At 46.0% G+C, this 72,089-nt stretch overlaps 2 protein-coding genes across 5 annotated transcripts in view; both read left to right on the plus strand.

The window, feature by feature from the left end:
• Positions 1-31,366: 31,366 nt before the first annotated feature.
• Positions 31,367-41,218, plus strand: LOC122945594 (sulfotransferase 1 family member D1-like). 2 transcript variants are annotated; one of them, XM_044304696.1, is made up of 8 exons: positions 31,367-31,516; positions 31,976-32,207; positions 32,345-32,470; positions 32,556-32,653; positions 33,742-33,868; positions 34,210-34,304; positions 40,683-40,863; positions 40,959-41,218. In XM_044304696.1, the coding sequence occupies exons 2-8, from the start codon at positions 32,075-32,077 to the stop codon at positions 41,063-41,065; spliced, it is 867 nt and encodes a 288-aa protein (XP_044160631.1). In that variant the 5' UTR covers positions 31,367-31,516; positions 31,976-32,074; the 3' UTR covers positions 41,066-41,218. The 2 variants fall into 2 exon arrangements, with proteins under 2 accessions (XP_044160631.1, XP_044160632.1); XM_044304697.1 differs by having other exon boundaries at positions 31,400-31,516; positions 32,012-32,207.
• A 27,511-nt stretch (positions 41,219-68,729) lies between these two features.
• The window catches only part of LOC122945595 (sulfotransferase 1 family member D1-like), a 5,988-nt gene continuing 2,628 nt past the window's right edge, over positions 68,730-72,089 (plus strand). Inside the window, exons 1-4 of one of the 3 annotated variants that reach the window (XM_044304698.1) lie at positions 68,730-68,877; positions 69,998-70,168; positions 70,306-70,431; positions 70,517-70,614. In XM_044304698.1, coding sequence (XP_044160633.1) covers positions 70,036-70,168; positions 70,306-70,431; positions 70,517-70,614 — 357 coding nt within the window. In that variant the 5' untranslated portion in view covers positions 68,730-68,877; positions 69,998-70,035. Of the gene's footprint in view, positions 68,878-69,936; positions 70,169-70,305; positions 70,432-70,516; positions 70,615-72,089 lie in introns of all 3 variants that reach the window. The other 2 variants (XM_044304699.1, XM_044304700.1) reach the window with 2 other exon arrangements.

A 72,089-nucleotide genomic window follows, 5' to 3' on the forward strand; every position in this document is an offset into this window, starting at 1 on the left:
ATTATAATACACCATGTGTCGCTGATATCGGCCGCTCCTCTGATAACGTCCTGCACTATTATAATACACTATGTGTCGCTGATATCGGCTGCTCCTCTGATAACGGTCCTGCACTATTATAATACACTATGTGTCGCTGATACCGGCCGCTCCTCTGATAACGGTCCTGCACTATTATAATACACTATGTGTCGCTGATATCGGCCGCTCCTCTGATAACGGTCCTGCACTATTATAATACACTATGTGTCACTAATATCGGCCGCTCCTCTGATAACGGTCCTGCACTATTATAGTACACTATGTGTCACTGATATCGGCCGCTCCTCTGATAGCGGTCCTGCACTATTATAATACACTATGTGTCGCTGATATCGGCCGCTCCTCTGATAACGGTCCTGCACTATTATAATACACTATGTGTCGCTGATATCGGCTGCTCCTCTGATAACGGTCCTGCACTATTATAATACACTATGTGTCGCTGATATCGGCTGCTCCTCTGATAACGGTCCTGCACTATTATAATACACTATGTGTCGCTGATACCGGCCGCTCCTCTGATAACGGTCCTGCACTATTATAATACACTATGTGTCACTGATATCGGCCGCTCCTCTGATAGCGGTCCTGCACTATTATAATACACTATGTGTCGCTGATATCGGCCGCTCCTCTGATAGCGGTCCTGCACTATTATAATACACTATGTGTCGCTGATATCGGCCGCTCCTCTGATAACGCTCCCGCACTATTATAATACACTATGTGTCGCTGATATCGGCCGCTCCTCTGATAACGGTCCTGCACTATTATAATACACTATGTGTCACTGATATCGGCCGCTCCTCTGATAACGGTCCTGCACTATTATAATACACTATGTGTCGCTGATATCGGCCGCTCCTCTGATAACGGTCCTGCGCTATTATAATACACTATGTGTCGCTGATATCGGCCGCTCATCTGATAACGGTCCTGCACTATTATAATACACTATGTGTCGCTGATGTCGGCCGCTCCTCTGATAACGGTCCTGCACTATTATAATACACTATGTGTCGCTGATATCGGCCGCTCCTCTGATAGCGGTCCTGCACTATTATAATACACTATGTGTCGCTGATATCGGCCGCTCCTCTGATAACGGTCCTGCACTATTATAATACACTATGTGTCGCTGATATCGGCCGCTCCTCTGATAACGATCCTGCACTATTATAATACACTATGTGTCGCTGATATCGGCCGCTCCTCTGATAACGGTCCTGCACTATTATAATACACTATGTGTCGCTGATATTGGCCTCTCATCTGATAACGGTCCTGCACTATTATAATACACTATGTGTCACTGATATCGGCCGCTCCTCTGATAACGCTCCCGCACTATTATAATACACTATGTGTCGCTGATATCGGCCGCTCCTCTGATAGCGGTCCTGCACTATTATAATACACTATGTGTCACTGATATCGGCCGCTCCTCTGATAACGTCCTGCACTATTATAATACACTATGTGTCACTGATATCGGCCGCTCCTCTGATAACGGTCCTGCACTATTATAATACACTATGTGTCACTGATATCGGCCGCTCCTCTGATAACGGTCCTGCACTATTATAATACACTATGTGTCGCTGATATCGGCCGCTCCTCTGATAACGGTCCTGCACTATTATAATACACTATGTGTCACTGATATCGGCCGCTCCTCTGATAACGGTCCTGCACTATTATAATACACTATGTGTCGCTGATATTGGCCTCTCATCTGATAACGGTCCTGCACTATTATAATACACTATGTGTCGCTGATATCGGCCGCTCCTCTGATAACGGTCCTGCACTATTATAATACACTATGTGTCACTGATATCGGCCGCTCCTCTGATAACGGTTCTGCACTATTATAATACACTATGTGTCGCTGATATCGGCTGCTCCTCTGATAACGGTCCTGCACTATTATAATACACTATGTGTCGCTGATATCGGCTGCTCCTCTGATAGCGGTCCTGCACTATTATAATACACTATGTGTCGCTGATATCGGCCGCTCCTCTGATAGCGGTCCCGCACTATTATAATACACTATGTGTCGCTGATATCGGCCGCTCCTCTGATAACGGTCCTGCACTATTATAATACACTATGTGTCGCTGATATCGGCCGCTCCTCTGATAACGGTCCTGCACTATTATAATACACTATGTGTCGCTGATATCGGCCGCTCCTCTGATAACGGTCCTGCACTATTATAATACACTATGTTTCGCTGATACCGGCCGCTCCTCTGATAATGTCCTGCACTATTATAATACACTACGTGTCGCTGATATCGGCTGCTCCTCTGATAGCGGTCCTGCACTATTATAATACACTATGTGTCGCTGATATCGGCCGCTCCTCTGATAGCGGTCCTGCACTATTATAATACACTATGTGTCGCTGATATCGGCCGCTCCTCTGATAACGCTCCTGCACTATTATAATACACTATGTGTCGCTGATATCGGCCGCTCCTCTGATAACGGTCCTGCACTATTATAATACACTATGTGTCGCTGATACCGGCCGCTCCTCTGATAACGGTCCTGCACTATTATAATACACTATGTGTCGCTGATATCGGCCGCTCCTCTGATAACGGTCCTGCACTATTATAATACACTATGTGTCGCTGATATCGGCCGCTCCTCTGATAACGGTCCTGCACTATTATAATACACTATGTGTCGCTGATATCGGCCGCTCCTCTGATAACGGTCCTGCACTATTATAATACACTATGTGTCGCTGATATCGGCCGCTCCTCTGATAACGGTCCTGCACTATTATAATACATTATGTGTCACTGATATCGGCCGCTCCTCTGATAGCGGTCCTGCACTATTATAATACACTATGTGTCGCTGATATCGGCCGCTCCTCTGATAACGGTCCTGCACTATTATAATACACTATGTGTCGCTGATATCGGCCGCTCCTCTGATAACGGTCCTGCACTATTATAATACACTATGTGTCGCTGATATCGGCCGCTCCTCTGATAATGTCCTGCACTATTATAATACACTATGTGTCGCTGATATCGGCCGCTCCTCTGATAACGGTCCTGCACTATTATAATACACTATGTGTCGCTGATATCGGCCGCTCCTCTGATAACGGTCCTGCACTATTATAATACACTATGTGTCGCTGATATCGGCCGCTCCTCTGATAGCGGTCCTGCACTATTATAATACACTATGTGTCGCTGATATCGGCCGCTCCTCTGATAACGGTCCTGCACTATTATAATACACTATGTGTCGCTGATATCGGCCGCTCCTCTGATAGCGGTCCTGCACTATTATAATACACTATGTGTCACTGATATCGGCCGCTCCTCTGATAACGCTCCTGCACTATTATAATACACTATGTTTTGCTGATATCGGCCACTCCTCTTATAACGGTCCGGTACTATTATAATACACTATGTGTCGCTGATACCGGCCGCTCCTCTGATAACGGTCCTGCACTATTATAATACACTATGTGTCGCTGATATCGGCCGCTCCTCTGATAACGGTCCCGCACTATTATAATACACTATGTGTCGCTGATATCGGCCGCTCCTCTGATAACGGTCCTGCACTATTATAATACACTATGTGTCACTGATATCGTCCGCTCCTCTGATAACGGTCCTGCACTATTATAATACACTATGTGTCGCTGATATCGGCCGCTCCTCTGATAACGGTCCTGCACTATTATAATACACTATGTGTCGCTGATATCGGCCGCTCCTCTGATAACGGTCCTGCACTATTATAATACACCATGTGTCGCTGATATCGGCCGCTCCTCTGATAACGGTCCTGCACTATTATAATACACTATGTGTCACTGATATCGTCCGCTCCTCTGATAACGGTCCTGCACTATTATAATACACTATGTGTCGCTGATATCGGCCGCTCCTCTGATAACGGTCCTGCACTATTATAATACACTATGTGTCGCTGATATCGGCTGCTCCTCTGATAACGGTCCTGCACTATTATAATACACTATGTGTCGCTGATATCGGCCGCTCCTCTGATAACGGTCCCGCACTATTATAATACACTATGTGTCGCTGATATCGGCCGCTCCTCTGATAACGGTCCTGCACTATTATAATACACTATGTGTCGCTGATATCGGCCGCTCCTCTGATAACGGTCCGGTACTATTATAATACACTATGTGTCGCTGATATCGGCCGCTCCTCTGATAACGGTCCTGCACTATTATAGTACACTATGTGTCGCTGATATCGGCCGCTCCTCTGATAGCGGTCCTGCACTATTATAATACACTATGTGTCGCTGATATCGGCCGCTCCTCTGATAACGGTCCTGCACTATTATAATACACTATGTGTCGCTGATATCGGCCGCTCCTCTGATAGCGGTCCTGCACTATTATAATACACTATGTGTCGCTGATATCGGCCGCTCCTCTGATAGCGGTCCTGCACTATTATAATACACTATGTGTCACTGATATCGTCCGCTCCTCTGATAACGGTCCTGCACTATTATAATACACTATGTGTCGCTGATATCGGCCGCTCCTCTGATAACGGTCCTGCACTATTATAATACACTATGTGTCGCTGATATCGGCCGCTCCTCTGATAACGGTCCTGCACTATTATAATACACTATGTGTCACTGATATCGTCCGCTCCTCTGATAACGGTCCTGCACTATTATAATACACTATGTGTCGCTGATATCGGCTGCTCCTCTGATAACGGTCCTGCACTATTATAATACACTATGTGTCGCTGATATCGGCCGCTCCTCTGATAACGGTCCTGCACTATTATAATACACTATGTGTCGCTGATATCGGCCGCTCCTCTGATAACGGTCCTGCACTATTATAGTACACTATGTGTCGCTGATATCGGCCGCTCCTCTGATAGCGGTCCTGCACTATTATAATACACTATGTGTCGCTGATATCGGCCGCTCCTCTGATAGCGGTCCTGCACTATTATAATACACTATGTGTCACTGATATCGGCCGCTCCTCTGATAACGGTCCTGAGCTATTATAATACACTATGTGTCGCTGATATCGGCCGCTCCTCTGATAACGGTCCTGAGCTATTATAATACACTATGTGTCGCTGATATCGGCCGCTCCTCTGATAATGGTCCTGCACTATTATAATACACTATGTCGCTGATATCGGCCGCTCCTCTGATAACGGTCCTGCACTATTATAATACACTATGTGTCGCTGATATCGGCCGCTCCTCTGATAACGGTCCTGCACTATTATAATACACTATGTGTCGCTGATATCGGCCGCTCCTCTGATAACGGTCCTGAGCTATTATAATACACTATGTGTCGCTGATATCGGCCGCTCCTCTGATAACGCTCCTGCACTATTATAATACACTATGTGTCGCTGATATCGGCCGCTCCTCTGCTCAGTGCTGCCATCTACAGGGTTAGTGGCTCGTTAATACACTCTGTTCACACTGTGCACTTCGCAAACGTCTGACAGCTACAGAGCGCCACCTGCTGGTTTACCACAGATACTGCAGCCTCCTGATATTCAGGCTTCCTTACAGTTAGGCCTCATGCACATGGCCGTTGTGCGGCCGTTCCTTGCATTGGGGACTGCAATTTGTGGTTCCCAATGCACGGGTAACGTCCGTGCGGCGGCCGGGACGGATCGAGACCCATTTAACTTGCTGAGGCAGGGATAGAAGCAATCCGTAGTGCATCTGAGGGGTTCCGTGCCTCCGTTCTGCCTCGAGTGAATGGGTCTGCATCCGTGATCCTGGTAGCCTGCATATTGCGGACCTGCTGTTTGCGGGCCGCAATACGGCCGGGCAACGGCCGTTTGCATGAGGCCTTAGTTGGCTTCAGGTGTCACCGTCTCTAAAGCTGCCAGAAACAATAATGTTATATCCATTATAACTTTCATTTTTCTCTTCATTTCCATTATTTCAGTTGTCACATATTAGTAATACAGGAAAATCTAAAAATGACCTGACACAACTATGATCAGAGACTCCAGCTTAGCTGCATTGTCTATTGGAGTGCGATATAGTTTGGAGGCTCTATCACACTATGCTTTACACTACAGCTCTGCTTGTTCAGACTGGCTGCTATTAGGAGGAGAAGAGAGGACAATGCACAAATCACTAAACCTCTTATCAGATAGCACATAGGCCGAGGGGAGGAGCCTGGAAAGTAGGTTACTAAGTAAAAAAATAAATAAAATAGTATTTTGTATCTGATTCTATTCCTGCTGAGCTGTGTATCTAATCCTATCCTGTGTGATACTGCCTGCTGAGCTGTGTATCTAATCCTCTCCTGTGTGATACAGTCTGCTGAGCTGTGTATCTAATCCTATCCTGTGTGATACTGCCTGCTGAGCTGTGTATCTAATCCTCTCCTGTGTGATACGGTCTGCTGAGCTGTGTATCTAATCCTCTCCTGTGTGATACTGTCTGCTGAGCTGTGTATCTAATCCTATCCTGTGTGATACTGCCTGCTGAGCTGTGTATCTAATCCTCTCCTGTGTGATACGGTCTGCTGAGCTGTGTATCTAATCCTCTCCTGTGTGATACTGCCTGCTGAGCTGTGTATCTAATCCTATCCTGTGTGATACTGCCTGATGAGCTGTGTATCTAATCCTCTCCTGTGTGATACGGTCTGCTGAGCTGTGTATCTAATCCTCTCCTGTGTGATACTGTCTGCTGAGCTGTGTATCTAATCCTCTCCTGTGTGATACTGTCTGCTGAGCTGTGTATCTAATCCTATCCTGTGTGATACTGTCTGCTAAGCTGTGTATCTAATCCTATCCTGTGTGATACAGTCTGCTGAGCTGTGTATCTAATCCTCTCCTGTGTGATACAGTCTGCTGAGCTGTGTATCTAATCCTCTCCTGTGTGATACAGTCTGCTGAGCTGTGTATCTAATCCTCTCCTGTGTGATACTGTTGTCACGCTGGACAGGATACCAGATACACAGAATACAACAAAACAAATGTGAAGGCAAGAAGCTGGGGATAAAGGTCACCTCCTGAGAAATCCCTACCAGCTCTCCCTAGACTTCTATGCCCACATTCAGACCCTGAAAGTGGGAATGAATGTGTCCTCGTGCCTAGGCTGAAGATTCCCTAAAATCCCTAAGATGGTGAAAGGGGGAAAGAGGCAGCCTGCTCCCTCAGGACGTGGAGGGGGCAGGCGTCTCTCTAACAGCCTAGACAGACAATCACAAGAAAACAAAACCAACTTATCTTGCAGTGAGCAGGAACAGCAATCCTTCCCTCCTTCCTTCCTCTTAACTTGACAGAAGCTATAACCCGCACAGGACACTGGGAGTGGGTGTAATTTAAGCTCACACCAATGACCCCACCCAGTGCACCTGAAGGGAGGCGGATACAGCTCAACTCCAAAACAATAACAAAAGGCTACACATGTGCTGCTAACCTAGCAGACCTCCGCACATAGCCTGAGCAGGGCATGACAACTGTCTACTGAGCTGTGTATCTAATCCTATCCTGTGTGATACAGTCTGCTGAGCTGTGTATCTAATCCTGTCCTGTGTGATACTGTCTGCTGAGCTGTGTATCTAATCCTGTCCTGTGTGATACTGTCTGCTGAGCTTCTGTATCTAATCCCATTATGTGTGATACTGCCTGCTGAGCTTCTGTATCTAATCCCATTATGTGTGATACAGCCTGATGAACTGGTATCTAACCCTATTCTGTGTGATACTGTCTGCTGAGCTGTGTATCTAATCCTATCCTGTGATACTGTCTGCTGAGCTGTGTATCTAATCCTGTCCTGTGTGATACTGTCTGCTGAGCTGTGTATCTAATCCTCTCCTGTGTGATACTGTCTGCTGAGCTGTGTATCTAATCCTATCCTGTGTGATACTGTCTGCTAAGCTGTGTATCTAATCCTATCCTGTGTGATACAGTCTGCTGAGCTGTGTATCTAATCCTCTCCTGTGTGATACAGTCTGCTGAGCTGTGTATCTAATCCTCTCCTGTGTGATACTGTTGTCACGCTGGACAGGATACCAGATACACAGAATACAACAAAACAAATGTGAAGGCAAGAAGCTGGGGATAAAGGTCACCTCCTGAGAAATCCCTACCAGCTCTCCCTAGACTTCTATGCCCACATTCAGACCCTGAAAGTGGGAATGAATGTGTCCTCGTGCCTAGGCTGAAGATTCCCTAAAATCCCTAAGATGGTGAAAGGGGGAAAGAGGCAGCCTGCTCCCTCAGGACGTGGAGGGGGCAGGCGTCTCTCTAACAGCCTAGACAGACAATCACAAGAAAACAAAACCAACTTATCTTGCAGTGAGCAGGAACAGCAATCCTTCCCTCCTTCCTTCCTCTTAACTTGACAGAAGCTATAACCCGCACAGGACACTGGGAGTGGGTGTAATTTAAGCTCACACCAATGACCCCACCCAGTGCACCTGAAGGGAGGCGGATACAGCTCAACTCCAAAACAATAACAAAAGGCTACACATGTGCTGCTAACCTAGCAGACCTCCGCACATAGCCTGAGCAGGGCATGACAACTGTCTACTGAGCTGTGTATCTAATCCTATCCTGTGTGATACAGTCTGCTGAGCTGTGTATCTAATCCTGTCCTGTGTGATACTGTCTGCTGAGCTGTGTATCTAATCCTGTCCTGTGTGATACTGTCTGCTGAGCTTCTGTATCTAATCCCATTATGTGTGATACTGCCTGCTGAGCTTCTGTATCTAATCCCATTATGTGTGATACAGCCTGATGAACTGGTATCTAACCCTATTCTGTGTGATACTGTCTGCTGAGCTGTGTATCTAATCCTCTCCTGTGTGATACTGTCTGCTGAGCTGTGTATCTAATCCTGTCCTGTGTGATACTGTCTGCTGAGCTGTGTATCTAATCCTCTCCTGTGTGATACTGTCTGCTGAGCTCTGTATCTAATCCTGTCCTGTGTGATACTGTCTGCTGAGGTTCTGTATCTAATCCCATTATGTGTGATACTGCCTGATGAACTGGTATCTAATCCTATTCTGTGCGATACTGTTTGCTGAGCTGTGTATCTAATCCTGTCCTGTCTGATACTGTCTGCTGAGCTGTGTATCTAATCCTATCCTGTGTGATACAGTCTGCTGATCTGTGTATCTAATCCTATCCTGTGTGATACTGTCTGCTGAGCGGTGTATCTAATCCTATCCTGTGTGATACTGTCTGCTGAGCTGTGTATCTAATCCTATCCTGTGTGATACTGTCTGCTGAGCTGTGTATCTAATCCTATCCTGTGTGATACCGTCTGCTGACCTGTGTATCTAATCCTCTCCAGTCTGCTGAGCTGTGTATCTAATCCTATCCTGTGTGATACTGTCTGCTGAGCTGTGTATCTAATCCTATCCTGTGTGATACCATCTGCTGACCTGTGTATCTAATCCTCTCCTGTGTGATACTGTCTGCTGACCTGTGTATCTAATCCTCTCCAGTCTGCTGAGCTGTGTATCTAATCCTATCCTGTGTGATACTGTCTGCTGAGCTGTGTATCTAATCCTATCCTGTGTGATACCATCTGCTGAGCTGTGTATCTAATCCTCTCCTGTGTGATACTGTCTGCTGAGCTGTGTATCTAATCCTTTCCTTTGTGATACTGTCTGCTGAGCTGTGTATCTAATCCTTTCCTGTGTGATACTGTCTGCTGAGCTGTGTATCTAATCCTTTCCTTTGTGATACTGTCTGCTGAGCCTTGTATCTAATCCTTTCCTGTGTGATACTGTCTTCTGAGCTGTGTATCTAATCCTATCCTGTGTGATACTGTCTGCTGAGCTGTGTATCTAATCCTATCCTGTGTGATACTGTCTGCTGAGCTGTGTATCTAATCCTATCCTGTGTGATACTGTCTGCTGAGCTGTGTATCTAATCCTATCCTGTGTGATACTGTCTGCTGAGCTGTGTAGCTAATCCTCTCCTGTGTGATACTGTCTGCTGAGCTGTGTATCTAATCCTATCCTGTGTGATACTGTCTGCTGAGCTGTGTATCTAATCCTATCCTGTGTGATATCTACTGCCCTGGAGAGGGGTACTGTGATGTCTGGACATTTGCGTTTCCCCTATGCAAAGTCATCAACTCCATAATTTATTTTACTTTAAAGGGTTAACTTGCACTGAAATGTACTGTTTAAGGCTACACGTACACGACCATATGTGTTTTGCGGTCCGCAAATTGCGGATCTGAAAAAAAAAAAAACGGATGCCATCCGTATGCCATCCGTTTTTTTTTTTTCGGATCCATTGTAACAATGCCTAAAACGGACAAGAATAGGAAATGTTCTATTTTTTTTGCGGGGCAACGGAACAAACTTACTGATGCAGACAGCACACGGTGTGCTGTCCGCATTTTATGCGGACCCATTGAAATGAATGGGTCCACATCCTATCTACAAAAAAAAAAATACGGAACGGACACGGAAATATACAACGCTCGTGTGAATGTAGCCTAATACTGTTTAACTGCATCTTGTATACTCGTGATATAGACTGTGTTCATTTGCACTGTGGAAAGGGTTATTAAATACTGAGAGACTTTTGGGACTTTCTAGTTAATAATGAGAAGCTGGTAATTTTCCACAGCTTCCATAGGGTTTAAGGAAGACCATATTTAGAGGGAAAGAACAAGACTTGTTTACCACCAAAACCAGAGAGACTGACCTTTTGAATGTCTGGTTTTAGCTGTTATTATGTTTAAAAAAATGTTTTTGTTTGGAAAAACTGCCGTGTCATTGCCAGTTGAGCATTATTGAAGCTCTAATGCAGGTCTATTAGAGACAGAAAGTGTAACATTGTATTTGTTTGGGCTGAGTTTCTCCACTGCACACCTCCCACTAGAAGGTTCTAGTTCAGCCAGAAACTGTATATAAGGAGAACAGTCAGAGCCCCTAGTCTGCTGCAGTTAGGGAACAGTGCCTAGAAGAGGAGACTCTGCCAGACTACTGAGTGACCAGAAAAATACGCCGAGATGGGGATACTCTGCTACAGACCCTGGGCCTCCAGCCCTGTGATCAAGGAACCACTCGGACTACTGAGCTATAGACCGTGGGCTTCAAGCCTTTGTACAGGGTTCCAGACTTCTGCGAGAGAGAGAGAGAGAGAGAGAGAGGAACAGCTAGCTCAGACCTTTTCTCAGTATCAAACCCTTCTGCCTGGGATGAGACTGGAGAAGCCTCGCCTGAATTGCCCCAACATCACGTCTTACCATCCCTTGTGGAGAGCAGCAACACGTGGTGACACCTCAACTGTGTGTCCGGGTGACTCCCAGTGTAGTATTGTGGCCACCCGAAACCCAGCCACTGCAATTTGACATCACGAACAGGATCCGATCCAGCACCAGCAGAGCAAGTCATTGTGAATCCAGTTCCAGTGGATCAAGACCACCAGTAGCGACTATAGGAACGCCCCAGCTCACATCTGAGGTGAACCAGCAACATGTAAGCATCTTTACTGTAAGTGTTCCCCTTGTGGGGTCCACCACAAGCAAGTGACTGTGCATCCTGCATTACCAGCTAGAGGATTGCTACTGAGGGTTTGGGTTACTGCCTCATAGTGCCACCATACTTTACTACCATGTCAGTAGATGGAGGCCGTGATATGCCTGCCACTCCTGGGGTCTCTAGCCCATCTCCAACAATACTCTTGTCAGTACCATACTTTTTTGGTGTGCCATGGTTATCGAAATATGGAGGAGAGCATACAGGCCTCAAAGACTTTAGGGACGTGATGATCGCCATTTACAAATTGCCATGTTGATGCCATGTTGGTCAATTGGAGGGAGCAGCCCCCAGGGAGGTTCAGTCGTGGCCTAGTACTGAGACATGTACTGCTGACCACATTGTAGACAGACTTGCCTGCATGTTTGACAGGCGCACATTATCAGAGTTAAAAATGCATTTAAATTGGTTGGTGGTACTGTTTGCCAGTCCAGTAATTGGTTCGGTCCTTCTGAGTCTTTTTGCTACAGGTGCAGTTGCCGGACAGAGAGACAGTGAAAAAGTAGGGGAACGCCCGGCCCTACATGTCCTAGATATGCCACCTAACCATTGTATCTGCTATTGTTCTGCCCCAGCGGTGACCAGTGATGACCTTTTCTATGACCTTGCTACAGCCAACTTCTAGCATCCCACATGTTCCAAAGAAACACCTACCAGGATGCATCATCGGTTACCAGGCAGAACACAGCATCATCAGCCACCAGTCACAAGTGGAAACAAGCCTTGTTGTTGACCACTGAGCCCATGCTGAATCCAGTTCGTAACATTTAAGAGCCCGCACCCTAGGAGACTGAAGGCCCCCCTAGAGCTGGACTATCTCAAACCCTATGTACAAAGATAAAAATACTGCCACAAAAGGGGATATTTTTAAAAGCATCCTGAAATCTAATTTTGAGAGGTACATACTGTATGGGAATAAAAGATTAAGGAACAAGAAAAAACTAATGTGGATAAATAGTAATGTAAAGAAATCAATAAATGACAAAAGAAAGCATTTCAATCACTAAAACAGGAGGGTAGCACGGAAGCACTGAAAAACTATAAGGAAAAAAATAGAATATATAAAAATCAAATAAAGGCGGCCAAACTGGAGACCGAGAGATTAATTGCCAAAGAGAGTAAAACTAACCCTAAAATGTTCTTCTATTATATAAATGGTAAACAGTATAAATCTGAAGGTGTCGGCCCTTTACAGAGTGATGAGGGGGGAGTCGCAGAGAGCGACGGGGAGAAAGCAAAGCTATTAAATATTTTTTTCTCCACTGTATTCACTAAGGAAAATAAACTGTCAGATGAAATGTAGAATGTAAAAGTCAATTCCCCATTAAAAGTGTCCTGTCTGACCCAGGAAGAAGTACAGCAGCATCTTAAAAAGATTAAAATAGACAAATCGCCAGGACCAGATGGCCTACACCCCCGTATTATAAGGGAATTAAGTAATGTCATAGCCAGACCCTTATTTCTGATATTTGCAGAATCTATACTGACAGGGAGTGTTCCACAGGATTGGCGCATGGCAAATGTGGTGCCAATATTCAAAAAGGGTCCAAAAACAGAGCCTGGAAACCATAGGCCGGTAAGTTTAACATCTGTTGTGGGTAAACTGTTTGAAGGTTTTCTAAGAGATCTTGGAGTACCTCAATGAAAATAATCTAAAATCAGCATGGCTTCATGAGGGATCGGTCATGTCAAACTAATTTAGGGTACTTTCACACTTGCGACAGAGGATTCCGGCAGGCAGGTCCGTCGCCAGAACTGCCTGCCAGATCTGGCAATCCTGACGCAAATGGGTAGCATTTGTCAGATGGGTCCGGATGCGGATCCGTCTGACAAATGCAATGAAATACCGGATCCGTCTCCCCGGTGTTATCCGAAAAAACGGATCCGGTATTATATTTTTTTTGCATTTTTAAAGGTCTGCATTTTTGCCGAAACACTTAGTACATTTCGATGGAAATTAATGCTGGATCCGGCATTCCGGCAAGTGTTCAGGATTTTTGGCCAGAGAGAAAACTGCAGCATGCTACAGTATTTTCTCCGGCCAAATAAACCTAAGCGGGACTGAACTGATGCATCCTGAACGGATTGCTCTCCATTCAGAATGCAATAGGATAAAACTGATCAGTTTTTTTCCAGTATTGAGCTTCTGTGACGGAACTCAACACCGGAAAAGAAAAACGCTAGTGTGAAAGTACCCTTAATCAGTTTCTATGAGGAGGTAAGTTCTAGACTTGACAGCGGCGAATCAATGGATGTCGTGTATCTGGACTTCTCCAAAGCATTCGACACTGTACCGCATAAAAGGTTAGTATATAAAATGAGAATGCTTGGACTGGGAGAAAACGTCTGTATGTGGGGGCGTTGCTAGGGTCTCAAAAGATCTGGGGCCCAAGCCCCAATGAATATGGCCCAGTTTTCTAAGTCGTCCCCCCTCCCCCCACACACCGCATTTTGCTGTACTTGCTATACAGAAGCACGTACCTCTCACATCCAGGGCCTCTAGGTGACGTCTCCTCGGATGTAGATCTTCTCTGTCATCATCTTCTCCATTTGGTCCGGACACTTCTCTCAGTCGCCTCGTCTCTGCAGAGTGTGACAAACGGACATCTTAGCTTCCTCACATTTCTATCATCATCCCCCAACCTGGAGTCCCAACTGTGTTATCCTGCTGCTGACTGTGCCCCCCAATACCCCCAAATACTATCCTATACTACAGTTCTGGGCTCCTGAAGAAGGCAGACATAGCAGAGCTGGAGAGGGTTCAGAGGAGGGCAACTAAAGTAATAACTGTAATGGATGGACTACAGGTCCCTGAAAGATTATTCAAATTAGGGTTATTCACTTTTAAAAAAAAAAGACGACTGAGGGGAGATCTAATAACTATGTATAAATATATCAGGGGTCAGTACAGAGATCACTCCCATCATCTATTTATCCCCAGGACTGTGACTGTGACGAGGGGACATCCTCTGCGTCTGGAGGAAAGAAGGTTTGTACACAAACATAGAAGAGGATTCTTTACTGTAAGAGCAGTGAGACTATGGACTCTTTACTGTAAGAGCAGTGAGACTATGGGTTCTTTACTGTAAGAGCAGTGAGACTATGGACTCTTTACTGTAAGAGCAGTGAGACTATGGACTCTTTACGGTAAGAGCAGTGAGACTATGGACTCTTTACGGTAAGAGCAGTGAGACTATGGACTCTTTACTGTAAGAGCAGTGAGACTATGGGCTCTTTACTGTAAGAGCAGTGAGACTATGGGCTCTTTACTGTAAGAGCAGTGAGACTATGGACTCTTTACGGTAAGAGCAGTGAGACTATGGACTCTTTACGGTAAGAGCAGTGAGACTATGGACTCTTTACTGTAAGAGCAGTGAGACTATGGACTCTATACTGTAAGAGCAGTGAGACTATGGACTCTGTACTGTAAGAGCAGTGAGACTATGGACTCTATACTGTAAGAGCAGTGAGACTATGGACTCTGTACTGTAAGAGCAGTGAGACTATGGACTCTTTACTGTAGGAGCAGTGAGACTATGGATTCTTTACTGTAAGAGCAGTGAGACTATGGACTCTATACTGTAAGAGCAGTGAGACTATGGGCTCTTTACTGTAAGAGCAGTGAGACTATGGACTCTATACTGTAAGAGCAGTGAGACTATGGACTCTTTACTGTAAGAGCGGTGAGACTATGGACTCTTTACTGTAAGAGCGGTGAGACTATGGACTCTATACTGTAAGAGCGGTGAGACTATGGACTCTATACTGTAAGAGCAGTGAGACTATGGACTCTATACTGTAAGAGCGGTGAGACTATGGACTCTTTACTGTAAGAGCAGTGAGACTATGGACTCTTTACGGTAAGAGCAGTGAGACTATGGACTCTTTACTGTAAGAGCAGTGAGACTATGGACTCTGTACTGTAAGAGCAGTGAGACTATGGACTCTGTACTGTAAGAGCAGTGAGACTATGGACTCTTTACTGTAAGAGCAGTGAGACTATGGACTCTTTACTGTAAGAGCAGTGAGACTATGGACTCTTTACTGTAAGAGCAGTGAGACTATGGACTCTGTACTGTAAGAGCAGTGAGACTATGGACTCTACTGTAAGAGCAGTGAGACTATGGACTCTGTACTGTAAGAGCAGTGAGACTATGGACTCTACTGTAAGAGCAGTGAGACTATGGACTCTATACTGTAAGAGCGGTGAGACTATGGACTATAATGTAAGAGCAGTGAGACTATGGACTCTATACTGTAAGAGCAGTGAGACTATGGGCTCTATACTGTAAGAGCAGTGAGACTATGGACTCTTTACTGTAAGAGCAGTGAGACTATGGACTCTTTACAGTAAGAGCAGTGAGACTATGGACTCTTTACTGTAAGAGCAGTGAGACTATGGACTCTTTACGGTAAGAGCAGTGAGACTATGGGCTCTTTACTGTAAGAGCAGTGAGACTATGGAGCTCTCTGCCTGAGGAGGTGGTGATGGTGAGTTTACTAAAAGAGTCCAAGAGGGGCCTGGATGTATTTCTGGAGTGTTATAATATTACAGGCTATAGCTACTAGAGAGGGGTCGTTGATCCAGGAAGTTATTCTGATTTGAGTCGGAAAGGAATATTTTTCCCCTTAAGTTGGAAAAATTGGCTTCTACCTCACATTTTTTTTTTTGCCTTCCTCTGGATCAACTTGCAGGATAACAGGCCGAACTGGATGGACAAATGTCTTTTTTTCGGCCTTATAAACTATGTTACTTTAAAGGGTTAACTTGCATTGACTTGATAAATCATGTCTTTTTTCAACTGTATTAACTGTGTAACTATTACGTATACTGTTTAATACTGTGTAACTACATTTTATATGTTGTGATATATCCTGTTCATATGCACTGTGTTTGCACAGCACTGTAGAAAGGGTTAATGAATACTGAGTGACTTTTTGGGACTTTCTAGCTAATAATGAAAAGCTTGTAATTTCCCACAGTTACCATAAAGAGCATGTTTCGTAGGGAAAAAAGCCAGACTTGTTTACTACCAAAACCAGACAGTTTGACCTTTTAAATGTCAGGTTTAGTTCTGTTGTTATGTCTGGAAACTTGTTTTTGTCTGGAAAACCTGCCGTGTCATTGCCATTGAGTATCATTGAAGCTCTAATGTAAGTCTACGAGAGACGGAAAGTTTAACATTGTATTTGTTTGTGCTGAGTTTCTCCGCTCCACCCTTCCCACTAGAAGGTTCTAATTCAGCCAGAAACTGTATATAAGGAGAACAGTCAGAGGACCTAGTGTTCTGAAGTTAGGGAACAGTGCTTAGAAGAGAGACTCTATCAGGCTATTGAGTGACCAGAAGAAGACGCTGAGACCCTGGATCACCAGCCTTGGACCAGGGTACCAGCCTTCTGAGAGAAAGAGGGACATCTAGCACAGGCCTTTCCTCAGCATCAAACCCTTCTTCTGCCAGGGAGGAGACTAGAGAAGCCATCCCAATGCCTCGCCTGTATTGTTTTGCACCTGAATTCCTTCAGTAAAGAAGCCCCCTGGTTTCTGCAGACCCTGACTCTCTGGACCTATTTCCTATTGGGGTGCACCACGCCTTACCATCGCTTCTGGAGAGCAGCAACACGTGGTGACACCTCAATGGTGTCCGGAGGATCCTTCACGGATGAACCACTAACCATGTCCTCAGTGACACGGAAAGAGGCGGACACCCATCTTCCATCTTAAGAACTGCCTCTGTTATTCTCCTTCCTCCCACCTAGATGGCCATCTCCATTTTGTACCAATCGATCCCAGTCTCATCACTCATTTTATTGTGGGCAGTCTAAGGCACACCTGTGCAATATTCATGCTGTCTAATCAGCATCTTGATCTGCCACACCTGTGAGGTGGGATGGATTATCTCGGCAAAGGAGAAGTGCTCACTAACACAGATCTAGACAGATTTGTGAACAATATTTGAGAGTAAAGGGTCTTCTGTGTCTGTAGAAAATGTTTCAGATCTTTGAGTTCAGCTCATGCAAAATGGGAGCAAAACCAAAAGTGTTGCGTTTATATTTTTGTTCAGTGTATGAAACACAAGCATTTTCTTCTTTTTTTTGCTCCTGGCGTTCTTTGTCCATTAGGTGGCGCTTTTTGTCTTTCAGCCTCCTTTTCAGCATCACCGTGTGCCGGAGCTCTTGGCATTTTAACATGTCTTTAATATTAGGGAAAAAACTGATGGGCATGTTTTTTTAAAAAAAATACATGGTTTACACCCCCCCATTCCTCACAGAGGCATCGGTGCCTCGCACACATATGCATGCTCGGCTCGGCTCGGCTTGGCTGAGCATGCATACGTAGTGATTGGGGAGAAGGGCTTTTCTCCCTACTAACAAAAGGATCGGGCAACTGAATATAATCTGCCCGATCCTTAACCCCCCTCATTATCAGCCATCAGGGACGAATCGAAATGTACGGCCAGCAGGTGCGAGGGCACTTCCTAGAAAACTTTTTTTTTTTAGAATTTTTGGCAATTTTTCTTTTAAATTTCAGCCGTACTATACCACTGAAAATGAAATACAAAATCATGTCCTTCTATAGCTGTCAGCACAGAGAGAAAGAGATCCTATATAGATGGGTAACCCGATGTTAGTTTACTGCTGCTGTGAGGGGAAGGGGTTATGGGCTGCTAAAATAGTAGATTGGTAGAATTAGGAGAATAGCTCTTCTGAGAGGCCTAGATAAAGATGCCTGCAGGAAAGCACTGCACTTATTAATGGAGTCACATTCCCTCTGATCTAGTGGAGGTGACCTGAGCACCAGTCTCTGTCAGGACTCCTAACATCATGCACACAGCCGTGTCTGTATCTTGATCCGCAAAAAAAGAACCACAAATTACAGATACCATCCGCGTGCATTCAGTTTTTCCTCACTCTCATCAATAGAAAAGGTTTATCAATCCTGGAGCATTTTATTCTCATCACTATGCATTCGGCAGTTCCTCAGTTGTTCCTCTTAGAAATATATTAACAGCTGGGTGTTACCATTCTGCTTGTGAGAGGAGGGGGTGTATCCGTGGTGTTTGTGTGCTGCCCATGCCACTTTCCGTAAAGGGGAAGTGGTGTGGATGGGGCCAGTGGCCGCGGCACATACACTATCAGATACGCCAGTTTACGGATTGCCAGATAATGCACCTTGTCATAAATTAAAAGCATCCTCTGGCAGCTCGAGGGATATCAAACGCCAGCATAGAACGCTGGTCTTTGACAAATGACCCCCAGTGTTTGCGTCCGTTTTACATCCATTTTTAAAGCATAGAAAGAATAACACCCAGAATCTCCAAGCAACTATCAGTGACAAACAGACTGCATCAGATGCCATGTGAGTGCTGTCTGTTTTTTTCACCGACCCATTGACTTGAATTGCCAGTCCTGCTCATGTGCACATACCCACTGACATGAATGGGTTGGGTTCAGTCTGTCTGTTCACAAAAGGCCAATTTCATACAGGAGAATTCAGTCTATGAAATACGCACCTTGTGACAGTGGACTGAACGCTGCTCCTGTGACCCGAACTCACAGCATTGTAATGATTTATATTGCTTTCTGTACTAACTTTTACTCACATAATGTCGTCAGTACCATTCAGTACAGCTGTGGTCAGACAGGAACACACAGCATTATAAATCATCACAAGGGCTCATGCACACGACTGTAGACCTCCCATGCCTGTATTGCGGACCGCAAATGGCCGGTCCACAATATACGGGCACTGGTCGTGTGCACTCTCTATCACGGATGTAGACCCATTGGCTTGAATGGCTCCACAAGATACAGAGCAGAGGCACGGATTGGAAGCCCACAGAAGTACTATGGAGCGCTCCTATAGGATTTCGGTCGGTGCCTATGCATCACAAAAAAGGGACATGTCCAAATTTTTTTCGGTGTGGATCGCGCACCCCATGTGAGTGGGTCCGTATTTACACACAGCCAGTGCCCGTGCATTGCGGACCGCTACACGTTCACGGGCATGAGCCCTAATACTGTGAGTCCTTGTCAGTGTTCATCCAGAAGATACTGCCGTCCCATGGAGGGTATTTCATGGACTGAGTTCAGTCACTTCAATTGCATGAAAAAAAATTGTACCGTACCATGAAGGGAATGAGGTTTTAGCAACTCGCAACTTCACCCTTTACGATGCATATTGTGAAATCTACATGAAACTGGCAACATTTCTGCAACGAAATCCACGGCAATCATCTCCTTATCTGTACAGTTTACTGCTGCAACTGTTTCCTCCGCCGCTCATGTCAACCATGAAGGAATCTCATTTTTAAATCTTGTACCGTAATAGGGATGAGATCGGAGATTCAGGAGACGATGCAAAGAAATATCTATAGGTGGAAACAGGGGCGGACATACCACATGAGCAGGCAGTGCGGCTGCACAGGGTCCCAGGCCCCTTCTTACCAGCATCAGGGGGAGATAAGCGCCTCCATTGTGGAAGCGCTCATCTCTATTCATCTGTATCGCTGTCCTTAGGACGGCGATGCGGATGGGTGCTGCGACGGGACAGGGGAGAGGCGTCTCCCTTCCCCAGTCCTGTCATAGGCTACAGGCACTAGGCCTGCAACCTATCAGAGGCCGGCGCAATGACGTCATCACGCCGCCTGAGCCGTACAGTGCAGGACACAGGCCGGAGGAGGCCTGCATCGCATCGCTGAAAGCGGCAAGGAGGTAAGTATGTGTGCTTATTTTTTATTTACACTTTACTAGGGGCCCTATCTGGCACTCATGGGGGCATCTACTGGGGGCCCTATCTTATGTACTGGCACATATGGGGGGCACTATGGAGGGGGGAGTACTATTGTGGCCCTATTTTAAATACTGGCACACATGGGGGCACTATGGAGGGGGAGAAGCACTATGGGGGCCCTATTTTAAATACTGGCACACATGGGGGCACTTGGAGGGGGGGGAGTACTATTGTGGCCCTATTTTAAATACTGGCACACATGGGGGGCACTATGGAGGGGGGAGTACTATTGTGGCCCTATTTTAAATACTGGCACACATGGGGGCACTATGGAGGGGGAGAAGCACTATGGGGGCCCTATTTTAAATACTGACACACATGGGGGCACTATGGAGAAGGGCAGAGAGGAGCACTATGGGGGCATCTTCTGGGGCTCTATCATATATTGGCAGACATGGGGGGCACTATGGAGGGGAAGAAGCACTATGGGGGCCCTATTTTAAATACTGACACACATGGGGGCACTTGGAGGGGGGAGTACTATTGGGGCCCTATTTTATATACTGGCACACATGGGGGCACTATGGAGGGGAAGAAGCACTATGGGGGCCCTATTTTAAATACTGACACACATGGGGGCACTATGGAGGGGGAGGAGCACTATGGGGGGCCCTATCTTAGTTAATGGCACACATGGGGGGTACTATGGAGAAGGGCAGAGAGGAGCACTATGGGGGCATCTTCTGGGGCTCTATCTTATATATTGGCAGACATGGGGGGCACTATGGAGGGGGAATAGCACTATGGGGGCCATATCTTGTATGCTAGCACACATGGGCACTATGGAGAAGGGGGAGCACTATGGGGGCATCTACTGGTGACCCTATCTTATATACTGGCAAACATGGGGGGCACTATGGAGAAGGGGGAGAGGAGCACTATGGGGCATCTTCTGGGGCTCTATCTTATATATTGGCAGACATGGGGGCACTATGGAGGGGGAGTAGTACTATGGGGGCCCTATCTTGTATGCTAGCACACATGGACACTATGGAGAAGGGGGAGCTCTATGGGGTCATCTACTGGTGACCCTATCTTATATACTGACACACATTATGGGGGCATTTTATACTGGCACATGGTCAGGCACCATGGAGATAAGGGGAGGCGCACGATAAAGGAGTATTTGATACTGGCACAAATTATAGGACACTATGGGGACCTTGGCTCAACTGGGGGCACTAAGAAGGTTTTTGGGGCAAACAGTAGGGGCCATTGGCACACATTATGAGGGTACTATGGAGACATTGGCTCTACAGGGGGCACTAAGAGGAGGTATTTTTTATACTGCCACACAACAGGGCACTTTTATGTACTGGCACACATTTTAAAGAGAATTATTACTCCTGGGGGCATTATGGTGGGCTTTATTACAGTTGAGGGACTATGAGGAACATGAATACTAGTATGAGCATTATGGGAGCATTATTACTTCTGGGACACAGTGGGGTCATTATTACTGTAGGTGCACTATTACTACTACGTGTTGTCTGGTGGATAATTATTTCTATTGGTGGGATTTTGGGGAGCACTGTTACTGTGGGGGGCACCCTGGCACGGTATCAGCTTAGCACAATAATTTTTGGGGAACATTATGTTTACACTATTAGTGTCAGGGACTCTGTTTCCTGGGCGCAGTTATTTTAGGACACTGTGTGCCAATAATTATTTAAGGGGAACTATCTGTGTGTAACTCGTATAAGGAGCACAGCGGGCACAGTATTGGGGGTGGCAGAACGGTGGCAGTATTGGGGGTGGGAGGATGATGGAAAACTAGGAAACTAAAATGTCTGTCTGTCAAACCCTGCAGAGAGAAGAGATGGCTGGAAGAAATCATCATGGCGGTCTTGTCTGAAACGAGAAGAATATCTACATCAACGAAGACGTCCCTGGATGTAAGAGGTATGTGGACCTGTATTAGGCTACCTTCACATCTGAGTTAGTGATTCTGGCAGAGAACAGCCTGCAGGAATTCACTGGATCCGGCACTGCTGAATGCAGACAGAATGCCCGCCGGCCACATTAACTATAATGTGGTCTGGCAGAGATCCCGCCACAATCTGGCAAAAATGCAGAGAATCCACGGGACACAAACCGCTGCATGACTGAGTTTGTGTCCGGCCAATTCCATGCATTCTCTGCCGGATCAGGTGGCCGGAGCGTAGTGCTACAGGTGTGAAAGTAGCCTTAGGCCTCATGCACACGACCGTTGTGTGCATCCGTGGCCGTTGTGCCGTTTTCCGTTTTTTTTCGCGGACCCATTGACTGTCCGTGGAAAAATCGGAAAATGCACCGTTTTGCAGCCGAGGCCGTGATCCGTGTATCCTGTCCGTCAAAAAAATACGACCTGTCCTATTTTTTTGACGGACAACGGTTCACGGACCCATTCAAGTCAATGGGTCCGTGAAAGAACACGGATGCACACAAGATTGGCATCCGTGTCCGTGATCCGTGGCCGTAGGTTGCTTTCATACAGACGGATCCGAAGATCCGTCTGCATAAAAGCTTTTTCAGATCTAAGTTTTCACTTCGTGAAAACTCATATCCGACAGTATATTCTAACACAGAAGCGTTCCCATGGTGATGGGGACGCTTCTAGTTAGAATACACTACAAACTTTGTACAAGACTGCCCCCTGCTGCCTGGCAGCACCCGATCTCTTACAGGGGGATATGATAGCACAATTAACCCCTTCAGGTGCGGCATATCCCCCTGTAAGAGATCAGGGCTGCCAGGCAGCAGGGGGCAGACCCCCCCCCTCCCCAGTTTGAATATCGTTGGTGGCACAGTGTGCGCCCCCCATCGGACCCCCCTTCCTCCCTCTAATGTTAGAAATCGTTGGTGGCACAGTGTGCGCCCACCATCGCCCCCCCCCCTCCCTCCCTCTATTGTAATAAATCGTTGGTGGCACAGTGTGCGCCCACCATCGCCTACCTCTATATCTGTAACAACATTGGTGGCAGTGTGCGGCCTCCCATTCCCCCCCCCCCCCCCCCCTCATTGGTGGCAGCGGAGTTCCGATCGGAGTCCCAGTTTAATCGCTGGGGCTCCGATCGGTAACCATGGCAACCAGGAAGCTACTGCAGCCCTGGTTGCCATGGTTACTTAGCAATAGTACAACAGTAAAAGATTCATACTTACCTGCTTGCTGCTGCGATGTCTGTGAACGGCCGGGAGCTCCTCCTACTGGTAAGTGACAGTTCTTTAGCAATGCGCCGCACAGACCTTTCACTTACCAGTAGGTGGAGCTCCCGGCCGTTCACAGACATCGCAGCAGCAAGCAGGTAACTATGAGTCTTCTACTATTGTACTATTGCTAAGTAACCATGGCAACCAGGACTGCAGTAGCATCCTGGTTGCCATGGTTACCGATCGGAGCCCCAGCGATTAAACTGGGACTCCGATCGGAACTCCGCTGCCACCAATGATGGGGGGGGGGGGGGAAATGGGAGGCCGCACACTGCCACCAATGTTGTTACTGCTATAGAGGGAGGGGGGGCCGATGGTTGGCGCATACTGTGCCACCAACGATTTATTACAATAGAGGGAGGGAGGGGGGGCGATGGTGGGCGCACACTGTGCCACCAACGATGTATTACAATAGAGGGAGGGAGAGGGGGGCGATGGTGGGCGCACACTGTGCCACCAACGATTTATTACAATAGAGGGAGGGAGGGGGGGCGATGGTGGGCGCACACTGTGCCACCAACGATTTATTACAATAGAGGGAGGGAGGGGGGGCGATGGTGGGCGCACACTGTGCCACCAACGATTTATTACAATAGAGGGGGGGGGCGATGGTGGGCGCACACACTGTGCCACCAACGATTTCTAACATTAGAGGGAGGAAGGGGGGGGCCCGATGGGGGGCGCACACTGTGCCACCAACGATATTCAAACTGGGGAGGGGGGGGGTCTGCCCCCTGCTGCCTGGCAGCCCTGATCTCTTACAGGGGAATATGATAGTACAATTAACCCCGTTAGGTGCCGCACCTGAAGGGGTTAATTGTGCTATCATATCCCCCTGTAAGAGATCGGGTGCTGCCAGGCAGCAGGGGGCAGTCTTGGACAAAGTTTATAGTGTATTCTAACTAGAAGCGTCCCCATCACCATGGGAACGCCTCTGTGTTAGAATATACTGTCGGATCTGAGTTTCACGAAGTAGCTCATATCCGACAGTATATTCTAACATAGAGGCGTTCCCATGGTGATGGGGACGCTTCAAGTTAAAATATACCATCGGATTGGAGAAAACTCCAATCCGATGGTATAAAAGAACTCCAGACTTTACATTGAAAGTCAATGGGGACGGATCCGTTTGAAATGGCACCATATTGTGTCAACCTCAAACGGATCCGTCCCCATTGACTTGCATTGTAATTTAGGACGGATCCGTTTGGCTTCCTCCAAAAATCAAGGAAGACCCACGGACGAAAAAACGGTCACGGATCACGGACCCCGTTTTTGCGGACCGTGAAAATAAACTGTCGTGTGCATGAGGCCTTACCCTGTATGTTTTGTATTGCTTTAAGTAATGTTAGGACAGAATAGGTTATGTTGAGAATTTGGCTTGAAGGAGGGGGGCACATTCTTTGCACAGGGGCCCTCTTCTGTCTGTGTCCGCCCCTAGTAGTAGGGTCTTCTTGGGTCGGCAGACGGGATAATGCATCCGCATTTTCATTTGCTTTTCTTGTTCTGTATTTCACTGTGAAATTGTAGTTAGCAAGGCAAGAGGCCCATCTTTGTTCTAATGCTCCCAACTTGGCGGTGTTAAGATGCGCTAGCGGGTTGTTATCTGTGAAGGCCATGAATGGTGTTGCGGCAAGGTAATCTTTAAATTTTTCTGTGACAGCCCACACAAGTGCGAGGAATTCCAATTTGAAGGAACTATAGTTTTGGTTGTTTCTTTCAGTACCTCTAAGAGATCTACTAGCATAGGAAATGACTCTTTATTTACCTTCTTGTATTTGTGACAAGACAGCTCCGAGGCCTTTCTTACTGGCATTTGTGTAAAGATGAAATCGCTGTTGGTAATCTGGATAGCCTAAGATTGGTGGCTCTGTTAACTTCTTCTGGAGCTGGAAGGCAATTTCTCTTTAGGTGTTCCATTCAACGCATATTGGAGATTTCTGATACCTTCAGAGCTGACAATATGCCCTAAGTATTTGACTTCTGGCTTCAGTAGATAACACTTAGATGTTTGACTTTGAATATAGGTTAGAGAGGGCTCACCTACTAGTCAAAAAATGGTATGGGTGCTCCTACGAGAGGATTCACCCACTCCTCTAAAATTTATGACAAGAAATATAAAAATAGTAGGGCACACCAGCACTTGGTTTACACACGGAGAGTTTGGATATAATAATATGTATTTATTAAACACATAGAACAATCTATTCCGACATATTATAATGCATAGCTAAAATCTCTAAAATACATAGATACATGAGTATAAAAATATAAAATATAATATAAAATAAAAATAAAAATTCCTTATAATGACCTATGGGTCAGAGTCTTTTAAGACAAAAGAGCTTCACGTGCTCGGCGTAATAAATTGTTGCTGCAAAGTCAGTAGAATAAATTCACTATTAGTAGTAGAAAAGATTAAATGAATCGCAGTTGTTTTACTCACTGTTTCAACACTGCTGATTTGATTGTAACACTGGTGGCGTCCCACGAGTGATACTATTCTTAATAAGTTGCGGTGTAATAGGAATTTCCACCGAGTCTATGTGAATATCAGGTCCGGGATCTTCAGTGATATATGAAGCTGTGCTGTCGCAGAAGCCGCTCAGTGGTATCTTTATGCTGCGCTATTTATTTTGTATCACGCAAGCTATAGAGTCACCAGATGCGCTTCTCATGAATTACCGACAGGTATCCAGCTTTCTTTTAAGAAAATATATTCTCACCGATCCCTTGGCTGTTGGTTCCTTTTCTTTAAGCGCTTAAATCTTCTGATTCTGTGTCTTATTTCATGGGATTTACCATACGCGTTTCAGAGTGCTCCGACTCCTTCCTCAGTGGCTGAGAGTCCATGTTTAATGAGGACTTGAAAAACTTCGGCCAGATGTTTCAAGTGATCTTCATAAGATTTGGAGTAGATGATGATATCGTCTAAGTATAACAGGACAGTTTCAAAATTCTTGTGGCCCAGACAACGCTCCATTAATCTTTGAAAAGTTTTGGGCGCATTGCAAAGTCCAAAAGGCATGCAGTTGAACTCAAATAGGCCCATAGGGGTGGTAAATGCCATCTTCTCACGATCTTCAGGTGCCATTGGTACTTGCCAGTATCCACTGGTTAAATCAAGAATAGAGAAGTAGGCTGAAGATCCTAAAGCTGTCAAGGATTTCTCTATGCGTGGTAAAGAGTAAGCATCTTTGTGAGTGATTTGATAGATTTTTCTGTAGTCCACAAAGAATCTGATGTTACCGTCCTTTTTACGGACAAGGACTAGCGGTGCAGCCATGGGCTATGGCTGTCTTTGATGATATTGGAGTCCTTCATCTCCAGGATCATTTGCTTTACGGATTGGTACATAGTTGGTGGTATAGGCCGATACCTTTCCTTGATTGGTGGGTGTGAACCCGTAGGGATTGAGTGCTTAATGATATCTACTTCTCTGTAGTCTGTAGAGTGCTTACTGAAGGCACGGTGATGCTCCTTCACAATTTTCAGTACTCCCTCCAATTGGTTTTCTGGCGTTGACGCATCTCCCACATGAAGTTCTTTCCACCAGGATGTGCTTAAATTTGGTCCTGTGGGTGCTGTTTCTTGGTAAGTTGCTCCGTTGTAGCTGTAGCCACACTGATGACATCTTGAAACGTAACTTGGATTAGCTGTGCAACGGGACGGTATTTTGTTAGTGTTACACTGCTATCACTCAAATTTAGGAGTCGAATAGATACTTTACCTTCAGAGACGGTTACTAGGCTTCTTGCAGCTCTAACTAGAGGATGGTCTTCCAAAACAACCGGCTCTACCAGGGCTTGGTAATCTTGACCCTGAATTCCGACTATAGCTCGGCACCACAAGAGGGTTTCGGTATTGGGTTTGAAAATCACAGGTTGATTATCTCGGATGCGGACACAGCAGATTTCTCCTTTTTCGTTGGCGAATCTCTGTTGCGCATTTAGTACACGGATGGTTTGTTGGATCACCTTCTTAAAAGCAGGAGAGGCAGTAGGCACTGACTGGTGCAAGGCTTCCGGCATCTCAACATAACAGTTCCTGAGGACATTCACTCCTAGGACTATTGGAGGGTTGTTGTTATTTTCTCTGACTTGTACCACAATAATGCCTTGTCGAGATAGTGTAGTTCCTCTTACTTGAATGGTAGGTTCCTAATAACCATGTATTGGTACGGGTTTGCCGTTACTAGCTATGAGACTCAGCCAGGATTCTGGGGGCTGGGTAAGCTGATTTTGGTCCTAGTATTTTTCAAATGCTGCTTGTTGGATGGTAGTGACTTGGGATCCTGTGTCAACTAGGGCAACAAAAGGAACTCCATTTATTTGACGTGCCACTTCTAGACGGGATCCTACGTATCTTGGCATCCAGTAGGGATCTTCTGGACCTATTGATTTACCTCCCGAGGGGTGGTCCTTGGCCTCGGGGGTCGCCCGTTTAACTGCCAGCAGGTTGCTTCAGTATGGCCTGGCTTGTGACAGTATGTGCAGATAGGCTGCTTCGGGGTACTAGTGCGGTCAAGTGGGTGTCCGCCTGAATTTCTGGGATAAGTCTCTTTATAGTCAGGAGGGAAGAGTCTTCTGGACACAGGTTTCTCATCCTCCAGCAATAATGTTTTTTTCCACTGTTCCAACTTTTGGTGGACTTTCTCCAGACTTTTAGTCAGGAATTGGACTTGCTCAGTGAGGGCAGCAACTGCGTCAGGAATTGGAGCTTGGGTTGCCTGACTGACGACAGGTAAAGGTTTTAAAGGGGTGACTAGCTGTGATACTGGCACTACAGCGGATCTAGCAGGTTCTGTCGGTGGATTTGTTTCCAGTATACTGATAGCTAACTCCTTAAAGTCTAAGAAAGTAGCACTTGGATGCTGGGCGGCTAACATTCTTAGCTGGCTCTTTAGATTGTCTGTATTGACGCCTTCAATAAGGCTACTTTCACACTAGCGTTCATGGGTCAGTTCGTGAGCTCCGTTTGAAGGAGCTCACGAGCGGACCCAAACGCCTCCGTCCAGCCCTGATGCAGTCTGAATGGACACGGATCCGCTCAGACTGCATCAGTCTGGCGGCGTTCAGCCTCCGCTCCGCTCGCCTCCGCACGGACAGGCGGACAGCTGAACGCTGCTTGCAGCGTTCGGGTGTCCGCCTGGCCGTGCGGAGGCGTGCGGATCCGTTCAGACTTACAATGTAAGTCAATGGGAACGGATCCGCTTGAAGATGTCACCATATGGCTCAATCTTCAAGCGGATCCGTCCCCCATTGACTTTACATTGAAAGTCTGAACGGATCCGCGCAGGCTACTTGCGCACTTGCGAATTTTTTTAAAGTTATTAATGCAGACGGATCCGTACTGAACGGAGCCTCCGTCTGCATTAATATGATCGGATCCGTTCAGAACGGATCCGATCAAGCGCAAGTGTGAAAGTAGCCTAAATTGCTCTTTCAGGGTTTTGTCCTGATTCTCTGCCTCACGGTGGTCTACTTGGACAACAGCTCTAAGGGCTTCCTGCAAAGATAATGCAAAGTCTCTGAGTGACTCACCCGATTTCTGTTTCTTGCTGAAGAACCTCACCTTGACCTCTGACACGGTTCTGGGTTCAAAGGTGGTGTAGAGACGTTCAAATATCTGCTCCAGTGTCCTCCTCTCTGAGCTTGGCCAGGATTTCACTTCTCTGAGAGCAGCTCCTTCCAATTACTCCAGGAGAATCTCCATCTGTTGCTCTGGGGATAAAGGGTACAATCTGAACACAGCAAGAATTTTCTCTTTAAAGTCCCTTAAAGTGTGAACTTCTCCAGAATATTGTGGGGACCAGGGGGCCTCAAAATAATAAGGCATGGTTAAAGGCATTAAGCTTGGTGCTGCCGCAGGGGGTCCGCGGAGGTCAGGCTGCACGTTATCTTCCTGCACAGACATGGTAACAGCAGGTGAATTATGGTTAGGTAAGTTAGCTGTGGCTGTAGACACTTTTTGCGTGGCGTTGCTATGGGCAACCGCTATCTTGCAGGTGTATGGCCCTTTAAGAAACTTGGTGCCGGCTGAATGCAGTGCTTGAATAGCGCTTGTTTAGATCTCTGACAGCGCTCCTGGCTATCGACGCTCCTTATAATTAGTAGGGGCAAATCGGAGTACTCACAGGTTGCGATTACTACTTGGGGGACGGCAAGCAATGCGATTATTTCCTCTCCGTTAGTTCACATGCGAAGTCTCGTGACTTTTGGGTATGCGCACGTCACACTCTCCTCCCGTGCGCGGCGTCTCACTCTGAGGTAGCTGCAAAACAGAGGAGGCGGCGCTGCGTTTGCATATAGGATCGGCCTCCCAGGATTGAGACAGCAAAAGGTAGGAAGGGCTGGCCGGACAATTTTGCATAAATGGGCAGCACTAGGTTTTCCCGCTCTTCAGGGGGTGTCACTAACATATCCACAGTGATGGCGCAGTATTTTTCAAACAAGAAGGCCTCCGGCGGCCATTTTAAGTGCATAGAAACAGTCCATTCAATTACAGCAAGCCGTTTTAGTAAGACACAAATATCAGATTTTCTCACTTTCGATTTTTATGCTGAAGACTGGTATAACACTTCCATGCAACTTCCAAACACTTTAAGCAGTTCTGTAGCCCAACACAGCGCGCAATAAGTAAAAGTCTCTCAATGAAGCAAAGGGGCTTATTCTCATGCGACAGTCTTTTAAATAAGGCGCAGGGGTTAATATCCTGTTCGTGACGCCAAAATTCGAATGCGACCTGCCAGAACCGTAGGGGCGACACGTGAGGTGCACGGTGGGCCAATGAGGGGGAGTAGTAATACAGTTCATCGGTTTACTCACGGTTAGCAAAAAGCCTCCCTGGGCCGGCAGCACAGTGATGAGGAAGACAGCACGAAATCCTCCGGGGCACGCTCTGTGGTCTGTGGTAGGGGAGCACTAGCCAAGATGGAGGTTGAGGTGCCCTTGATGACGGCAGTGTTTAGGGTGCTTGTGGCGGTTGGGTCCCTTGGTGGTATTTGTCGTGACGCCAGTACCGTTCATGGTGGTACAACCAGTTGTAGTGGTAGTATTGAAGAATGAGGTAGACAGTGGTAGGATACAACTCACAACTTTTACTGTAGCAGGTTTAAGTTGCAGCATAAACATCCAGACAGAATACAGTCTCCGGGTATATAGAGGAATTCAGTTGATCCACTGTTAACAGGTTTTGGCTAGGTCCTGACTCAGGCTGTGGTTCAGTATAGGTCTTACTGGTAGGTGACTTTGCTTCCGGTCCCTTTTAAATCCAGTGAAGTTTAGTGAGGTTGCCCGTGGCTAGAGAATCCTTCACCTAAACTCCCCAAAGGTCTTTGATGCCTGGGTAGTGGCTATTATCCTTTGGTTTAAGTCCTTTTTCTACTTTGTCCCTTCTTGGACTAGACTTCACTCCTGAGCAGACTTGTGCTTGATCTGCACACTCACTAACTGGCAAAGACTGACCACAGATTAGACCTGAGCTGGGCTAGATATCCCAGGGTGGTGCTATCCCCATCTAGTGGTGGGATGTATAAAGCACACTTGACCAGCCTATGAACAGGGATACAACAGATGTAGCAATGCAAAATGACATGCAATACAGCAATGGCAATGAAGCAATACATTTGCAGTTCCATGTGTCCTGAGTGGGACGCTGCAGATACATCTGCTGAGCGGTGTATCTAATCCTCTCCTGTGTGATACTGTCTGCTGAGCTGTGTATCTAATCCTGTGTGATACTGTCTGCTGAGCTGTGTATCTAATCCTATCCTGTGTGATACGGTCTGCTGAGCCGTGTATGAACTCCCATGAGATGACTGTTTGGCACCAGGACAGCGCCCGCCCCCTGATCCTTCCCTTCGTCCCATTTCTTCTCCTGTATTAGTCGGTGCTGCCGCTCACTGTGCCAGGCTGCATCCTCCTCTCTGCTATCTCTGAGGTAGGTACGGGGCGCTGTTGTGGCTTTTAGTGCTCAGGTTGTTTAGCGAGGGGGTAATTATTTTTTTTAGGGGTAATTTGATCTTTTCTTAGATCCTGTGCGGATGGGACCTGTAGCCCTAACACCTTTACAGACAGGACTGTAGGATAAAAGGAGGATTAATGGTTGGGAAATCATTAATGTTTGGAAGGAGGGCATGGAATTGTGATTAGAGGTATTAAAGGGGAACCCTCTGGCAAACAGAACTAACAAAAACCAAGAACCGTGCCAGCTCTGCTATCTGTTTATCAGCAGAACGGAGTGAAGAAGTTAATGTAACTGCGTCATCACTGAGGAGTCCTCCACATTTCCAGGGGCAGGGCCTCTACTTACAACGCTGCTGCAAAAATAATTGTCGATGCAGCTCTGAAAGTGACTAGAGGATATTGCTAGCACTGGTTAACTCTTTCTTTGCTACAGCGTACAGACAGACGCCCTATTTCCTCCTCTTTCCAGTGGTGCGGTTTGGTTGTCCTTGCAGCTGAAGGCTTCCTCTCCTGCGCCGACAGATCTGCAGATATGGTTGTCCGTCCCCCGCTGGGAGATGTGAATGGGTTGCCCATTGTGGGACCCTTTGCAGAAAACTGGGCGAACGTGCAGAAGTTCCAGGCTGGAGAAGGAGACGTGCTGATAGACACCTACCCCAAATCTGGTAGGACTATGGACACTTCTGAATATCATAGGTGTGCAGAGGTTGGGGGGCACACCAGGGCCCAGGAGACTGAGCGACCCTGAAGCTCCTATTTTTCTGATCTATGTTGACCCGTGCCATGTCTTGCCGCTTCTCAGGTACCACCTGGATCAGTGAGATTGTAGACTTAATTCTACAGAATGGAGACAAAAAGAAAGCCCAGCGCGGAGCCATTTTCGAGCGGGTGCCCTTTCTGGAGTTTGCAGTGCCTGAAATACCAACAGGTAGGTGATGCCGATACAGTCACTTCTTTTATAATATATTCAACCATATCTTCCAACATCTAACTTGTTGCCTTATCCTCCTCAGGCACTGAATTGCTTAATGCAATAAAGCCTCCACGAGTGATCAAATCTCATTTATCCGTGCAAACCCTGCCGAACACCTTCTGGGAAAAGAACTGCAAGGTACTGGCTATAACAAGATGTGGGCTTTGTGTGAACCTTGGCTGGTGACTCAGGTCTATTATTTCCTCCTGTAGATCCTGGTCTACATCTCTAGAGCTTGGTATATCACTGCTAATAAAGCTATGTCTACTGTTCCTGCCATGTACCAGGGTTAGGCTACTTTCAAACTTGTGTTTTGGCTTTCCGTTTCTGATATCCGTTCAGGGCTCAGCGGTCCAAAACCGATCAGTTTTGCCCTAATGCATTCTGAATGGAAAAGGATCGGCTCAGAATGCATCAGTTTGCCTCCGTTCAGTCTCCATTCCGCTCTGGAGGTTGCTTGCAGCGTTTTGGTGTCCGCCTGACGAAGCAGAGCCAAACAAATCCGTCCTGGCACACAATGTAAGACAATGGGGGCGGATCCGTTTTCTCTGACACAATCTGGCACAACAGAAAATGGATCCGTCCTCCATGGACTTTCAATGGTTTTCAAGATGAATCCGTCTTGGTTATAGAAGACATAATACAACCAGATCTGTTCATGATGGATGCATGCGGTTGTATTATTGTAACGGAAGCGTTTTTGAAGATCTGCAAAAAATGCTAGTGTGAAAGTAGTCTGATATTAAACTTCCTTGCAGTAGGAATTGGACTCTACTCTAAAGGTCCAGGTCCATCTCTTCTTGTAGAATTGGGTCCACCTACTGCAAATCCATCGTGTGTGGTCTCTTGCTTTATGTTTGGGTCCACTTATTGCTCTATTATCAGGTGTCTCATGCTGGGCAGCCTACTATATCTTTTTATATGGGCCGGGTCTAGTTCTCCTCCTTGAGAGCTCGGCTCCTCTTGTTTGACCCGTCCTCTATCCATGTCTGTTCTGCTTCGTCTCTTTCAATACAGTAATGTCTGTAATCTCTTTGGCTTTGAAGACAGTTTTACTATGTAGCCATTTCTTTCCTGTGAACTTTTTCAGTCACTCAAATGTCTCTCGGTGCAGCATTCTCTTATGCCATCTGGACACCATGAATGGATTATCCAGGTCCACTCTCTCAGAAGATGTTGATTATATAGATCTATATATAAAATCTTGTATTGTCTTCTACCCACAGATCATCTACATGGCCCGAAATCCTAAGGATGTGTTATTGTCGTATTATTACTTCTACCAGATGGCCATTGTGCACCCAGATCCGGGGACATTCGATGAGTTTCTACAAAGCTTCATAAAGGGAAAAAGTATATATGAGATTTATGTTATCTGCTAATTTATGGGCACAGATCTTGGTGAAAACGTTCATCTTAAAGTGGCCATATATCCTAGATAGCTGTAGGACAAACACTTGTTTATTTTAAAGGGTATGTCCATTTTGCAGAGCTCATGTGTGAGTAAGGCTTTGGTGTCTGATTATGGCTTGCCAACCGGTCTGCTCCACTTCCTCCCACCATACGGTGACTCCCACCATACGGTTTAAACTTTGTAGTCGGTGCCATCAGATGTAGAGAGGGAGGAAGATGGAGGGGAGTAACACAGGTAGGTAGGATACCCTTTTAAAGATGTCCTTGCTTGCCTTCCCTAGTTTCTTATGGATCATGGAGCGATCACGTCAAGGACTGGTGGAAGATAAGGCAGGAGAGAGACATCCTCTACCTCTTCTATGAGGACATGTTAGCGGTGAGGTGAACAATATTTTTATCCACTTATTTTCAGAATTATATCAGAATGGGCTTATGTGACCGATGTCGTCATTGTTACATAGTTAATACGGTTGAAAAAAGACATAAGTCCATCAAGTTCAACCAAGGGATCGGTGAGGACGTGAATCCCAGAAAGAAGTGAGACTCAGATTTCTACACATTTCCATAAGCATTAACCCCTTAAGGACCAGGCTCATTTTCACCTTAAGGACCAGGCCATTTTTTGCAAATCTGACCAGTGTCACTTTAAGTGCTGATAACTTTAAAACGCTTTTACTTATACAGGCCATTCTGAGATTGTTTTTTCGTCACATATTGTACTTCATGACACTGGTAAAATAAAGTCAAAAAAATTAATTTTTTTGCATAATAAAATACCTAATTTACCAAAAATTTGGAAAAATTTGCAAATTTCAAAGTTTCAGTTTCTCTACTTCTGTAATACATAGTAATACCCCCAAAAATTGTGATGACTTAACATTCCCCATATGTCTACTTCATGTTTGAATTATTTTGGGAATGATATTTTATTTTTTGGGGATGTTACAAGGCTTAGAAGTTTAGAAGCAAATCTTGAAATTTTTCAGAAATTTACAAAAACCCAATTTTTAGGGACCACTACAGCTCTGAAGTCACTTTGCGAGGCTTACATAATAGAAACCGCCCAAAAATGACCCCATTCTATAAACTACACCCCTCAAGGTATTCAAAACTGATTTTACAAACTCCGTTAACCCTTTAGGTGTTGCACAAGAGTTATTGGCAAATGGGGATGAAATTTGAGAATTTCATTTTTTTGCCTAATTTTCCATTTTAACCCATTTTTTCCACTAACAAAGCAAGGGTTAACAGCCAAACAAGACTGTATCTTAATTGCCCTGACTCTGCCGTTTACAGAAACACCCCATATGTGGCCGTAAACTACTGTACGGCCACACAGCGGGGCGTAGAGGGAAAGGTGCGCCGTTTGGTTTTTGGAAGCCAGATTTTGCTGGACAGTTTTTTTGACACCATGTCCCATTTGAAGCCCCCTGATGCACCCCTAGAGTAGAAACTCCATAAAAGTGACCCCATCTAAGAAACTACACCCCTCAAGGTATTCAAAACTGATTTTACAAACTTCGTTAACCCTTTAGGTGTTGCACAAGAGTTATTGGCAAATGGGGATGAAATTTGAGAATTTCATTTTTTTGCCTAATTTTCAATTTTAACCCATTTTTTCCACTAACAAAGCAAGGGTTAACAGCCAAACAAGACTGTATCTTTATTGCCCTGATTCTGCCGTTTACAGAAACACCCCATATGTGGCCGTAAACTACTGTACGGCCACACAGCGGGGCGTAGAGGGAAAGGTGCGCCGTTTGGTTTTTGGAAGCCAGATTTTGCTGGACAGTTTTTTTGACACCATGTCCCATTTGAAGCCCCCTGATGCACCCCTAGAGTAGAAACTCCATAAAAGTGACCCCATCTAAGAAACTACACCCCTCAAGGTATTCAAAACTGATTTTACAAACTTTGTTAACCCTTTAGGTGTTGCACAAGATTTAATGGAAAATAGAGATACAATTTCAAAATTTCACTTTTTTGGCAGATTTTCCATTTTTATATTTTTTTTCCAGTTACAAAGCAAGGGTTAACAGCCAAACAAAACTCATTATTTATGGCCCTGATTCTGTAGTTTACAGAAACACCTCATATGTGGTTGTAGACCGCTGTACGGGCACACGGCAGGGCGCAGAAGGAAAGGAATGCCACATGGTTTTTGGAAGGCAGATTTTGCTGGACTGGTTTTTTGACACCATGTCCCATTTGAAGCCCCCCTGATGCACCCCTAGAGTAGAAACTCCATAAAAGTGACCCCATCTAAGAAACTACACCCCTCAAGGTATTCAAAACTGATTTTACAAACTTTGTTAACCCTTTAGGTGTTGCACAAGATTTAATGGAAAATAGAGATACAATTTCAAAATTTCACTTTTTTGGCAGATTTTCCATTTTTATATATTTTTTCCAGTTACAAAGCAAGGGTTAACAGCCAAACAAAACTCATTATTTATGGCCCTGATTCTGTAGTTTACAGAAACACCTCATATGTGGTTGTAGACCGCTGTACGGGCACACGGCAGGGCGCAGAAGGAAAGGAATGCCACATGGTTTTTGGAAGGCAGATTTTGCTGGACTGGTTTTTTGACACCATGTCCCATTTGAAGCCCCCCTGATGCAACCCTAGAGTAGAAACTCCATAAAAGTGACCCCATCTAAGAAACTACACCCCTCAAGGTATTCAAAACTGATTTTACAAACTTTGTTAACCCTTTAGGTGTTGCACAAGATTTAATGGAAAATAGAGATACAATTTCAAAATTTAACTTTTTTGGCAGATTTTCCATTTTAATATTTTTTTTCCAGTTACAAAGCAAGGGTTAACAGCCAAACAAAACTCATTATTTATGGCCCTGATTCTGTAGTTTACAGAAACACCCCATATGTGGTCGTAAACTGCTGTACGGGCACACGGCAGGGCGCAGAAGGAAAGGAATGCCATACGGTTTTTGGAAGGCAGATTTTGCTGGACTGGTTTTTTGACACCATGTCCCATTTGAAGCCCCCCTGATGCACCCCTAGAGTAGAAACTCCAAAAAAGTGACCCAATTTTAGAAAGTACGGGATAGGATGGCAGTATTGTTGGTACTAGTTCAGGGTAGATATGATTTTTGGTTGCTCTATATTACACTTTTTGTGCGGCAAGGTAACAAGAAATAGCTTTTTTGGCACTTTTTTTTTTTGTTATTTACAACATTCATCTGACAGGTTAGATCACGTGGTAATTTTATAGAGCAGGTTGTAACGGACGCGGCGATACCGAATATGTATACAATTTTTTTTTATTTATGTAAGTTTTATACAATAACTTCATTTTTAAAACCAAAAAATTGTTTAGTGTCTCCATAGTCTGAGAGCCATAGTTTTTTCAGTTTTTGGGCGATTATCTTGAGTAGGGTCTAATTTTTTGCGGGATGAGATGACAGTTTGATTGGCACTATTTTGGGGTGCATATGACTTTTTGATCGCTTGCTATTACACTTTTTGTGACGTAAGATGGCAAAAAATAGCTTTTTTTACACCGTTTTTTTTTTTTTTTTTTTTACGGTGGTCACCTGAGGGGTTAGGTCATGTGATATTTATATAGAGCCGGTCGATACGGACGCGGCAATACCTAATATGTATACTTTATTTTTATTTATGTAGGTTTTACACAATGATTTTATTTTTGAAACAAAAAAAATGATGTTTTAGTGTTTCCATAGTCTAAGAGCCATAGTTTTTTCAGTTTTTGGGCGATTATCTTGAGTAGGGTCTCATTTTTTGCGGGATGAGATGACGGTTTGATTGGTACTATTTTGGCGTACATGCGACTTTTTTGATCACTTTTATTACCTTTTTTGGGAAGTAAGGTGGGCAAAATTTCAATTTTCTCATAGGTTTTATTTTTTTATTTTTATGGCGTTCACTGTGCGGGGAAAGTAACATGGCCGTTTTATAGATCAGGTCGTTACGGACGCGGCGATACCTAATATGTGTAGTTTATTTTATTTTTTTAATTTTTATTCAGTGATAAATGTTTTTTTTTTTATCTTAACTTTTTTCACTTATTCTTTTTATTTTTTGACCCAGACCCACTTGGTTCTTGAAGATCCAGTGGGTCTGATGTCTGTAAAATACAGTACTGTACTCTATATAGGGTACTGCACTGTATTTTACTTACACTGAACAGATCTATGCTTTCAGCACAGATCTGTTCAGCACCATGGACAGCAGGACGCCTGAGCAGGCGTCCTGTTGCCATGGGAACCTTCCCCGTCTGCTCAGTTATGGTCAGAACTTCGCAGACGGGGAAGGGTGAGGACGGGGCTTCGGGGGGCTCTCTCCCTCTCCATCGGGGGGCTGCAAAGGCACAGCAGCCCCCCGATGGGAGAGGGAGGGAGCTCCCTCTTACTGTTAACCTTTTCCATACAGCGGTCCGTACGGACCGCTGTATGGAAAGGGTTAAACGGCTGACATCGCATCAACGATGTCAGCCGTTTATACCAGGGTGCCAGCAATGTGCTGGCACCCTGGTATACCCACTGTACACCAACGATTACGCAATAGGAGGCGGGCGGGGGATCGCGATCCCGCCTGCCGCACCGCCCGCCTCCCGCAACGCCCCCCACCGCCTGCGACACCCCCCCTGCACCACCCGCCGCCATCAACTCATGCAGGGGTGCAGGGGGGGGTGTACTATATTGATTTTAGGCACTCTAAAGTTTCTGATCCCCGCGGTCAGGGACCGCGGGGATCAGAAACTGCAAAAAGCGCAGCAAACCGCAGGTCTGAATTGACCTGCGGTTTGCTGCGATCGCCGACACGGGGGGGTCACATGACCCCCCCTGGCGTTTTAACAGGATGCCGGCTGAATGATTTCAGCCGGCATCCTGTTCAAATTAACCCCTGCGGCGCCGGAATGCCGATTTTAAAGTCAGGACGTACCGGTACGTCCTTGGTCCTTAAGGACTCGGGAAATAGGGCGTACCGGTACGTCCTATGTCCTTAAGGGGTTAATGTAATTTACTTTTAAGAATTTATCTAAACCCTTTATAAAGCCGCCCCCTGTTCCTGCTGTGACCACGTACTGAGGAGTCTATTCCACAGATTCACAGTTCTTACAGTAAAGAAGCTTTGACGCTTCCGGAAACCGAACTTTTTCTTCTCTAGTCGGAGGCAGCGCTCCCTTGTCTTCTGAGGGCATTTTACATAGAACAGTTTTTCTCCGTATTTTTTGTATGGCCCATTTATATACTTGTACAGGTTAATCATGTCCCCACTTAGACGTCTCTTCTAAAGACTTAATAAATTCAATTCTTTTAATCTTTCCCCATAACTCAGACCCTCCATGCCCCCTTATTAGTTTAGTCGCTCTCCTCTGTACTTTTTCCAGCTGCAGGGAGTCCTTTCTATGGACTGGTGCCCAGAACTGAACCATGAGGCCGCACCAACGCTTTGTTAAGTGGTAATATTACATCCCTGCCCTGCGAGTCCATGCCTCGTTTAATGCATGACAATATCCTGGTTGCCTTAGAAGCAGCTGATTGACATTGTGCTGTAATTTAATCTACCATCTACAAGGACACCCAAATCCTTCTCTACAAGTGACTCTCCCAGTGTTACAGCCCCTAGGACAAGGGTTGGCAACTTTTTTTGTACGGAGTGCCGATAAAAAAAAAATCTAAGCTGAAGCGCTCGATGTGACGAGCCATATGGGAAAGTAATATAACACAAATATGTGACATAAACCAGGTATTTACTAGCTATGTCCCAAAATTCTCAACAACACTACAACTTTTCAGAAAAATAGATAGTAAAGATTGTCACTGCTCCTCGGAATCCTCCTAAGGGACCAATATATGGGGGTCTAGTATATGGGGGCCTCCCCCACCTACAGTTCACCTACTGACAGTGGGGAAGAGCAGCCCTCACTCATTTTAAGTGACTGAGGGCTGCCCTCCCACACCACTCTCCGACATATATTAGTGCTCCATATACTGGTGACCCCCACAGAGCTGCACCAATCACACTTAGATCTCACCCCCCCCCCCCCCACCCACACACAGACTAATCACATTCTGACAAGTAACATTTCCAACAAGCTCTGCATCATTAGAGATTACCAGATCTCACAGAGCATCGCCCCTAGTGGGAGCTTCTACAAACTGGCCCATAAAGTGGGCCTGCAGCAAGTTGAGGAATCTTCTCCCCTTTGCGGTTGAGGCAGAATTATGACACCAGTCAATGTCTGGGAAGTTAAACTCTCCCATTATGACCCCTGTACCAGCCTGTGCCGTCCTCTCTATTTGGTTTTACAGTTAAACTTCTATCTGCTCTGTGATGTTAGGGGGTCTATGGATTACACCAAGTATAATTTTTATGTGTGTATATCCCTTTATAATTCCACCTGGATTGACCAGGTACTGCCAATGTCTACCTGCTCGAGTACGACAGCATGTTCCCAGCCTACAATGGGTGATATTGACTATTACACTTGTGTCTGACAGGGGTGCACCTAGACTTTCTGCTGCCTGAGGTGAAAACTGAAATGGCGCGCCTCCCTCCCCAATGCCAATTTCTTAACCTAGCCCCTTCCCTTCCGCCCATGGCCCTTCAGCTGACCCTCTCTTACCCCTACCTGGTGCTGCCTGAGGCGATTGCCTCACCTGGTGGTGAACCCCTGGTGTCTGGTCTCTAGGGTACTAACAGCATGTTTTTGAAGCCCGTCACACAAGTATTTTTGTAAGTTGACTTCTGAACCTCAATTTAGGAACCAAAACGTGAGATCAGAAAAGTGATGAAGTTCTTGGGGAAGGATTTACCTGAAGATGTTCTGGAGACGATCCACCAGTCCACTACATTTAAGGCCATGAAAGAGAACAACATGACCAACTACAGCACCATACCTTCCCACGTCATGGACTTTACCATCTCACCCTTCATGAGGAAAGGTATGAAGTGTCCCTTCCCACTGATGACATCACAGGGACATAGGTCTGCAGTAGACACGTCATAGTCCTTACCTCTTGTACGTCCTTTATTTCAGGGATCAGCGGAGACTGGAAGAACCATCTCACCGTGGCTCAAAATGAACTACTTGATGAATACTACAAGAAGGAGATGTCTGACACCGATCTGACCTTCCGCTTCTAAGACCTTGAAATACCCCACATAACTCATGTATATGCCATTTTATAGCTTAAACACTCATTTTCCTTATTTCTGTTATTCTTGTAGGTCGCATGTCTGTGGTAATAACTGTTATTTACCGTATGGAATAAAGTGTAAAAGTTTATACACCCCTAAGGAAGCCTCATACATATTTGTCCGGCCCGCAACATGGCTGCCCTTCCTGGGGATACAAAGAATTTTTGTGGATGACACTCTCCTCCTTGTCAATCAGACAAGTTTTTTGAGATTATATACAGAGGGATGTTCACCTACAACCCTCATCATCTTTGTACATATCTTCTTTTCCTGAGATCAAATGCTAAATTGGTTGGTATGTTAAAGGGGTTCTCTGAGTGTTTTATACTGATGAGCATAGGTCATCAGTATGTGATCAATGGAGATATGACTACCAACATCACTGCCGTTGAGCTGTTTGAAAAGAGGCCAGTGACATCACGTTCATCAGTCACATGACCTAAGTGCAGCTGAGTCCCATTGAAGTGAATGGACCTGGGCTGTTATACCAAGCATGGCCACTATACAGCGGACAGCGCGGTGCTTGGCAAGCAGCAAAGAGACTGCATCCTCTTCAGACAGCTGATTGGTGTCAGGTGGGGGGGGGGTGCCAGGAGTCGGACCCACATGATCATATACTGAAGACCAGGGGCGGACGGCCATAGATCCACAGGGCCACCCAAGCTCTTATTACTGCCGCTGGCCAGGTACATAGGGATAGCTTCTGGGGGTGAGGAGGGGTATTTTCAGTTGCACCGTGGTATTTGGTTCTGTGGGATGGTATTCTGTGCTACACGATGGTATTACTGACCCCGACAACTTCTATTGCCCTCATCTACTTGTATTGCCCCACCTTCTGTCAAGTTGGACCCATCTACAACACTGGGAGAACTTTTATTCTTTTTTCAGTTTTTTCCACTTTAAGTTCCCAGTCCGCCCCTGCTGATGACCCAAAGTGAGACTTCGGTGAATAACTTTGGTATTTGATTTTTAAACTGAAAAACCATTTTAAAATTTGGATCCGAACTCAGCTTCGATTCCGACTGGTATCTCAGAGTTTGGATCTCTGTACTGGAATTAAATGGATCAGTTTTGATTTTGCACATCACGATGCATCCGTTCCATTAGGATGCGGTTGTGTGAGATCAAAAGGGGAAAAAACTGATACGTAACTCAATACATAAAAAGTCATGGGTGACGCAGCTTGCAGCGGTTTTGTGTCAGGTCACAAAACAGAATGTTTCTGGAACAGAAGACATCCTGAACAGATCTTCACAAGTGTAAAAGTAGCCTAAAGTGGATAATACTACATAGATATATAGCAAAAAGTTCATCAAAGGTTGTAAACGATGGATGCAATAAAAGTAATAGTCAATGTAGGGGGTGTAAACAGTAACATCAGTTGATGTATATGCTGATAAATCCCTTAACATTTCTGACAATTTATGATCTTAAGGGGTATTCCCATCACAGACAATGTGGGCATATTGCTAGGATCATTGTCTGATAGGTGCAGGTCCAGCCGGCGCTCGAATAAAGGGTGGCTACGCATTCGCAGTGCGTGCTCCACCACCTTTCCCCACTGTGTTCTCGATGTAGGTGTGGGACCCAGAGGTGGGACTCGCACCTATCAGACAATGGGGGCATATCCTAGTGATATGCCCCCATTGTCTGTGATGGGAAAACCCCTTTAATTTCAGAAAGATATTAGTTCAATTGCATTAACGGAATTCCACACTCTTCCCACTTATACTTTGGCGGGTTACTAAGTAAAGAGTTGCTCATTGCTGGTAAACACTATCAGGATCTGTGTGTGGGTAGGGTTGGCAATGACAGAATCCGCAGGCTCCAGAGGGTTAAAAGTTCAAATGAGGTTTATTTTGTTCAAAACAACACAGTGGCATCAAAGTTGAGAAGTCACTACGAGCAATTCACAGGTAGGAAACAGAAAAAAAAACCTGCCTGTCTGGGCTCTAACCAAACACAGGTTACCTCACCTAAAGACTTCAATATAACCAGGAGATCAGGTTTCTCATGGCAAGCATTTGCAGCTTTGACCCCTGCTGAGCCTTCCAACCCTGTATTTATCCTCCAGTAATGAGCCACAGCAGTTGCACCTTGGACTCTAGGAGAAAGTGGTGTACTGGAGTGGGGAGGGAATGGCAAGTGCCAGTACCAATCCTACCTGCCATTCCATTAAAAAAATCCAGCCCTGAGAACAAATTTACAAAAGACCTCAGCAAACTAAAATTTGCTGGGGGAACCCAGCTTTCTTTGACCAACCTTGCATCTACTGAACTATACTGCCATAATGCTGTCAGTATAATACAGTAGATGTAAGGTCAGGCAGAGACACACATAAATCTTGAGATGGAGCAGTGTTCATAACGAGAAATCACGCTCCGACATGGAGCTTGTTTTTACCCCCCCCCACACTAGACACTCTTAGCCATCATACAGTAAACTCTACATAATACATCAGCATTCCCCTGCAGTTTTCCTGGCTTATGTTCCACTTATGGTAAAGTGTATGGAAAAGTCTTGCAAGGGGTGTATATCTCACCCAGGTTCCTCAACTGGGTGAGGTAAGTAAAATCAAAAAAAAAAAGCTAAAGTGGTTTCAGCCAGGTGTAGGTTGCTGAGCCAATGTTGTTAACAGTTCAAGGGGTGGGTTTTATTTGGACTGGGAAGGTAGGTTTGGAAGTGGGACCTCCCCAGTCCACCCCCATCCCAGGGCAGATTTTCCCCTAGCCTGAGGGATCCCCAGGTGTAGCCAGCTGGGATCATTAGGGGGAAATAAAAGCACATCCCAGGCTGTTAGTCTGGGAGTGTTATGCCTGGAAAAAGTCTAGGAAGCTGGCTGCGTTGCTGACTAGAGACGCCGGATTCTCTGTGTGTGACCTGCGCTCAATAGGTGAGCTAGATACTAATCTGTATTAGTTAGAGCCCAGACAGGCAGGAGTTCATTTTGTTTGGTTTATGTTTTGTGGTGATGAAACTTCACCTTACCTAGTGAATTATAACTGGTTTTGCCTGTAAATTGCCAGAGTGTCATAAAATAAAGCATCAATTTGGACTTTAATCCAGTTGTCTGCAAAGGAATCAGTCACTGCCGCCCTGCTTTAAAGAGCAATCACTTACACACTGTAATATTTAAAATCTGTAAAGACAAGAACCATCAGGCAGGGGTGTGGAAATCGTATCGCCCGACGCCCGGGACATGCAGTTACGGGCGCCGGGCAGGTAGTTTGTTCAGTAGCATAGCCCTGCTGCAGGCAAGTAGCAGGGCTGAGATGGCTTTGTTTACCGGCGCAGCGGACGCAGTGGATCGCGTTTCCGGCTCGGGGGGGGGGGGGGGAGCAGTGACAGAGCCGTTACAGAGCCAGGGGCATTGATAGAACTCTCAACTCTGCCACCATCCCTCAGAGGACCCCCTTACTGCAGGTGTCAAACTGGGAAGGTGAGGGGGGTCCTTTCCATGCCACATCAGTAGCTAATTTGCCTAAACCACCTAGAGGTACGGGTAGTAATGTGCTAAGCGTAAGAGTGTGCACTAAACGAATTGCTGTGATCACATTAAGGCCTCGTTCACACTAGGCAGTGCGTTCCGGCCTGATTCTGTCCAGAATCCACTGCACCGCATGGCGGCCGGCTAACTATATTGTGGTGCAGGAGGGGGCGTAGTGGTCTGTTGAAGTGATTGGCACTATACCCATGCTCAACGACTGCAATGCGATCGGCTGCACAGGATTGCAAGGCACATTATTGCTGAAGATGTTCTGGAGACGATCCACCAGTCCACTACATTATTAAAATAAGCAGCATTTTGACCGGACCTCAACCATAATTGTGCCTTGCGATCCCGTGCATCTGATCGCCTGCGGCTGTGGCTACGGTGCCATTCACTTCAATGGATCGTCACGCCCCCTCCTGGCCCACAACATAGTGAGCCGGCCGCCATGTAGTGCATTCTGGACAGAATCATCTGGTGTAAATGAGGACTAGACTTAGGCCTCTTTCACACTTGCGTTGTCCGGATCCGGCGTGTACTCCACTTGCCGGAATTACACGCCGGATCCGGAAAAACGCAAGTGTACTGAAAGCATTTGAAGACGGATCCGTCTTCAAAATGCTTTCAGTGTTACTATGGCACCCAGGACGCTATTAAAGTCCTGGTTGCCATAGTAGTAGTGGGGAGCGGGGGAGCGGTATACTTACAGTCCGTGCGGCTCCCGGGGCGCTCCAGAATGACGTCAGAGCGCCCCATGCGCATGGATCATGTGATCCATGCGATCACGTCATCCATGCGCCTGGGGCGCCCTGACGTCACTCTGGAGCGCCCCGGGAGCCGCACGGATGGTAAGTATGCTGCTCCCCGCTCCCCACTACAGTTTACCATGGCTGCCAGGACTTTAGCCTCCCGGCAGCCATGGTAACCATTGAGAAAAAGCTAAACGTCGCATCCGGCAATGCGCCGAAACGACGTTTAGCTTAAGGCCGGATCCGGATCAATGCCTTTCAATGGGCATTTATTCCGGATCCGGCCTTGCGGCAAGTGTTCCGGATTTTTGGCCGGAGCAAAAAGCGCAGCATGCTGCGCTATTTGCTGCGGCCAAAAAACGTTCCGTTCCGGAACGGAAGACATCCTGATGCATCCTGAAGGACGGACTGTCCATTCAGAATGCATTAGAATAATCCTGATCAGTATTCTTCCGGCATAGAGCCCCGACGACGGAACTCTATGCCGGAAGACTATAACGCAGGTGTGAAAGGGCCCTTAGAGTCATTTCACACCACAAAGACTGGAACGCAAGCCAGCCACCTCCCTGCATAAGGAAGTGTGGCGGTGCATTGAAATATGGTTTTGATTTAAAATTATTTTTTGTATCAGCACAAATAGATTGTCCTGAGGGACAAGTAGATCGGCCCCGCTTTAGTTCTTCGAAAAGAAGTTTAAAAAATATATAATTCCACACCCCTGCATCTGGTCACTCTTGAATTTCTCTTTGTTATGTTTCATCCACTCAAGAGGAGCATGGTCAGTCACCAATGTAAATTTCCTACCCAGCAGATAATATCTGAGTGACTCCAATACTCATTCACGAGGTGTGACAGAACTGCTCCCAACCCCAAATCAGAAGCATCCGTCTGACATTCTATCACATCCCTTATATAACCAGCAAGGGATATGTGTGCAGACAGCCTATCACACCTTATATACCCACCGAGAGATATGTGTGCAGACAGCCTATCACACCTTATATACCCACGAGGGATATGTGTGCAAACAGCGTATCACCCATCCTATATACCCTCCGAGGGATATATGTGCAGACAACCTATCACACTTCCTATATACCCACCGAGGGATATGTGTGCTGACAGCCTATCACAACTTATATACCTACCGAGGAATACATGTGCAGACAGCCTATTACACCTTATATACGCACTAAGGGATGTGTACAGACAGCCTATCACACACCTTATATGCCCACCAAGGGATATGTGTGCAGACAGCCTATCACACCTTATATACTGTAGGGGATTAGCTCTTTTCCAGGGGTTGCAAACACACACTTCTTCACAGAAACCTGGATTTAGGGGCCAAACTGTGCTTTATTGTGGCACACGGCATAAAGCAAAAACACACAAAGCCAAAATAAAATACCTTGCCCGTCTGGGCCTTAACTAAACACATAGGTTTCCCTGACTCACCTAAAGCGTAGCACAGTTCACACCCGTGATGAGATGCGGCTTTCCCAGCCCAACCTTCAGCAGCCTCCAGGCTGCTCCCACACCAGTGTCTCTTGGGGAATCGTGGTCTCTCAGCCCTTCTGGCTCAGACCACACAGAGCCACTCCAGCCTTCTGTGTGCAAGTCCCCCAAAGTCCAGGCTATTGCACAGCCTCGTGGCCCCTCAGCCTGGCTTATCTGAGACCACACTGACAGAGCCTCACTAGGCCTCTGTCTGCACTCTCTCCAGAGTGAGACACACCCAAGAACAAGTAGCAGGATTAAATAGGATCCCTGGACATGAGCATGCCCTAAGTCCCGGACCGGAGCCTGGGGAAAACACTTCAATGTTCACATTGCTACAATACCCACCGAGGGATATGTGTACAGATAGCCTATCATACACCTTATATACCCAGTGAGAGATATATGTACAGACAGCCAATAAAAGACCTTATATATACACCGAGGGATATGTGTACAGACAGCCTATCACACACCTTATATGCCCACCAAGGGATATGTGTGTAGACAGCCGATCACACCTTATATACCTTGGAGGGATATGTGTGCAGACAGTCGATTACACCTTATATACCCACGAAGAATATGTGTAAAGACAGCCTATCACACCTTATATACCCACCAAAGGATATGTGAGCAGACAGCCTATCACACATCTTATATACCCACCGAGGGATATGTGTGCAGACAGCCTATCACACCATATATACACACAAGGGATATATGTACAGACAGCCTATCACACCTTATATACCCACCAAAGGATATGTGAGCAGACAACCAATCACACATCTTATATACCCACCGAGGGATAAGTGTGCAGACAGCCTATCACACCATATATACACACGAGGGATATATGTACAGACAGCCTATCACACCTTATATACCCACCAAAGGATATGTGAGCAGACAACCTATCACACATCTTATATACCCACAAAGGGATATGTGTATAGAAAGCCTATCACACATCCTATATACCCACCGAGGGATATGTGTGCAGACAGCCTATTACACACCTTATAAACCCACCGAGGGAAATGTGTGCAGACAGCCAATCACACCTTATATACTCATTGAGGGATATGTGTGTAGACGGCCTATCATACATCCTATATAGCCACCGAGGGATATGTGTGCAGACAGTCTATCACACCTTATATACCCACAGAGGGATTTGTGTGTAGACAGCCTATCACACTTTCTATACACCCACGAGGGATATGTGAGCAGACAGCCTATCACGCACCTTATATACCCATCAAGGTATATGTGTGCAAACAGCCTATCACACTTTATATACCCACAAGGGATATATGTACAGACAGCCTATTACACCTTATATACCCACCGAGGGATATGTGAGCAGACAGCCTATCACACACCTTATATACCAACTGAGGGGAATGTGTGCATGAAGCCTATCACACACCTTATATACCAACCAAGTGATTTGTGAGCAGACAGCCTATCACATACCTTATATACCCACCGAGGGATATGTGTACAGACAGAATATCACACACCTTATATACCCACCGAGGGATATGTGTGCAGGCAGTCTATCACACCTTATATAACCACCGAGGGATATGTGTACAGACAGAATATCACACACCTTATATACCCACTGAGGGATATGTGTGCAGACAGCCTATCACACACCTTATATACCCACCGAGGGATATGTGTAGAGACAGAATATCACACACCTTATGTACCCACCGAGGGATATGTGTGCAGACAGCCTATCGCACATCATATACCTAACGAAGGATATGTGAGCAGACAGAATATCACACCTTATATACCCACCGAGGGATATGTGAGCAGACAGCCTATCACACACCTTATTTACCGACCGAGGGAAATGTGTGCATGAAGCCTACCACACACCTTATATACCAACCAAGAGATATGTGAGCAGACAGCCTATAACACCTTATATAACCAGCCGATCACACTTTATTTACCCACAAAGGGATATGTGTGCAGACAGCCTATTACACACCTTATATACCCACCGAGGGAAATGTGTGCAGACAGCCATTCACACCTTATATACCCACAGAGGGATATGTGTGTAGACAGCCTATCAGACATTTTATATACCCACCGAGCGATATGTGTGCAGACAGCCTATCACACCTTATATACCCACCGTGAGATTTGTGTGTAGACAGCCTATCACACATCATATATACCAGGGGTGCACAACGTTTCCTGGTTGGGGGCCACATTGCCAGACTGAACCAATGACGAGGGCCAAAATTAAAATTTAAAGGTGTATTAACAACTGAAATATTGTACTTATTGAACACACATTATATACCATTAATGTCTAGTTACACTTCCAGGACTCCCATCTAGTGGGAGAAATACATGAAAAATATATGTGAGCAGCCACAAGACATAGGCATGCATGTCTGTTACCAGATGGTTGGGGGCCGCACAGAATGGTATCAAGGGCCGCGTGTGGCCCCCAGGCCGTAGGTTGTGCACCCCTGATATATACCCACCAAGGTTAATGTGAGCAGACAGCCTATCACACAGCTTATATACCCATCAAGAGATATGTGTGCAGACAGCCTATCACACCTTATATACCCACCGAGGGATATGTGAGCAGACAGCCTATCACACCTTATATACCCAACGAAGGATATGTGAGCAGACAGCATATCACACCTTATATACCCACCGAGTGATATGTGAGCAGACAGCCTATCACATACCTTATTTACCGACCGAGGGAAATGTGTGCATGAAGCCTACCACACACCTTATATACCAATCAAGAGATATGTGAGCAGACAGCCTATCACACACCTCATATACCCACGAGAGATATGTGTACAGATAGAATATCACACACCTTATATACCCACCGAGGGATATGTATGCTGACAGCCTATCATACACCTTATAAACCCATCGAGGGATATGTGTGCAGATAGCATATCACACCTTATCTACCTACCGAGGGATACATGTGCAGACAACCTATCACACCTTATATACCTACCGAGGGATACATGTGCAGACAGCATATCGCACCTTATATAACCACTGAGGGATATGTGTGCACACAGCCTATCACACCTTGTATACCCACCGAGGGAAATGTGTGCAGACAGCCTATTACACACCTTATTTACCCACTGAGGGAAATGTGTGCAGACAGCCTATCACACCTTACATACCACACCGAGTGATATTTGTACAGACAGCCTATCACAGACCTTATATACCCACTGAGGGATATGTGTACAGACAGCCTATTACACACACCATATATATCCACTGAGGGATATGTGTACAGACAGCCTATCACACACCTTATATGCCCACCAAGGGATATGTGAGCAGACAGCATATCACACACCTAATATACCCACCATGGGATATGTGAGCAGACAACCTATCACACCTTATTTTCCCACCGAGGGATATGTGTGCAGACAGCCTATCACACCTTATATACCCACTGAGGGATATATGTACAAACAGCCTATCACACCTTATATACCGATTGAGGGAAATGTGTGCATACAGCCTATCACACCTTATATACCCACCGAGGGACATGTGCACAGACAGCCTATCACACACCTTATATACCCACCGAGGGATGTGTGTGCAGACAGCTTATCACACCTTATATACCCACCAAAGGGATATGTGTACAGACAGCATATCACACCTTATATACCCACCTAGGCATATGTGTACAGACAGCCTATCACACAACTTATATACCAACCAAGGGATATGTGAGCAGACAGCCTATCACACCTTATATACCCACCTAGGGATATGTGTGCAGACAGCTTTTATCATACCTTATATAACCACCAAGGAATATGTGTGCAGACAGCCTATCACACATTATATACTTACCAAGGGATATATTTGCAGACTGCATATCACACCTTATATGCCCACTGAGGGATATGTGTACAGACAGCCTATTACACACCTTATAAACCCATCGAGGGATATGTGTGCAGATAGCATATCACACCTTATATACCTACCGAGGTATACATGTGCAGACAGCATATCGCACCTTATATAACCACTGAGGGATATGTGTGCACACAGCCTATCACACCTTGTATACCCACCGAGGGAAATGTGTGCAGACAGCCTATTATACACCTTATTTACCCACCGAGGGAAATGTGTGCAGACAGCCTATCACACCTTATATACCACACCGAGGGATATTTGTACAGACAGCCTATCACACACCTTATATACCCACTGAGGGATATGTGTACAGACAGCCTATTACACACACCATATATACCCACTGAGGGATATGTGTACAGACAGCCTATTACACACACCATATATATCCACTGAGGGATATGTGTACAGACAGCCTATCACACACCTTATATGCCCACCAAGGGATATGTGAGCAGACAGCATATCACACACCTAATATACCCACCATGGGATATGTGAGCAGACAACCTATCACACCTTATTTTCCCACCGAGGGATATGTGTGCAGACAGCCTATCACACCTTATATACCCACTGAGGGATATATGTACAAACAGCCTATCACACCTTATATACCGATTGAGGGAAATGTGTGCATACAGCCTATCACACCTTATATACCCACCGAGGGACATGTGCACAGACAGCCTATCACACACCTTATATACCCACCGAGGGATGTGTGTGCAGACAGCCTATCACACCTTATATACCCACCAAAGGGATATGTGTACAGACAGCATATCACACCTTATATACCCACCTAGGCATATGTGTACAGACAGCCTATCACACAACTTATATACCAACCAAGGGATATGTGAGCAGACAGCCTATCACACCTTATATACCCACCTAGGGATATGTGTGCAGACAGCTTTTATCATACCTTATATAACCACCAAGGAATATGTGTGCAGACAGCCTATCACACCTTATATGCCCACTGAGGGATATGTGTACAGACAGCCTATTACACACCTTATAAACCCATCGAGGGATATGTGTGCAGATAGCATATCACACCTTATCTAACTACCGAGGGATACATGTGCAGACAACCTATCACACCTTATATACTTACCAAGGGATATATGTGCAGACTGCATATCACACCTTATATGCCCACTGAGGGATATGTGTACAGACAGCCTATTACACACCTTATAAACCCATCGAGGGATATGTGTGCAGATAGCATATCACACCTTATCTAACTACCGAGGGATACATGTGCAGACAACCTATCACACCTTATATACTTACCAAGGGATATATGTGCAGACTGCATATCACACCTTATATGCCCACTGAGGGATATGTGTACAGACAGCCTATTACACACCTTATAAACCCATCGAGGGATATGTGTGCAGATAGCATATCACACCTTATCTAACTACCGAGGGATACATGTGCAGACAACCTATCACACCTTATATACTTACCAAGGGATATATGTGCAGACTGCATATCACACCTTATATGCCCACTGAGGGATATGTGTACAGACAGCCTATTACACACCTTATAAACCCATCGAGGGATATGTGTGCAGATAGCATATCACACCTTATCTAACTACCGAGGGATACATGTGCAGACAACCTATCATACCTTATATACCTACCGAGGGATACATGTGCAGACAGCATATCGCACCTTATATAACCACTGAGGGATATGTGTGCACACAGCCTATCACACCTTGTATACCCACCGAGGGAAATGTGTGCAGACAGCCTATTATACACCTTATTTACCCACCGAGGGAAATGTGTGCAGACAGCCTATCACACCTTATATACCACACCGAGGGATATTTGTACAGACAGCCTATCACACACCTTATATACCCACTGAGGGATATGTGTACAGACAGCCTATTACACACACCATATATACCCACTGAGGGATATGTGTACAGATAGCCTATCGCACACCTTATATGCCCACCAAGGGATATTTGAGGAGACAGCATATCACACACCTAATATACCCACCATGGGATATGTAAGCAGACAACCTATCACACCTTATTTTCCCACCGAGGGATATGTGTGCAGACAGCCTATCACACCTTATATACCCACTGAGGGATATATGTACAAACAGCCTATCACACCTTATATACCCACCGAGGGACATGTGCACAGACAGCCTATCACACACCTTTTATACCCACCGAGGGATGTGTGTGCAGACAGCCTATCACACCTTATATACCCACCAAAGGGATATGTGTACAGACAGCATATCACACCTTATATACCCACCTAGGGATATGTGTACAGACAGCCTATCACACAACTTATATACCCACCAAGGGATATGTGAGAAGACAGCCTATCACACCTTATATACCCACCTAGGGATATGTGTGCAGACAGCTTTTATCATACCTTATATAACCACCAAGGAATATGTGTGCAGACAGCCTATCACACATTATATACTTACCAAGGGATATATGTGCAGACAGCACATCACACCTTATATGCCCACAGAGGGATATGTGTACAGACAGCCTATTACACACCTTACAGTATATACCCACCGATGGATATGTGTGCTGACAGCCTATCATGCATCTTATATACCCACCGAGGGAAACGTGTGCAGATAGGCTATCACACCTTATATACCTACCGAGGGATACATCTGCAGACAGCCTATCACACCTTATATACCCACCGAGGGATATGTGTGCAGACAGCCTATCACACCCTATATACCCATCAAGGGATATGTGTGCAGACAGCCTATCACACCCTTTATATACTTACCGAGGGATATGTGTACAGACAGCCTCTTACACACCTTATATACCTACCGAGGGATACATGTGCAGACAGCCTACTACACCTTATATATCCACCGAGGAATATGTGTGCAGACAGCCTGTCACAACTTATATACCCACTGAGGGATATGTGTACAGACAGCCTATCACACACCTAATATGCCCAAGGAGGGATATGTGTACAGACAGCCTATCACACATTTTGTATACCCACCGAGGGATATGTGTGCAGACAGCCGATCACACTTTATATACCCACGAGGGATATGTGTATAGATAGCCTATCACACCTTATATAGCCACCGAGGGATATGTGTGCAGACAGCATATCACACATCTTATATACCCACCGAGGGATATGTGTGCTGACAGCCTATTACACACCTTATATCCCCACCGATGAATATGGGTGCAGACAGCCTATCACACCCATTATATACACACCAAGGGATATGTGTACAGACAGCCTATTACACACCTTATATACTCACTGAGCCAGCACAGCACACTTGACTTTCTTCATGAGCTACACACTACTGACATTGAATTTAGAAAGTGTTTAGAATAATGGGAGTCTGGATTGTGAATATAATCATATCTATAATAATAATAAAGGACAATGACGATTGCTGAGACTTCAAGTTATAAAATATGAGGGAAAAGAAGGACAAATGGTAATACAGCCAGACCCCTGATCCACCATGGAGAGAGCCCCACTACATATCCTAAATAATCTCCACGTCAGCATTCAAGCCTCTCGGTGTCAATGTTTCCCATCCATAGATCAGTTTTGATTCTGCTCTAGGCCTTCTCTTAACACAATCAGCTTCTCTCCAGTCTCTTCTTACTTAATGTAATGCCACACATTTTAGGCCCTTCGGATTACTAGAATGTTCCAATTGGAATTTTGCATCTACAGAGAAAGAAAGCGGAATGCTATTGAAAGTAATGTGAAGCTATAAGGCTGTTGCAGAAGCTCGGTGTGGTGTGGGTTAACCACTGTGGTAATTAAAGGGGTTATCCAATATCAGAAACAGCCCCCCATGTGCCGGTCCCCTCAGAAGAAATATACAGTTGTGTTCAAAATAATAGCAGTCAGACATCACAAACCTTATCACTGTTTTTGGTAGAAATGATATTTATACATGGCAAATAATTTACTAGCAGGTGTAGTAGAGTAATAGAAACCCAACAGTCATGACATGCATGCTGCTGATTTTCTGTAATTCAATCAGTTATTGAAAGGGGCATGTTCAAAATAATAGCAGTGTGGAGTTCAATGAATATGTTCATTCATTCTTTAAAAAACAGGTGGCAATCATTGCCCTTATTAAAGGAAGGAAGGAAGGCAGCAAATTTTGTACATGCTGGTTACAGTGCATTTCTCTCTAAAATTCGGAGGAAAATGGGTCGTTCCAGGCATTGTTCAGAAGAACAGCGTACCTTGATTAAAAAGTTGATTGGAGAGGGGAAAACATATAAAGAAGTGCAGAAAATGATAGGCTGCTCAGCTAAAATGATCGCAAATGCTTTAAAATGGCAACCAAAACCTGAAAGACGTGGAAGAAAGCGAAAAACTATCATTCAAATGGATAGAAGAATAGCCAAAATGGTGGGACTCAGCAATCAGCTCCAGGAAGATCAAAGGTCTAAAGTTCCCTGTGAGCACTGTTACAATTAGAAGACGCATATGTGAAGCCAAACTATCTGCAAGAAGCCGCCGCAAAGTCCCACTGTTGAAAAAAAGACATGTGCTGAAAAGGTTATAATTAGCCAAAGAGCACATTGACAGCCTAAAGAGACATTTTGTGGACTTGTAACATCCCAGAGTTATGTTACAAAACTCTTTTACCCCACTACAACCTGTTAAGTGTATTTGTACGGTCATCTAATGTAATTTTACATCACATCCTCACAAATGTGCATTATAATCCTTGTTACATATATAGTTGCAATTTTCATGTTTACCAGCAGGTGTCAGCAATGTGTTTAGCAGGGACTTAGTTCAGTTTAGTGTTTGTAGACTGGAATAGTACATTCCAGTTTAGCTCCCCCCTCTGTGAGGAGGTGTGGAATGTTCCCACATCCTGCCTCATGGGTGGGGAAGGAAGTTCAGTTAGTGTGCCAGCCACCCCTGCTTGGGGAAGGTAGGTAGGAGCTCCCAGTTCTAGGGATCCCAAGCCAGAATCCTGTCTCGGCTGAGACATTGATCATCATCCCCAGCCTGAGCCCTTCAGCCTCAGCTGGTAGAAGCAAGCAGAAACCTCCAGTATTCCAGGAAGAAGCATACCCTGTGAAGTCAACTGTGAGTACCGTCCAGAGACCAGGAGAAGCCAAATTCCTCCTCAGCTAGTCGGTCCCCATACAGCAGAAGATAGTAAGCGCAGAAGATATAAATTCCTGCCACATTACAGAGCCACAAGCAGACGACTTATTCTGCAAAGAGCTCCAGGCACATGATAGAAGCAGAAGATAGATTCCTGCCACACATTGCCAATACCTGCTGGGTCTTCAGACTATTGCTGTATCTGGCATGGATGAAAGATGCATAGAGTAAAGACAAGTTTGAACTTTATTCCAAGTCTGGATCTCAATTATTGCTGCAAAACCCTCAATTACTCCTACTAGAAACACACTCATTTTATTGCAAGTGAGCCAGGATCCAGGAGTCCAGCCGTACCCAGGTAGGAGACACCGTTGACACTATTACTACTACCACACAGAGACATTACACCACTCTGGCATTCCCAAACTGGTACGTGAGTTATTACATCTTAAAGGGACCTGCGATAGTACCCTGCGCACGTTGCAATTGGCGTCACAAACAAAAGTATTAACTATCACTTTCACCTGACCCAGCCATTGCATATTATTGGCGTCAGAGTGCATACCCCAATACGGCTTACTGCAGACTGATGAAAGTAAGATTGTTCTTTTTAGGTCTAGTGACCGGAGACAGTTTGTCAGACGACCCCCAAACACTGAATTCAAGCCACAGTACACTGTGAAGACAGTGAAGCATGGTGGCGCAAGCATCATGATATGGGGATGTGCAATGGTCAGGATACGGGTATTTAAAGTTCTGTATTTGTCGTGACGCCAATTTCAGCGTGCGCAGGGTACTACCCCGGGGCCCTTCCAAGGTGTTATAACGCACGTCCCAGATTAGGAATGCCAGAGTGGTGTAATGGCCGATAATGTCTCTATAGGGTGGTGATAATTGTGTCAACGGTGTCTCCTACCGGGGTACGGCCGGACTCCTAGCTCACTTGCAATAAATTTGAGTGTAGTGATAGTAGGAGTAATAGAGGAATTTTGCAGCAGAAATGATGTCCAGACCTTTGGATGAAGTTCAAACGTTTCTTTACTGAAGATAACTTGTATCCAAGCAGTATCCAGCTTTGGTCTCTTGGTCCCAGCAAGTTTTAGCAATGATTGGCAGGAAATAAATGCTTCTGCTTTAAATGTGAGCTTGCAGGATAAGTCGTCTGCTTAGTAGCTCTGCAATTGTGAAAGGAATTAATCTTCTGCACTTTTCTATAACTTCTGCTTTGTGGGGACAGACTGGCTGAGGAGGAATGGCTTCTCCTAGGTCTCTGGACTTATCTCTCAGATGATTTCTCAGGGGATGCTTTCTTCCTGGAACTCTGGAGGTTGTCTACAGATTCTGCTTCTTCATCCAGCTGAGACTGAAGGTGCTCAGACTGGGAATATGATCAGGTCTCAGCCGAGATAAGGTCCTTGCTGTCTTCCCTATGCAGGGGTTCTCCTGAACGCTATCACACAGCTTTCCCCTAGCAGAGGGGAGGCTACACTAACTCTAACTTCCTACTCCACCTATGCTGCAGGATGTGGGAACTGAGGGGGAGCTAATCTGGAACAATCTATTCCAGCCTAGATTCACTAAACTGGGACTAGTACCTGGCCAATGCATTGCTGCCACCTGCTGGTGAAACTGGAAAATTACAGGAACAATTGTGTTTAACATGGTTTTAGATGCACATTTGTGAAGAGGTCATGTTGCCTTATGCAGAAGAGGAAATGCCCTTGAAATAAGTGTTCCAACAAGACAATGACACCAAACACACCAGTAAATATGCAACATCTTGGTTCCAGACCAACAAGATTGATGTTATGGAGTGGCCAGCCCAAACCCCGGATCTTAATCCAATAGAAAACTTTTGGTGTGACAAAAAAAAGCAGTTTCTGAGGCAAAACCAAGAAATAGAGAAGAACTGTGGAATGTAGTCCAATCATCCTGGGCTGGAATACCAGTTCACAGATGCCAGAAGTTGGTTGACTTCATGCAACACAGATGTACAGCAGTTCTCAGAAACAGCGGTTATATAACTAAATATTAGTGAAGGGATTCAAAGGAAAGCAAAATCTTCAAACATTTATCCGTTTATATAGTGAATGTTTGAGTTTGTAAAGGAGAATACAAACACTGCTATTTTTTTGAACAGTCTAATATTCACTTTTCTTCAATTTTTTTAGAGGAACAACACAAATTTGATATATTTTTCTTCATGTTTTGATTTGGAATAGAATGTGTAGTGTCCCCAATGCATTTATAGAAGGATTTTGAGCTTTATTCACTTTTTTAAACACACTGCAATTATTTTGAACACAACTGTACTTACCCCACTCCCCTACTGGTTCTCCACCACCGCTGCTGCTTCTCTCTGTACACGGATGAAAACATCTGGTATTGCGGGGGGGGGGGCAGCCAATTGCAGGTGGGGACGGGGATGAGCCTCCCTAGCGTCACCCGCAGGGCGGGACCAGGAGCAGTGCTGGAAGCGGGGTAAGTATATTCCTTGAGGGGCTCGGCACATGGGGGAACTGTGTGTGAAATTGGATAACCCCTTTAAGTATTGCACCTGTGTTGACTCCTGTGGGTGCAGAACGGGGCTTTCCTCAGGTGTTACTCAATACAGTGACCAAGGGCCAGACTTTTTGGAGCACATTTACTAAGACCAGCTGCCTATGCCAGTCTTAGGCGTCATTCACATGTCAGTGTTTGGTCAGTGATTTCCATCAGTGATTGCAAGCCAAAACCAGAATTGGAGCTGTAAGATTGTGGAACAGCTTTTCCTGTATAATGCTATGCAAAATTGAACTTTAGGATTGTCATTTTGCATTTCAGCCACAGGAGGCCACTGGTTCTCTGTTACAGCTAAGTTACTGCTGGATTTAAATATGCAAAGTAGAGGATGACTCATGCTGCTGGTTGCTGAGAGAAGAACCAGGAAGCGAGAGCTGAGATGGTGAAAGCACTGGATGTATGAGATAGAATCTGGTTCCATCCTGGTGTCAGAGTGTCCTGGAGTGTTCGGGGACGCAGTGGAGGGGGACTGGTCATTGTCCCTCACCTAGATCCTGCTTTTTGGAAGATGGATTGTTTACAGCGTTTGAACGTAGGTTTAATTACCAAGCAAGGCCGCATAAGGACTGGGGGCCTGGTGATCATCTCGGTTAAAAGACATCCTCTGACACAGAACGGACGCAGGTCAGTAAATCCATTTACTCATCACCTTATACTAGTGGTGCCTGAAGTATCAGAGACTAAGTTTAGGCCTGCAAATAGTTGGTTAGTTAGGACTTGCATTCTTGGCAGGCTTTACAAAATTGTTCTGCAGCACAGCAACGACTTGCAGGCTCTGCTGTGCACGCCATCGTGATAGGTCTTTCCATCGGACAGGGAGAGTGACTGTGGGCCCGGGTATAAGATCTTTGGTGCACCTTCACATTGTTATGTCTATATTACTGTTTTAGTAAACAGCTGTGTGTTGTCGCTTTCCTCGTCTGTGACTTCACTGTATCCTGGGGGTCCCTCCCCAGTTCACTGTCTTACAACTTGGTGTAGTCTGCAGGATACAGCGACCGTTATGAACGGGAATACGGCGGGAGACCTTCCCCCAGCGGCAGTGGCGCCGGATCAGAACCCAGCTCTGGGTGTACTAGCGCAATGCCAGCTTGCCCCCAATGCCATGCCCGCCCCAGTAGGATACATCCCCATAGGGGCACTGCTGCGTCATCTGCCAAAGTATGACGGCCGAAACATGACTTTGCAGGACTGGACTGAAAGGGTGCGGAGCACAGTTAGAATGTGTAACCTGACCCCTGAGCTGCAGGCAGAGGTTGCATTGGGAGCTCTAGAGGGTGACGTTAGATGGACAGTGATGGTAAGGCCCGAATCCGAGAGGGACATCCTAGAGAAAATTTGGAGCTCTAGGGGGGCGTGCTAAAGTAGTGGAGCTGCGGAGCCACTTCTTCAACCGACTACAGCGAGAGGGTGAGACCCTGATGCAATACTCCAATGTCCTACAGGAGACACTCAATTAAATACAAAGGTGGGACCCAGAGGCCATGGGAGCCTTCCGGGAGGTGGACCGGCTACTAAGAGAATAGTTCATAGTGGGGCTCTCCAACAAGTTCTTACATGACAAGCTGCAAGAGATGACCCGGACGGTTCATCCTGCCGTGGAGAGAGAGGAAGAGCACCTGCCTGGGACGTCAGTCTGCATCTAAGGACCGATTGCTTAAAGGATGTGGTCCAGGCCCTGCAGATAGAATTGAAAGAACTCCAGCTGGAAGTGTACCAGATGAAGGCAGGGTCGCCCCGGCCTCCGGAAATGACCCTAGAGCCCCACCCCACTCCACCCAGGATAACTTAGGTGCGAGGGCACGTCAAAAGAGGACCCCTCTGTTGGGCTTTCGACAGTACACACATATAGCCAAAGAGTACCCAGAATAGATGAAGTCCGAGCCGACGTTAAACATCCAGTACTGCAGTGGTACACCAGAAGTTAGGCCCTATGCGTGAGGAACATGACCAGTATGCCAGCAGCCCCATTATAGAAGCCGAGTTGGAAGGCCAGAAGGTACGCTGCCTAGTTGATACCGGGTCAGAGTGCACCCTTATGCCTCTGAAGTTCTTCGAAAGGCACTTCCAGCATATGATGGAGCACGAAGACGGGAGCGTCATCAGGCTGATGGCTGCCAATAACCGAGAGATGGACATCTGAGGGATAGTCTGGATGCGGGTCCGATTGTTTGGGCAAGACATCGGCAAGAAGGGGGTCGTGCTGGTGGACCATCCGTCCCGAAAAGGAATGGACATGACCCTAGGTATGAATGTACTGAGAGACCTAGACCATCAGCTCTATGCCAAAGAAGGGCCGAAGTATTGGCAATGGGCCACCACACACCGGCCGACCCAGAAGGTTTTACAACAGATGCTGAGGAGTAACATGTGCAAAAAAGTAACATGTCCGGTCGGCCTATCGGAGACGTGAAGGTGCCGCAGAGGACCCCAGTGAAGATCCCACCTCGACAAGAACGAATATTGATGCTGCCGGTGGGGGCTGGACGACGACTGAATGGACTGGAGGCAAAATCGAGCCCTCTTATCAAGAGGAAACACAGACTCGCTCACCGGTAGCCTGGTCCCTGCCCATTGTGAAGGACGGGTGTGTGCCTTTAAGCTGCCTCAATGTTGAAGACTGTAAGCTGAGCATTCCCGGAAACACCTTGCTGACCAAAATCTATGTGTCTGAAGGAGATGTCTCTCGATGACGGAGTTTCACGCTACAGCCTGATAGGAGATCAGCCTGGACCTATGCTGTAGAGGTTCATCAAAGGGAGACCCCGACAGCGGAGTGGAATGGTTGAGTGATCATTGCCCAGATGGGGGTGTACTGCAAGACTCTGACTCCTGGACAACAGAAGTTTCTGGAAGACACCCTCAGGCAATTCCAAGAGGCATTCTCACGACATGATGAGGACTTCGGGTGTGCTTCCGCCATTGAACATAAAATTCCTACCGGCGATGCGGCACCGATCAGGGAATGTTACCAGCAAATCACACCTAAAATGTACCAGGAGGTGAAGGATATGGTGGCCAGCATGTTGGAAAACCGGGTGATCCAAGAGAGTCAAATTCCTTGGGCTGCTCTAGTAGTCTTGGTGCGAAAGAAAGATGGGAGTCTCCGGTTCTGCGTGGATTATCGGAAGCTGAATGCACAGACCATCCGGGATGCTTACCCACTTCTGCGGATCTATGATTCGTTGTCAGCCCTGAGCCATGCAAAGTTCTTCTCGACTCTTGACCTGGCCAGTGGATATTGGCAAGTACCGGTGGGCAAGAAGAACAAAGTGAAGACGGCTTTCATTCTACCTATGGGACTCTAGGAGTTCAACTGGATGCTGTGAGGAATATGGATTAATATTTACTGTCAGCCATGTCCTCACACCCCCATTTGCTGACAGATAGCGGAGGTAGGGAACTCCGCAGGAGGGCCCTGCTTCTAAGCCCCAGCCCTGATTGCAATTTGATGCACCTCTTAGCATGTTCAGTGTACATGCAAAATGGGTTTCCACCCCCCCAGCCATCTGAGTGTCAGTTGGCAAGGAAGAAAGCCCCCAGGGGGTCCAGGCTTCAAGGAGAAGGTCACACCTCCGTGCACCAGTTTGGAGCCAACTGAATCCTGCAGGAAAACCCTCAGCATGGGGTATCCGCCCTTGCCCAGGATCAATGAGACCTCCCAGACATGTTGGCACCTAACTTTCATAAGGAATTATGAATCGCCTGGCCATCGCAGGCGCAAATCGGATACATATTTGTGTCCCGGTGGCCACAAGGTACGTTCCCATGGTCTTTGTTTACTGGGACGAGGTCAGGGTAGGGAGATATCCATATCTCCCTATAGAAACCACATAACCAGGTTTGGGCTCTACTTGTAGCCGGAACCCAGGCAGGTCCATTGGTCCCAGAACCATCTCCCTGTGACCCTCTGGTCTGGAGCTATGAACCCTAAAGGGTTTTGTGGGTCATTTGCTGCCAGCCCAGAAGAAGGGGAGTGGACCCCTCCCTGAGGCCGGGAGGGGAGGGGCTGGCTACAGGTTAAAAGTCTGGTGCCAGCAAGTAGGCGCGTCTTTCTCTGATTAGGGGTCACATCCTACAAATGTGTTTAGAGGGACCCAGGAAATAGCTGAGCTCACGGCCCTTCATGTGGACTCCAGCAAAGAACATCTCAAAGGAACTTTCATCATACTCGGTAACTGACTTTTACACTGCTTAACCCTGTTGTAACCATATAACCTGTATCTGCAACCTCAGACCACTGTATATATTGTCTGTGTATATTGTGTTAAATCTAGTGTGCCCATACAGCGATTAAATCTATAATTGAATCTTGTGCTATCTTGTATCTCGATCACGAATCCCCACGTCCGTGTTTTGGCCTAGTTATAAGCTACCGCCGGTTGGTTTCTGACCCTATATAATCCCGTTAGCGGACCGGGCTTATATCAAACGAGAACTGGTGGCAGTTACCCGGGTTGAGGGCGTGCTGTTTTCACTGCGGCAATGGTGGCCCCGTGACCATACCACGTCTTGTGAGCTCGACGTAGTTGACGTCAAGCGGGCACGAGGTGTGGTATTCATCACATATGCCATTTGGCCTGTCCAGTGCCCCGGGAACATTCCAGCAGCTGATGGAACACTGCCTGGGGGATCTCAACTTCGAGTCAGTATTGATATACCTGGACAACATAGTAGTGTTTGGGGCCTCCTTTGAAGATCACCTCCAAAAGCTGCGACAGGTCCTAGGACGGCTACAAGACCATGTGCAGTGTGCCAGACCGCAGGGGAAAACATGTGAGGCTCACGGTGGGCCGAAAGGTGCAATAGTTCATGTACTCACGGTTAGCAGATGCCTCCCTGGGTCAGCAGTGCAGTGGATGAGAAGACAGCACAAGATATTCCAGGGCACTCTCTGTTGCAGGGATCACCAGCCAGATGTTGGTTGAGGTGCCCTTGATGGTGGTGATGTTTACGGTGTTTGTGGCGCCTGGGCCCCTGTGTTCGTGACGCCAGCACCGTTAGATCAAAATGTTGAGAGTAGTAGTTGTAGGAATGATGACTCAGTATTGTAAACCAGTTGAACATTTACTAAAAATCAATAGTCTCTGGACAGTTGGTACAGTTCATCAATAGACAGCTTTTGTATGCATAAAATGGTATTCTATTATCTGGTAGTGGAAAATGTATTTGAGGAATTGTCCTTTTAGGAGTAGACTCTTGGCAGGAAAGGACCCTGGTAGAAATCCTATATTTACTTCACAGCACACTGGCACTAAAGAAGCTAATATCATCTCAGGTTAATTTGCATATGTATCAAATCATTTTTTAACACAATAAGAGCACACAGAGCTATGGGGACTGGGTAGTGTGGATGTGCTTGCGGCAATCTAGCAGCCCATGTTCTCAGCTCTATACCCAAAATCCAAGTGACAGGTTCCCTTTAAGTGTCGACCCTGCAGGTTGAGTAAGAGTACTGAACAGCGGGCTCCTGGCCAAACCATCCGGACCTCAGCGCCCCTGGAGCTTCTGATGATTGATTATGTGCAGATTGGATACTCTACCTCGGGACACTCCTGCTGTCTAGTCATGACAGATCACTTCACCAAATATGCAGTAGCTGTACCCACTAGAGACCAGACAGCAAAGTCAGACACTGAAGCGGTCTGCAAACAGTTTATCAGGTGTTCGGTTGTCCATGGAGAATACATTTATATTAGGGGACATGTTTCCAGGGTACTCTAATGAACAAACTGTACCAGCTGTATGGGATTGAACGGTCCCGCACCACTCCATATCACCCCCAAGGAAACGGGGCGTCCAAACGCTTTAACTACACATTGCTCCAGATGTGGCGGGCTCTAGAGGATAGCCAAAAGGCTCGGTGGCCCGAATACGTACCTGAACTAATGTGGGCCTATAACAACAGGGTACACAGTACCACCAGATACTCTCCACATATACTCATGTTTGGAAGAGCCGGAGGTGAAGTTGAAGATCTCTACATGCCCAACCCGATGGAGCCACCACCGATAAGTACCACCGCATGGGTGCAAGAGCACCGCCGATGGCTGAGAGCGGTCCACAAGGTTGTGGGGGAGTGCCTCGGACAGGTGGTACACCCTAACCCAACACCAGTGCAAAAAGATGGGTATGCCCCAGGTGATCGAGTAATGGTCAAAGCCCAACGGCCATCTGGGAAGTTGAATGGGTGGTGGGAGGCGGTCCCATACACATGAAAAGGAGGGTAGACCCTGCCATTCCAGTCTATGAGGTAGAGCCAGTAGGGACTGGGAGACCCTCACGAAACGTGCACCTTACTATGTTAAGACGTAATTTTGACGAACCAGTGTGCGTGGAGGAGATGCCTCCTCATGCTCAAATTACAGAGAGAAAACCCCTAAGAGGAGGCGGAGGAGGAATAGTGGGTTGTCCCTGCCCAGGTAACTGCAGAGGCCCCAGCTGTGGCAGGTTTTCCACCCAGAGAGAGTGCTGAACAAGTAGTAGCTCCTTCCCTGACATATATGCCTGATGTCCCCAGTACTTCTAAGCCCCTGCTTCTGAGACGGTCAGTGAGGCCCAATGCTGGTGTGCCTCCACAGTGCTATGCACAAGAAAAGTTTGTATGGCGGTGGCTGCCCAGGACCACAACCTCTAGTGGGGTGGCATGTGAGATTGTGGAACAGCTCTTCCTGTATAATGCTATGCATAATTGAACTTTAGGATTGTCATTTTGCATTTCGGCCACAGGAAACCGCTGGTTCTCTGTTACAGCTAAGTTACTGCTGGATTTAAATATGCTGCTGGTTGCTGAGATAAGAACCAGGAAGTGAGAGCTGAGATGGTGAAAGCACTGGAGTGTCCTGGAGTGTTTGGGGATGCAGTGGACGGGGACTGGTCATTGTCCCTCACCTAGATCCTGCTTTTTGGAAGAGGGATTGTTTACAGCGTTTGAACAGAAGTTTAATTACCAAGCAAGGCCGCATGAGGACAGGGGCCTGGTGATCATCTCGGTTAAAAGACATCCTCTGACAGATCGGTCGCAGGTCAGTAAATCCGTTTACTCATCACCTTATACTAGTGGTGCCTGAAGTATCAGAGACTAAGTTTAGGCCTGCGAATAGTTAGTTAGGACTTGCATTCTTGGCAGGCTTTACAGAATTGTTCTGCGGCACAGTATTGACTTGCAGGCTCTGCTGTGTGCGCCATCGGCTAGGTTTGTTCTCTTTTGCGGCACAGCATTGACTTGCAGGCTCTGCTGTGCACGCCATCGCAATAGGTCTGTCCAACCGAACAGGGACAGTGACTGTGGGCCCGGGGTATAAGATCTTTGGTGCACCTACACATTGTTATGTCTATGTTACTGTTTTAGTAAAATTTCTGTTTTGGACGAAACTGTGTGTTGTCGCTTTCCTCGTCTGTGACTTCGCTGTATCTTGGGGGTCCCTCCCTGGTTCACGGTATTCACAGGTACATAAGGATCTGATGCTCTCAGCATTAATGTAGGAGCATCTGATACTTTTGCACCTGGCCTGCCTCTGCAGGTCCCCTCCTGAATTCTACTGTATCGCCATCGTCAGGACAATGATACAGTTTCATTTTGTTGCGTGAGTGATAGTATATTGTGCTGCACTGTGGTATTGGGTTCTATTGGAAAGGCATTTTGTTCTTCATTACGGTTTTGCTGGTCTACAATTGTTGTCCAGCCTTCTTTCAGTTTGGACACACCTATGAAAATGGACCACTTTTTTTTTTTTTTGCAGGGCCACTTTAAATTCCGAGTATGCCCATGTCTACTCATAAGTATTAACCGTAGATTTTATTAATGGTTTACTTCTTGCAGAATCAGTGCACATACTGTTACCGCACATCCCCCATCTTACACACTGAAGAGGCCCGCGGTTATACGCTTCTAAGGGACTTTTATCATTGAAAATAGGTTGGGACTCAGATATTTGTAACCTGTGTAAACACGAGGAGTTATCAGGATCTGGCAAAGAGTACCCTGGAGACGCCTAGAACAACTAGAGGCCAGGGAGGACTGACAAAGGGTTAAAACGCCAAATAAAGGTACTATCCCATATTAGAACACTATTGGGAAGGTATATTGTGCTGCACTATGGTATTGGGTTCTATTGGGGCAGTATATTGTGCTGCACTACGTATTGGGTTCTGCTGGGGCAGTATATTGTGCTGCACTATGGTCTTGGGTTCTATTGGGGCAGAATATTGTGCGGCACTGTGGTATTAGGTTCTATTGGGGCGGAATATTGTGCTGCACTACGTATTGGGTTCTGCTGGGGCAGTATATTGTGCTGCACTGTGGTATTGGGTTCTATTGGGGCGGAATATTGTGCGGCACTGTGGTATTAGGTTCTATTGGGGCAGAATATTGTGCGGCACTGTGGTATTAGGTTCTATTGGAGCGGTACATTGTGCTGCACTATGGTATTGGGTTTTATTGGGGCAGTATATTGTGCTGCACTATGGTATTGGGCTTTATTGGGAAGGTATTTTGTTCTTCATTATGGTATTGCTGGTCTACATGTGTTTTCCCGCCTTCTGTCAGTTTGGACTCTTTTGTTTGTTTTTTGCAGGGCCTCTGTAAATTCCCAGTCTGCCCCTGTCTACTCATAAGTATTAACCGTGGATTAATGGCGTCCTTCTTGCAGAATTAGTGCACGCACAGTTACAGCACATCCCCCATCTTACACACTGGAGAGGCCCGCGGTTATACGCTTCTAAGGGACTTTTATCATTGAAAATTATTTGGGATTCAGATATTTGTAACCAGTGTAAATGCGAGGAGTTATCAGGATCTGGCAGAGAGTACCCTGGAGACGCCTGGAATAACTAGAGGCCAGGGAGGACTGACAAGGGGTTAAAACATACTGTAATACGCCACATAAAGGTACTGTCCCAAAAGATAACAATGCGGAAAAATCTGCTGACAAATTAAAAAAATTTGCTAGGAAATTGCGCTTCGTAATGATGGAGAAGAAAAGGCTGGACTGTGGTGCAGAGGAGGTGACGCTAAAACATTCTCGCAAAAAAGTTAAGAGGGTGAAGATATCGGGAGGGACAAAATAAGGGAAATCATTGGGTGAGATTTTGGCGCAGTGAATATTTGTCATTTGTACCTAATGGACATGAAAATGCAAATAGGAGACGATGTGACGATGAAGAACTGATATGGATGAGACCAGAGAACGGCGCGATGATAACATAAGGTAATAATTATCGAGGACGAGAAGACGAATAAAAGGGCAGCTGAGACTATGGAAAGGATGTCCTCTGAAGTCACCGAACTACAGGAAAAAATAGAAAGATGAGAAAACAGCAAGGAGAAATAATTCAAGGTTTCTTGGCTTTCCTGAGACGTCTGAAGGCGGAGATATGGTTCATTTTAATTCCGAATGGATAATACAAAATTTTAAGTAATTTCCTGACAGAAGGCGCTGATAGGCTTCCTTCTAGAAACAGGACCCAGGAGCTCCTCCGAGACCCATCGCTGTAAAAGTTCTTGCTTTCCAGGATAAGAAAATATACTGAGAATAGTAAGAGAGAAGGAGGCTGTTATGTAAAGTGAAGGCAATGGGGCTGAGCGGCCATACCAAGAACCACCGTTATACAATGTGCGGAGCTCGGAGAGCTGAGAAGAGGCCGTGGCGCTACCGTGAGCACTGCTGCCTTCTTCAGCAGCTAATCGGCCGGGGTCCAAGGTGTTAGACCCCCACCAATCAGATACTGATGACCTAACCAGAGAATAAGTCATCAGTAGAAAAACGTAGGAAAAGCTATGGAATACTGTCTGCTGAGCTGTGTATCTAATCCTATCCTGTGTGATACGGTCTGCTGGGCTGTGTATCTAATCCTAGAATGTGTGATACTGTCTGCTGAGCTGTGTATCTAATCCTAGACTGTGCGATACTGTCTGCAGAGCTGTGTATCTAATCCTATCCTGTGTGATACTGTCTGCTGAGCTGTGTATCTAATCCTATCCTGTGTGATACAGCCTGCTGAGCTGTGTATCTAATCCTATCCTGTGTGATACGGTCTGCTGAGCTGTGTATCTAATCCTAGAATGTGTGATACGGTCTGCTGAGCTGTGTATCTAATCCTAGACTGTGCGATACGGTCTGCTGAGCTGTGTATCTAATCTTATCCTGTGTGATACAGTCTGCTGAGCTGTGTATGAACTCCCATGAGACTGTTTGGCACCAGGGCAGCGCCCGCCCCCTGATCCTTCCCTTCGTCCCGTGTCTTCTCCTGTATTAGTCGGTGCTGCCGCTCACTGTGCCAGGCTGCATCCTCCTCTCTGCTATCTCTCAGGTAGGTACGGGGCGCTGTCGTGGCTTTTAGTGCTCAGGTTGTTTAGCGAGGGGGTCATTTTTTTCTTTAGGAGTCATTTGATATTTTCTTAGATCCTGTGCTGATGAATTAGTGTAACGCCATCTGTATTTATCAGGTCCAACAAGACCTGGGCAGTGATGCCCGTAGATGGCAGAGCTCTACACTAGCCGTAAAGTCACTTCTTCTCTGGGTTCTCCTAGGGGGACCTACACACGGTGCAGATTGTATGCAGAAAATACACATGAAATTCACACAAAAAACACATCAATCTGCATTATTTATCAAGTTTTGATGTGACATTTGTGATTTTTTTTTTGCGGCTTTTGGTGCCGATTTTTGGTTTATGGTAACAACTTACTGAAGTCTTTGGGAAACCTCGCTACATAAGGTGATTTGATATTCTGCACGGAAGGTCAATATCTGCCGAGAAGAAAAAAGTGCAGATGAGATTTACGGTATCTAATCTCATTCACTCTGCTGTTACTGTATGCAGTTTTTCCACATGAGATCCATGCAGAAAAAACATTTGTAATCCGTGTGCAGGCACCCTGAGCGTCCACTTACTGCAGCAATCCTGTATCAGGGTGGAACCCGTAGCCCTGTTTATCCAGCGCCTCCTGGTTCATGCACAGAACTCCTACAGCGAAAACTGACACCTTCGCAGACAGAAAAGTACAATAAAGGAGGATTAATAGTTGTAAAATAAATAAATGTTTGGGTGTAGGGTATCGAAATGTTACAGGGGATTCCTACAGCAGAAAAGAACGACCCAGCCCACCGCTTCTATCTATCAGCAGTACGCAGCCAATGAGTTAATGTAACGGCGTCATCACTGAGGATTAAGTTTCTGCCACATTTCCAGGGGCAGGGCCTCTACTTACAATGCTGCTGCAAGAAGAATTGTCGATGCAACTCTGGATGTGACTAGAGGATATTGCTTGAGGATAACAAAGACACTAAGCTTTCAGGACAAGGAGCGTGTAACTCGGCATCACCACAAGTCTTTACTAGCACTGGTTAACTTTTTCTTTGCTACAGCGTACAGACCGACGCCATATTTCCTGCTCTTTACAGTGGTGCTGTTTGGTTGTCCTTGCAGCTGAAAGCTTCCCCTCCTGCGCCGATAGACCTGCAGATATGGTTGTCCGCCCCCCGCTGGGAGATGTGAGTGGGATGCCCATTGTGGGACCCTTTGCAGAAAACTGGGCGAACGTGCAGAAGTTCCAGGCTGGAGAAGGAGACGTGCTGATAGACACCTACCCCAAATCTGGTAGGACTATGGACACTTCTGAATATCATAGGTGTGCAGAGGTTGGGGGGCACACCAGGGCCCAGGAGACTGAGCGACCCTGAAGCTCTTATTTTTCTGAGCTATGTTGACCCGTGCCATGTCTTGCCGCTTCTCAGGTACCACCTGGATCAGTGAGATTGTAGACTTAATTCTACAGAATGGAGACAAAAAGAAAGCCCAGCGCGGAGCCATTTTCGAGCGGGTGCCCTTTCTGGAGTTTGCAATGCCTGAAATACCAACAGGTAGGTGATGCCGATACAGTCACTTCTTTTATAATATATTCAACCATATCTTCCAACATCTAACTTGTCGCCTCATCCTCCTCAGGCACTGAATTGCTTAATGCAATAAAGCCTCCACGAGTGATCAAATCTCATTTACCTGTGCAAACCCTGCCGAACACCTTCTGGGAAAAGAACTGCAAGGTACTGGCTATAACAAGATGTGGGCTTTGTGTGGACCTTGGTTAATGACAACCTACCATAGACTCAGATCTATTATTTCCTACATCTCTAGAGCTTGGTATATCACTGCTAATAAAGCTATGTCTACTGTTCCTGCCATGTAACAGATTTATATTAATCTTCCTTGCAGTAGGAATTGGTCACACATTACTCTAAAGGTCCAGCTTCATCTCCTATTGTAGAATTGGGTCCACCTACTGCATATCCTTCATGTGTGGTCTCTTGCTTTATGATTAGGTCGAAATAATGCTCTATTATCAGGTGTCTCATGCTGGGCAGCCTACTATATCTTTCTATATTAGCCGGTTCTAGTTCTCCTCCTGGAGTGCTCATCTCAGTTTCTTTGACCTCTATCCAGGTCTGTTCTGCTTCATCTCTTTCCACATAAACCTCTAATCTCTTTGGCTTAGAGGACAGTTTTACTATGCAACCATTTTGTTCCCGTAAACTTTGTCAGTCACTCAAATGTCTCTCGGTGCAGCATTTTCTTATGCCATCTGGGCACCATGTATGGATTATCCAGGTCCACACTCTCAGAAGATGTATACGCTGCTCACAAAAAGTTAGGGATATTTGGCTTGTGGGTAGAATGTCAGGAAGAACCTAAAATGCCCTCTAACCTTTAGAGGTGAAAATGTGACCTTCTCGAAACTTTTGAATGCACATGTCCAACTGTTCATTGTTTTTCAGTTCTTTTTGCACAACTTGCTGTTCTCTAACAGGTGTTTAATTCATGAATCACCCAATACATTTCCTGGTGCAATTAGAACTGATATTTAAACAGTCCTCCTCATCATGCTGTTCACATTTTGACATCATGAGACCAAAACGACACCTAGCAATTGATCAACAGGACCTTGCCATTGCGAGGGTTCAAATAGGATGTTCTCAGATGGAGATGGCCACTGAGCTTTGAGTGTCATCAGCAGGTTGTATCAGAGATACAGAGAGACTGAAAGAGTCACAGAAAGGCACAGAAGTGGACATTCTTTGGCCACATCCGACACTGATGACCACTTCATTGTGAACAATGACGTATGGAACCAGATGATTAATGCCACACAAATCCAGGCACATTTAAGGGAGGTGAGAGGCACCCGAATGTCACGTCAGACTATTCAAAACAGTTTACATCAGTGTGGTCTGCATGCTAGACCACCTGCAAGATACCTGATCACACCACCAGGCACAGGCGTCATCATCTTGCAATGGCCAGGGGGGCAGCATCTAGGGTTAGAGACTGGGGTACCTCAAATGAAGTGGCCTGCACTTTCTTCAGACCTGAATCCCATTGAAAAACTATGGGATCAGCTGAGTCGAGGCATAGAGGCTCGTAACTCTGTACCCCAGAACCTTAATGACTTGAGGGCCGCCCTTCAAGAAGAGTGGGATGCCATGCCTCAGCAGACAATAAGTCAACTTGTGAAATGCAGGAG

The sequence above is a fragment of the Bufo gargarizans genome, chromosome 8 (genome assembly GCF_014858855.1).
Source record: "Bufo gargarizans isolate SCDJY-AF-19 chromosome 8, ASM1485885v1, whole genome shotgun sequence".
NCBI lineage: Eukaryota > Metazoa > Chordata > Amphibia > Anura > Bufonidae > Bufo > Bufo gargarizans.

What these genes read in the sequence shown, in the direction of transcription:
- LOC122945594 (XM_044304696.1), top strand. Translation starts at nt 32,075, where the DNA reads ATGGTTGTCCGTCCCCCGCTGGGAGATGTGAATGGGTTGCCCATTGTG. An exon ending in TCTGGGAAAAGAACTGCAAG is followed by an intron (nt 32,654 to 33,741) that starts GTACTGGCTATA and finishes TTCTACCCACAG; the next exon opens with ATCATCTACATGGCCCGAAA. An exon ending in TCTATGAGGACATGTTAGCG is followed by an intron (nt 34,305 to 40,682) that starts GTGAGGTGAACA and finishes ACCTCAATTTAG; the next exon opens with GAACCAAAACGTGAGATCAG.